Below are 72,089 nucleotides of genomic sequence, written 5' to 3' on the forward strand. Positions count from 1 at the left end.
AACCAAAATTCCAAAAGTATCAAACACAAAAAACGCTTACCGAGGAAAGAAAATGTATTGTGCTAGGCACCCTCCTCCCGCCGTGTGGTGCAACTGATGTCCCTCTCTCCAAAAATGAACTCAATGGGACCGTAATTTTGCAACCACACACTAGTTGACCTGCTGTGAGGAAAAAACGAATTAGTACATTTCAAACATGAAAAAGGTCATTTGAAAATCATCATGAAAAACCAAAATTCCAAAAGTATCAAACACAAAAAACGCTTACCGAGGAAAGAAAATGTATTGTGCTAGGCACCCTCCTCCCGCCGTGTGGTGCAACTGATGTCCCTCTCTCCAAAAATGAACTCAATGGGACCGTAATTTTGCAACCACACACTAGTTGACCTGCTGTGAGGAAAAAACGAATTAGTACATTTCAAACATGAAAAAGGTCATTTGAAAATCATCATGAAAAACCAAAATTCCAAAAGTATCAAACACAAAAAACGCTTACCGAGGAAAGAAAATGTATTGTGCTAGGCACCCTCCTCCCGCCGTGTGGTGCAACTGATGTCCCTCTCTCCAAAAATGAACTCAATGGGACCGTAATTTTGCAACCACACACTAGTTGACCTGCTGAGAGGAAAAAACGAGTTAGTACATTTCAAACATGAAAAATGTCATTTTAAAATCATCATGAAAAACCAAAATTCCAAAAGTATCAAACACAAAAAACGCTTACCGGGGAAAGAAAATGTATTGTGCTAGGCACCCTCCTCCCGCCGTGTGGTGCAACTGATGTCCCTCTTTCCAAAAATGAACTCATCATCATCATCTTGGACAGTTTCCAGCCACTGGCTGGGTCTGTCGGGAACACAAGCCTCTCCACCGTGTTCTGTCTTTCCACCATTCCCCCTCTTCCACCTTCGTCCAGTTCTCTCCTCTTCTCATCACACATTCCTTCACTCCCTTCACCCATCTATCTCTTGGTCTTCCTCTGGGCCTCTTCCCCTCCAGTTGCAGATCAAACATCCTCTTTGGAATTCTTCCCTCATCCATTCTCTTCATGTGTCCATACCACTGCAGTCTTGATTTTTCTATCCTGTCCTGTACTGGTTCCTCCTTTAGTCTTTCCCTCACATACAAATTTCGCAATCTGTCTCGTCTTGTTACACCCAACCTGCTCCTCTGGAACTTCATTTCACTAGCCTGTATTCTACTTTTGTCGCTTTTGTGCATTACCCATGTCTCACTTCCGTATGTCAATATGGGGACAAAGTAGGTTCGGTATATAATTCCCTTGGATTTCTGTGGCACCTCCTTGCTCCAAATAAGCCCCCTAATGCATTTGTAGAACTGCCCTGCTTTTCTGCATCTTTCATTTATTTCCATTGCGTTTCCCCCCTTACTTTCAATCACGCTTCCCAGGTACTTGAAGTTCTCTACCACTTGTAGTTTTTCCCCTCCACAAGTTATATCCACATTTGGCCTATTCTTCTTCCTTGTTGTGACGATTATTTCACTTTTCTTTGCAGAGAAATGCATTCCATATTGTGCTGCCGTTGCCTCCCATGCATCTAACTGCTCTTGCACCTCCTTCACGCAATTTCCCCATAACATCAGGTCATCGGCAAAAAGCACTGCTTTCATTTTATGATCTCCAATTGCATCTGATACTTGCTGTAGGATTTCATCCATAACAATAATAAACAATAAAGGCGAAAGTGCACTTCCCTGTCGCAGCCCATTTTCCAGCTTGAACCATGCAGTACGTTCCCTCCCCACTTTCACACAACTCTCACTTCCCTCATACATTTTTCTGACTTTTCGTGTAATCTCTTCATCTATCCCTTTTGCGTTCAGCACATCCCAGAGCTTGTCCCTACAGATACTGTCATACGCCTTCTCAATATCCAAAAAGGCCATGATTAAGTCCTTCCCGTACTCATAGTGCCTTTCCTGCAGTTGCCTTACCGCAAATATGAGGTCCGTTGTTGATCTTCCCGGTCTGAAACCGTACTGCTCCTCTTGCAGTCTACTTTCAATACTGCTTCTTATTCTCTTCTCCAGCATCTTTTCATAGATTTTTCCACAGTGGCATAGCAGGGTGATTCCTCTGTAGTTCTCACATCTCCTTTTATCCCCTTTCTTGAAGATCGGGACTATAATTCCTTTCTTCCAATCCTCAGGAATTCTGTTCTCCTTCCACACCACCCTCAGCACTCTGTATAGCCACTGGGTTCCTACTTCTCCTGCTGCTCGTATCATATCCACTGTTACTTCGTCCCAACCTGGTGCCTTGCCCCCTTTCATCCTCTTTATGGCTTCTTCCACTTCATTCCAAGTTAGATCATCAATTTCCCCACTATTATAATCGTCTGCTGCCTTAGGCTCTCCATCGCTGTTAGTTACCTGCTTGGCAGCATTCAACAGATCTTCAAAGTACTCCTTCCAAATCTTTTTGAGCTCATGCATTTCCTCCACAACTCTTCCATTATTATCCATGATCCTCAGGCACTCGCTTCTGTCATTCCTCTTATTTCTTACCATGGTGTAAAGTACTTTTTTGTTCCCTTCACTGTCCTCTTCTAACATTCTTGTCCATTTTTCCATCCACTTCTTCTTCTCCGCCCTTACTATGGTCTGTGCCGCTTTCTTGCTTTCCTTATATTTTACCCTAGCTTCCTCTGTTCGGGTCTGGAACCATTCTCTGAAGGCTTTGTTCTTTCGAAGTACTGCCTCTTTACATATGTTGTTCCACCATGGGGTTTCCCTACTTCTCCTCTTTGTGCTAGTTCTTCCGCACACAGTCTCAGCTGCCTCAACTAGAGCCCTCTTAAAATCGCCCCATTCTTCTTCCACTGTTCTCTGATCTTCCTTTGGCAGCTTCTTCCTGATCAGTGTCTGGTACTGGGTCCTCCGTTCATCCTCTTTCAGCATCCATGTCTTCAACCTTTTCTCCTGTATATCTGTTGCCCTCCTATCTTTTTTCTCTCTTAGGGTGGCTACCAACAGCCGATGGTCGCTGTCTAAGGCCTCAGATGGTATGACATTAACATCTGTGAGGCTGCTCATCATCTGCCTATCCACTAGTACATAGTCTACTACTGAAGTTTGGGACCAGTCCCCACTGTACCAAGTTATTTTGTGACTACTCCTCTTCTTGTACCACGAATTTGCGATCGCCAGCCCATTCCTCTTGCAGAATTCCAGCAACAATTTTCCTTCTCTATTTCGGTTCCCCCAGCCCTCTGGTCCCATTATCTCCTCGAATCCTTTCCTGTCTGTGCCAACATGTGCATTGAGGTCCCCTATTATAATCTGATTTCCTCCATTTAGCTGCTTTTGCATATCATCTTCAAATTCCTCCTTCTCCTTTTTTGTACACCCCACCTGTGGGGCATATGCTTGGATGATTTCAATGCTTTTTCCTTTCACCCGTACTCTGGCTTTTATCATTCGATCATTGATACCTTCCACCTCCTCCTGCAGACCCTCTCTGACCACTATTGCCACTCCATTTCTTCCCCTCTCATTCCCTATCCAGTACAGTTTACATCCTTTACTTAGTGGTTTTTCACCAACTCCTCTCCACCTAGTCTCAGCAAGTCCCAAGATGTCCAATTTCCTCCTTTCCATCATTTCTACAATTTCTTCTAACTTCCCAGTTAGAGTCCTTACGTTTAAGGTGCCCAGCCGTAAACCATCTCGTAATCCTTTTCCATTGCTTGGTCCGTTTCCTTTAAATCCGTTCCGTGATCCGAGGCATGTTCCCTTTTTGAAAGCAGTTGATTTATCCACTACTGGCTTGCTAGGCCTATCGCAGCTTCACCAGAGCCCCATTAGCCGTCACGTTTCAGGGTTCCCATAGGGCCTTCTCAGCTACCGTAGCGGTCCTGGGGCACACGAAGTCCCCGCTGTACATCGCCCCTAAAGGCAATCCCCTACTTTGTGCCGTTGCCCATCTCCCACGACTTGGACGAGGGGTTGGACTTATGAACTCAATGGGACCGTAATTTTGCAACCACACACTAGTTGACCTGCTGTGAGGAAAAAACGAGTTAGTACATTTCAAACATGAAAAAGGTCATTTTAAAATCATCATGAAAAACCAAAATTCCAAAAGTATCAAACACAAAAAACGCTTACCGAGGAAAGAAAATGTATTGTGCTAGGCACCCTCCTCCCGCCGTGTGGTGCAACTGATGTCCCTCTCTCCAAAAATGAACTCAATGGGACCGTAATTTTGCAACCACACACTAGTTGACCTGCTGTGAGGAAAAAACGAGTTAGTACATTTCAAACATGTAAAAGGTCATTTGAAAATCATCATGAAAAACCAAAATTCCAAAAGTATCAAACACAAAAAACGCTTACCGAGGAAAGAAAATGTATTGTGCTAGGCACCCTCCTCCCGCCGTGTGGTGCAACTGATGTCCCTCTCTCCAAAAATGAACACAATGGGACCGTAATTTTGCAACCACACACTAGTTGACCTGCTGTGAGGAAAAAACGAGTTAGTACATTTCAAACATGAAAAATGTCATTTTAAAATCATCGTGAAAAACCAAAATTCCAAAAGTATCAAACACAAAAAACGCTTACCGAGGAAAGAAAATGTATTGTGCTAGGCACCCTCCTCCCGCCGTGTGGTGCAACTGATGTCCCTCTCTCCAAAAATGAACTCAATGGGACCGTAATTTTGCAACCACACACTAGTTGACCTGCTGTGAGGAAAAAACGAGTTAGTACATTTCAAACATGAAAAAGGTCATTTTAAAATCATCATGAAAAACCAAAATTCCAAAAGTATCAAACACAAAAAATGCTTACCGAGGAAAGAAAATGTATTGTGCTAGGCACCCTCCTCCCGCCGTGTGGTGCAACTGATGTCCCTCTCTCCAAAAATGAACTCAATGGGACCGTAATTTTGCAACCACACACTAGTTGACCTGCTGTGAGGAAAAAACGAGTTAGTACATTTCAAACATGAAAAAGGTCATTTTAAAATCATCATGAAAAACCAAAATTCCAAAAGTATCAAACACAAAAAACGCTTACCAAGGAAAGAAAATGTATTGTGCTAGGCACCCTCCTCGCGCCGTGTGGTGCAACTGATGTCCCTCTCTCCAAAAATGAACTCAATGGGACCGTGATTTTGCCACCACACACTAGTTGACCTGCTGTGAGGAAAAAACGAGTTAGTACATTTCAAACATGAAAAAGGTCATTTTAAAATCATCATGAAAAACCAAAATTCCAAAAGTATCAAACACAAAAAACGCTTACCGAGGAAAGAAAATGTATTGTGCTAGGCACCCTCCTCCCGCCGTGTGGTGCAACTGATGTCCCTCTCTCCAAAAATGAACTCAATGGGACCGTAATTTTGCAACCACACACTAGTTGACCTGCTGTGAGGAAAAAACGAGTTAGTACATTTCAAACATGAAAAAGGACATTTTAAAATCATCATGAAAAACCAAAATTCCAAAACTATCAAACACAAAAAACGCTTACCGAGGAAAGAAAATGTATTGTGCTAGGCACCCTCCTCCCGCCGTGTGGTGCAACTGATGTCCCTCTCTCCAAAAATGAACTCAATGGGACCGTAATTTTGCAACCACACACTAGTTGACCTGCTGTGAGGAAAAAACGAATTAGTACATTTCAAACATGAGAAAGGTCATTTTAAAATCATCATGAAAAACCAAAATTCCAAAAGTATCAAACACAAAAAACGCTTACCGAGGAAAGAAAATGTATTGTGCTAGGCACCCTCCTCCCGCCGTGTGGTGCAACTGATGTCCCTCTCTCCAAAAATGAACTCAATGGGACCGTAATTTTGCAACCACACACTAGTTGACCTGCTGTGAGGAAAAAACGAATTAGTACATTTCAAACATGAAAAAGGTCATTTGAAAATCATCATGAAAAACCAAAATTCCAAAAGTATCAAACACAAAAAACGCTTACCGAGGAAAGAAAATGTATTGTGCTAGGCACCCTCCTCCCGCCGTGTGGTGCAACTGATGTCCCTCTCTCCAAAAATGAACTCAATGGGACCGTAATTTTGCAACCACACAGTAGTTGACCTGCTGTGAGGAAAAAACGAATTAGTACATTTCAAACATGAAAAAGGTCATTTTAAAATCATCATGAAAAACCAAAAGTCCAAAAGTATCAAACACAAAAAACGCTTACCGAGGAAAGAAAATGTATTGTGCTAGGCACCCTCCTCCCGCCGTGTGGTGCAACTGATGTCCCTCTCTCCAAAAATGAACTCAATGGGACCGTAATTTTGCAACCACACACTAGTTGACCTGCTGTGAGGAAAAAACGAATTAGTACATTTCAAACATGAAAAAGGTCATTTGAAAGTCATCACGAAAAACCAAAATTCCAAAAGTATCAAACACAAAAAACGCTTACCGAGGAAAGAAAATGTATTGTGCTAGGCACCCTCCTCCCGCCGTGTGGTGCAACTGATGTCCCTCTCTCCAAAAATGAACTCAATGGGACCGTAATTTTGCAACCACACACTAGTTGACCTGCTGAGAGGAAAAAACGAGTTAGTACATTTCAAACATGAAAAAGGTCATTTTAAAATCATCATGAAAAACCAAAATTCCAAAAGTATCAAACACAAAAAACGCTTACCGGGGAAAGAAAATGTATTGTGCTAGGCACCCTCCTCCTGCCGTGTGGTGCAACTGATGTCCCTCTCTCCAAAAATGAACTCAATGGGACCGTAATTTTGCAACCACACACTAGTTGACCTGCTGTGAGGAAAAAACGAGTTAGTACATTTCAAACATGAAAAAGGTCATTTTAAAATCATCATGAAAAACCAAAATTCCAAAAGTATCAAACACAAAAAACGCTTACCGAGGAAAGAAAATGTATTGTGCTAGGCACCCTCCTCCCGCCGTGTGGTGCAACTGATGTCCCTCTCTCCAAAAATGAACTCAATGGGACCGTAATTTTGCAACCACACACTAGTTGACCTGCTGTGAGGAAAAAACGAGTTAGTACATTTCAAACATGTAAAAGGTCATTTGAAAATCATCATGAAAAACCAAAATTCCAAAAGTATCAAACACAAAAAACGCTTACCGAGGAAAGAAAATGTATTGTGCTAGGCACCCTCCTCCCGCCGTGTGGTGCAACTGATGTCCCTCTCTCCAAAAATGAACTCAATGGGACCGTAATTTTGCAACCACACACTAGTTGACCTGCTCTGAGGAAAAAACTAATTAGTACATTTCAAACATGAAAAAGGTCATTTTAAAATCATCATGAAAAACCAAAATTCCAAAAGTATCAAACACAAAAAACGCTTACCGAGGAAAGAAAATGTATTGTGCTAGGCACCCTCCTCCCGCCGTGTGGTGCAACTGATGTCCCTCTCTCCAAAAATGAACTCAATGGGACCGTAATTTTGCAACCACACACTAGTTGACCTGCTGTGAGGAAAAAACGAGTTAGTACATTTCAAACATGAAAAAGGTCATTTTAAAATCATCATGAAAAACCAAAATTCCAAAAGTATCAAACACAAAAAACGCTTACCGAGGAAAGAAAATGTATTGTGCTAGGCACCCTCCTCCCGCCGTGTGGTGCAACTGATGTCCCTCTCTCCAAAAATGAACTCAATGGGACCGTAATTTTGCAACCACACACTAGTTGACCTGCTGTGAGGAAAAAACGAGTTAGTACATTTCAAACATGAAAAATGTCATTTTAAAATCATCGTGAAAAACCAAAATTCCAAAAGTATCAAACACAAAAAACGCTTACCGAGGAAAGAAAATGTATTGTGCTAGGCACCCTCCTCCCGCCGTGTGGTGTAACTGATGTCCCTCTCTCCAAAAATGAACTCAATGGGACCGTAATTTTGCAACCACACACTAGTTGACCTGCTGTGAGGAAAAAACGAGTTAGTACATTTCAAACATGAAAAAGGTCATTTTAAAATCATCATGAAAAACCAAAATTCCAAAAGTATCAAACACAAAAAATGCTTACCGAGGAAAGAAAATGTATTGTGCTAGGCACCCTCCTCCCGCCGTGTGGTGCAACTGATGTCCCTCTCTCCAAAAATGAACTCAATGGGACCGTAATTTTGCAACCACACACTAGTTGACCTGCTGTGAGGAAAAAACGAGTTAGTACATTTCAAACATGAAAAAGGTCATTTTAAAATCATCATGAAAAACCAAAATTCCAAAAGTATCAAACACAAAAAACGCTTACCAAGGAAAGAAAATGTATTGTGCTAGGCACCCTCCTCCCGCCGTGTGGTGCAACTGATGTCCCTCTCTCCAAAAATGAACTCAATGGGACCGTAATTTTGCAACCACACACTAGTTGACCTGCTGTGAGGAAAAAACGAGTTAGTACATTTCAAACATGAAAAAGGTCATTTTAAAATCATCATGAAAAACCAAAATTCCAAAAGTATCAAACACAAAAAACGCTTACCGAGGAAAGAAAATGTATTGTGCTAGGCACCCTCCTCCCGCCGTGTGGTGCAACTGATGTCCCTCTCTCCAAAAATGAACTCAATGGGACCATAATTTTGCAACCACACACTAGTTGACCTGCTGTGAGGAAAAAACGAGTTAGTACATTTCAAACATGAAAAAGGTCATTTTAAAATCATCATGAAAAACCAAAATTCCAAAAGTATCAAACACAAAAAACGCTTACCGAGGAAAGAAAATGTATTGTGCTAGGCACCCTCCTCCCGCCGTGTGGTGCAACTGATGTCCCTCTCTCCAAAAATGAACTCAATGGGACCGTAATTTTGCAACCACACACTAGTTGACCTGCTGTGAGGAAAAAACGAATTAGTACATTTCAAACATGAAAAAGGTCATTTGAAAATCATCATGAAAAACCAAAATTCCAAAAGTATCAAACACAAAAAACGCTTACCGAGGAAAGAAAATGTATTGTGCTAGGCACCCTCCTCCCGCCGTGTGGTGCAACTGATGTCCCTCTCTCCAAAAATGAACTCAATGGGACCGTAATTTTGCAACCACACAGTAGTTGACCTGCTGTGAGGAAAAAACGAATTAGTACATTTCAAACATGAAAAAGGTCATTTTAAAATCATCATGAAAAACCAAAAGTCCAAAAGTATCAAACACAAAAAACGCTTACCGAGGAAAGAAAATGTATTGTGCTAGGCACCCTCCTCCCGCCGTGTGGTGCAACTGATGTCCCTCTCTCCAAAAATGAACTCAATGGGACCGTAATTTTGCAACCACACACTAGTTGACCTGCTGTGAGGAAAAAACGAATTAGTACATTTCAAACATGAAAAAGGTCATTTGAAAATCATCATGAAAAACCAAAATTCCAAAAGTATCAAACACAAAAAACGCTTACCGAGGAAAGAAAATGTATTGTGCTAGACACCCTCCTCCCGCCGTGTGGTGCAACTGATGTCCCTCTCTCCAAAAATGAACTCAATGGGACCGTAATTTTGCAACCACACACTAGTTGACCTGCTGTGAGGAAAAAACGAGTTAGTACATTTCAAACATGAAAAAGGTCATTTTAAAATCATCATGAAAAACCAAAATTCGAAAAGTATCAAACACAAAAAACGCTTACCGAGGAAAGAAAATGTATTGTGCTAGGCACCCTCCTCCTGCCTTGTGGTGCAACTGATGTCCCTCTCTCCAAAAATGAACTCAATGGGACCGTAATTTTGCAACCACACACTAGTTGACCTGCTGTGAGGAAAAAACGAATTAGTACATTTCAAACATGAAAAAGGTCATTTGAAAATCATCATGAAAAACCAAAATTCCAAAAGTATCAAACACAAAAAACGCTTACCGAGGAAAGAAAATGTATTGTGCTAGGCACCCTCCTCCCGCCGTGTGGTGCAACTGATGTCCCTCTCTCCAAAAATGAACTCAATGGGACCGTAATTTTGCAACCACACACTAGTTGACCTGCTGTGAGGAAAAAACGAATTAGTACATTTCAAACATGAAAAAGGTCATTTGAAAATCATCATGAAAAACCAAAATTCCAAAAGTATCAAACACAAAAAACGCTTACCGAGGAAAGAAAATGTATTGTGCTAGGCACCCTCCTCCCGCCGTGTGGTGCAACTGATGTCCCTCTCTCCAAAAATGAACTCAATGGGACCGTAATTTTGCAACCACACACTAGTTGACCTGCTGTGAGGAAAAAACGAATTAGTACATTTCAAACATGAAAAAGGTCATTTGAAAATCATCATGAAAAACCAAAATTCCAAAAGTATCAAACACAAAAAACGCTTACCGAGGAAAGAAAATGTATTGTGCTAGGCACCCTCCTCCCGCCGTGTGGTGCAACTGATGTCCCTCTCTCCAAAAATGAACTCAATGGGACCGTAATTTTGCAACCACACACTAGTTGACCTGCTGAGAGGAAAAAACGAGTTAGTACATTTCAAACATGAAAAATGTCATTTTAAAATCATCATGAAAAACCAAAATTCCAAAAGTATCAAACACAAAAAACGCTTACCGGGGAAAGAAAATGTATTGTGCTAGGCACCCTCCTCCCGCCGTGTGGTGCAACTGATGTCCCTCTTTCCAAAAATGAACTCATCATCATCATCTTGGACAGTTTCCAGCCACTGGCTGGGTCTGTCGGGAACACAAGCCTCTCCACCGTGTTCTGTCTTTCCACCATTCCCCCTCTTCCACCTTCGTCCAGTTCTCTCCTCTTCTCATCACACATTCCTTCACTCCCTTCACCCATCTATCTCTTGGTCTTCCTCTGGGCCTCTTCCCCTCCAGTTGCAGATCAAACATCCTCTTTGGAATTCTTCCCTCATCCATTCTCTTCATGTGTCCATACCACTGCAGTCTTGATTTTTCTATCCTGTCCTGTACTGGTTCCTCCTTTAGTCTTTCCCTCACATACAAATTTCGCAATCTGTCTCGTCTTGTTACACCCAACCTGCTCCTCTGGAACTTCATTTCACTAGCCTGTATTCTACTTTTGTCGCTTTTGTGCATTACCCATGTCTCACTTCCGTATGTCAATATGGGGACAAAGTAGGTTCGGTATATAATTCCCTTGGATTTCTGTGGCACCTCCTTGCTCCAAATAAGCCCCCTAATGCATTTGTAGAACTGCCCTGCTTTTCTGCATCTTTCATTTATTTCCATTGCGTTTCCCCCCTTACTTTCAATCACGCTTCCCAGGTACTTGAAGTTCTCTACCACTTGTAGTTTTTCCCCTCCACAAGTTATATCCACATTTGGCCTATTCTTCTTCCTTGTTGTGACGATTATTTCACTTTTCTTTGCAGAGAAATGCATTCCATATTGTGCTGCCGTTGCCTCCCATGCATCTAACTGCTCTTGCACCTCCTTCACGCAATTTCCCCATAACATCAGGTCATCGGCAAAAAGCACTGCTTTCATTTTATGATCTCCAATTGCATCTGATACTTGCTGTAGGATTTCATCCATAACAATAATAAACAATAAAGGCGAAAGTGCACTTCCCTGTCGCAGCCCATTTTCCAGCTTGAACCATGCAGTACGTTCCCTCCCCACTTTCACACAACTCTCACTTCCCTCATACATTTTTCTGACTTTTCGTGTAATCTCTTCATCTATCCCTTTTGCGTTCAGCACATCCCAGAGCTTGTCCCTACAGATACTGTCATACGCCTTCTCAATATCCAAAAAGGCCATGATTAAGTCCTTCCCGTACTCATAGTGCCTTTCCTGCAGTTGCCTTACCGCAAATATGAGGTCCGTTGTTGATCTTCCCGGTCTGAAACCGTACTGCTCCTCTTGCAGTCTACTTTCAATACTGCTTCTTATTCTCTTCTCCAGCATCTTTTCATAGATTTTTCCACAGTGGCATAGCAGGGTGATTCCTCTGTAGTTCTCACATCTCCTTTTATCCCCTTTCTTGAAGATCGGGACTATAATTCCTTTCTTCCAATCCTCAGGAATTCTGTTCTCCTTCCACACCACCCTCAGCACTCTGTATAGCCACTGGGTTCCTACTTCTCCTGCTGCTCGTATCATATCCACTGTTACTTCGTCCCAACCTGGTGCCTTGCCCCCTTTCATCCTCTTTATGGCTTCTTCCACTTCATTCCAAGTTAGATCATCAATTTCCCCACTATTATAATCGTCTGCTGCCTTAGGCTCTCCATCGCTGTTAGTTACCTGCTTGGCAGCATTCAACAGATCTTCAAAGTACTCCTTCCAAATCTTTTTGAGCTCATGCATTTCCTCCACAACTCTTCCATTATTATCCATGATCCTCAGGCACTCGCTTCTGTCATTCCTCTTATTTCTTACCATGGTGTAAAGTACTTTTTTGTTCCCTTCACTGTCCTCTTCTAACATTCTTGTCCATTTTTCCATCCACTTCTTCTTCTCCGCCCTTACTATGGTCTGTGCCGCTTTCTTGCTTTCCTTATATTTTACCCTAGCTTCCTCTGTTCGGGTCTGGAACCATTCTCTGAAGGCTTTGTTCTTTCGAAGTACTGCCTCTTTACATATGTTGTTCCACCATGGGGTTTCCCTACTTCTCCTCTTTGTGCTAGTTCTTCCGCACACAGTCTCAGCTGCCTCAACTAGAGCCCTCTTAAAATCGCCCCATTCTTCTTCCACTGTTCTCTGATCTTCCTTTGGCAGCTTCTTCCTGATCAGTGTCTGGTACTGGGTCCTCCGTTCATCCTCTTTCAGCATCCATGTCTTCAACCTTTTCTCCTGTATATCTGTTGCCCTCCTATCTTTTTTCTCTCTTAGGGTGGCTACCAACAGCCGATGGTCGCTGTCTAAGGCCTCAGATGGTATGACATTAACATCTGTGAGGCTGCTCATCATCTGCCTATCCACTAGTACATAGTCTACTACTGAAGTTTGGGACCAGTCCCCACTGTACCAAGTTATTTTGTGACTACTCCTCTTCTTGTACCACGAATTTGCGATCGCCAGCCCATTCCTCTTGCAGAATTCCAGCAACAATTTTCCTTCTCTATTTCGGTTCCCCCAGCCCTCTGGTCCCATTATCTCCTCGAATCCTTTCCTGTCTGTGCCAACATGTGCATTGAGGTCCCCTATTATAATCTGATTTCCTCCATTTAGCTGCTTTTGCATATCATCTTCAAATTCCTCCTTCTCCTTTTTTGTACACCCCACCTGTGGGGCATATGCTTGGATGATTTCAATGCTTTTTCCTTTCACCCGTACTCTGGCTTTTATCATTCGATCATTGATACCTTCCACCTCCTCCTGCAGACCCTCTCTGACCACTATTGCCACTCCATTTCTTCCCCTCTCATTCCCTATCCAGTACAGTTTACATCCTTTACTTAGTGGTTTTTCACCAACTCCTCTCCACCTAGTCTCAGCAAGTCCCAAGATGTCCAATTTCCTCCTTTCCATCATTTCTACAATTTCTTCTAACTTCCCAGTTAGAGTCCTTACGTTTAAGGTGCCCAGCCGTAAACCATCTCGTAATCCTTTTCCATTGCTTGGTCCGTTTCCTTTAAATCCGTTCCGTGATCCGAGGCATGTTCCCTTTTTGAAAGCAGTTGATTTATCCACTACTGGCTTGCTAGGCCTATCGCAGCTTCACCAGAGCCCCATTAGCCGTCACGTTTCAGGGTTCCCATAGGGCCTTCTCAGCTACCGTAGCGGTCCTGGGGCACACGAAGTCCCCGCTGTACATCGCCCCTAAAGGCAATCCCCTACTTTGTGCCGTTGCCCATCTCCCACGACTTGGACGAGGGGTTGGACTTATGAACTCAATGGGACCGTAATTTTGCAACCACACACTAGTTGACCTGCTGTGAGGAAAAAACGAGTTAGTACATTTCAAACATGAAAAAGGTCATTTTAAAATCATCATGAAAAACCAAAATTCCAAAAGTATCAAACACAAAAAACGCTTACTGAGGAAAGAAAATGTATTGTGCTAGGCACCCTCCTCCCGCCGTGTGGTGCAACTGATGTCCCTCTCTCCAAAAATGAACTCAATGGGACCGTAATTTTGCAACCACACACTAGTTGACCTGCTGTGAGGAAAAAACGAGTTAGTACATTTCAAACATGAAAAATGTCATTTTAAAATCATCGTGAAAAACCAAAATTCCAAAAGTATCAAACACAAAAAACGCTTACCGAGGAAAGAAAATGTATTGTGCTAGGCACCCTCCTCCCGCCGTGTGGTGCAACTGATGTCCCTCTCTCCAAAAATGAACTCAATGGGACCGTAATTTTGCAACCACACACTAGTTGACCTGCTGTGAGGAAAAAACGAGTTAGTACATTTCAAACATGAAAAAGGTCATTTTAAAATCATCATGAAAAACCAAAATTCCAAAAGTATCAAACACAAAAAATGCTTACCGAGGAAAGAAAATGTATTGTGCTAGGCACCCTCCTCCCGCCGTGTGGTGCAACTGATGTCCCTCTCTCCAAAAATGAACTCAATGGGACCGTAATTTTGCAACCACACACTAGTTGACCTGCTGTGAGGAAAAAACGAGTTAGTACATTTCAAACATGAAAAAGGTCATTTTAAAATCATCATGAAAAACCAAAATTCCAAAAGTATCAAACACAAAAAACGCTTACCAAGGAAAGAAAATGTATTGTGCTAGGCACCCTCCTCCCGCCGTGTGGTGCAACTGATGTCCCTCTCTCCAAAAATGAACTCAATGGGACCGTAATTTTGCAACCACACACTAGTTGACCTGCTGTGAGGAAAAAACGAGTTAGTACATTTCAAACATGAAAAAGGTCATTTTAAAATCATCATGAAAAACCAAAATTCCAAAAGTATCAAACACAAAAAACGCTTACCGAGGAAAGAAAATGTATTGTGCTAGGCACCCTCCTCCCGCCGTGTGGTGCAACTGATGTCCCTCTCTCCAAAAATGAACTCAATGGGACCGTAATTTTGCAACCACACACTAGTTGACCTGCTGTGAGGAAAAAACGAGTTAGTACATTTCAAACATGAAAAAGGACATTTTAAAATCATCATGAAAAACCAAAATTCCAAAACTATCAAACACAAAAAACGCTTACCGAGGAAAGAAAATGTATTGTGCTAGGCACCCTCCTCCCGCCGTGTGGTGCAACTGATGTCCCTCTCTCCAAAAATGAACTCAATGGGACCGTAATTTTGCAACCACACACTAGTTGACCTGCTGTGAGGAAAAAACGAATTAGTACATTTCAAACATGAGAAAGGTCATTTTAAAATCATCATGAAAAACCAAAATTCCAAAAGTATCAAACACAAAAAACGCTTACCGAGGAAAGAAAATGTATTGTGCTAGGCACCCTCCTCCCGCCGTGTGGTGCAACTGATGTCCCTCTCTCCAAAAATGAACTCAATGGGACCGTAATTTTGCAACCACACACTAGTTGACCTGCTGTGAGTTAAAAACGAGTTAGTACATTTCAAACATGAAAAAGGTCATTTTAAAATCATCATGAAAAACCAAAATTCCAAAAGTATCAAACACAAAAAACGCTTACCGAGGAAAGAAAATGTATTGTGCTAGGCACCCTCCTCCCGCCGTGTGGTGCAACTGATGTCCCTCTCTCCAAAAATGAACTCAATGGGACCGTAATTTTGCAACCACACACTAGTTGACCTGCTGTGAGGAAAAAACGAGTTAGTACATTTCAAACATGAAAAAGGACATTTGAAAATCATCATGAAAAACCAAAATTCCAAAAGTATCAAACACAAAAAACGCTTACCGAGGAAAGAAAATGTATTGTGCTAGGCACCCTCCTCCCGCCGTGTGGTGCAACTGATGTCCCTCTCTCCAAAAATGAACTCAATGGGACCGTAATTTTGCAACCACACACTAGTTGACCTGCTGTGAGGAAAAAACTAATTAGTACATTTCAAACATGAAAAAGGTCATTTTAAAATCATCATGAAAAACCAAAATTCCAAAAGTATCAAACACAAAAAACGCTTACCGAGGAAAGAAAATGTATTGTGCTAGGCACCCTCCTCCCGCCGTGTGGTGCAACTGATGTCCCTCTCTCCAAAAATGAACTCAATGGGACCGTAATTTTGCAACCACACACTAGTTGACCTGCTGTGAGGAAAAAACGAATTAGTACATTTCAAACATGAAAAAGGTCATTTGAAAATCATCATGAAAAACCAAAATTCCAAAAGTATCAAACACAAAAAACGCTTACCGAGGAAAGAAAATGTATTGTGCTAGGCACCCTCCTCCCGCCGTGTGGTGCAACTGATGTCCCTCTCTCCAAAAATGAACTCAATGGGACCGTAATTTTGCAACCACACAGTAGTTGACCTGCTGTGAGGAAAAAACGAATTAGTACATTTCAAACATGAAAAAGGTCATTTTAAAATCATCATGAAAAACCAAAAGTCCAAAAGTATCAAACACAAAAAACGCTTACCGAGGAAAGAAAATGTATTGTGCTAGGCACCCTCCTCCCGCCGTGTGGTGCAACTGATGTCCCTCTCTCCAAAAATGAACTCAATGGGACCGTAATTTTGCAACCACACACTAGTTGACCTGCTGTGAGGAAAAAACGAATTAGTACATTTCAAACATGAAAAAGGTCATTTGAAAATCATCATGAAAAACCAAAATTCCAAAAGTATCAAACACAAAAAACGCTTACCGAGGAAAGAAAATGTATTGTGCTAGGCACCCTCCTCCCGCCGTGTGGTGCAACTGATGTCCCTCTCTCCAAAAATGAACTCAATGGGACCGTAATTTTGCAACCACACACTAGTTGACCTGCTGTGAGGAAAAAACGAGTTAGTACATTTCAAACATGAAAAAGGTCATTTTAAAATCATCATGAAAAACCAAAATTCCAAAAGTATCAAACACAAAAAACGCTTACCGAGGAAAGAAAATGTATTGTGCTAGGCACCCTCCTCCCGCCGTGTGGTGCAACTGATGTCCCTCTCTCCAAAAATGAACTCAATGGGACCGTAATTTTGCAACCACACACTAGTTGACCTGCTGTGAGGAAAAAACGAATTAGTACATTTCAAACATGAAAAAGGTCATTTGAAAATCATCACGAAAAACCAAAATTCCAAAAGTATCAAACACAAAAAACGCTTACCGAGGAAAGAAAATGTATTGTGCTAGGCACCCTCCTCCCGCCGTGTGGTGCAACTGATGTCCCTCTCTCCAAAAATGAACTCAATGGGACCGTAATTTTGCAACCACACACTAGTTGACCTGCTGAGAGGAAAAAACGAGTTAGTACATTTCAAACATGAAAAAGGTCATTTTAAAATCATCATGAAAAACCAAAATTCCAAAAGTATCAAACACAAAAAACGCTTACCGGGGAAAGAAAATGTATTGTGCTAGGCACCCTCCTCCCGCCGTGTGGTGCAACTGATGTCCCTCTCTCCAAAAATGAACTCAATGGGACCGTAATTTTGCAACCACACACTAGTTGACCTGCTGTGAGGAAAAAACGAGTTAGTACATTTCAAACATGAAAAAGGTCATTTTAAAATCATCATGAAAAACCAAAATTCCAAAAGTATCAAACACAAAAAACGCTTACCGAGGAAAGAAAATGTATTGTGCTAGGCACCCTCCTCCCGCCGTGTGGTGCAACTGATGTCCCTCTCTCCAAAAATGAACTCAATGGGACCGTAATTTTGCAACCACACACTAGTTGACCTGCTGTGAGGAAAAAACGAGTTAGTACATTTCAAACATGTAAAAGGTCATTTGAAAATCATCATGAAAAACCAAAATTCCAAAAGTATCAAACACAAAAAACGCTTACCGAGGAAAGAAAATTTATTGTGCTAGGCACCCTCCTCCCGCCGTGTGGTGCAACTGATGTCCCTCTCTCCAAAAATGAACTCAATGGGACCGTAATTTTGCAACCACACACTAGTTGACCTGCTCTGAGGAAAAAACTAATTAGTACATTTCAAACATGAAAAAGGTCATTTGAAAATCATCATGAAAAACCAAAATTCCAAAAGTATCAAACACAAAAAACGCTTACCGAGGAAAGAAAATGTATTGTGCTAGGCACCCTCCTCCCGCCGTGTGGTGCAACTGATGTCCCTCTCTCCAAAAATGAACTCAATGGGACCGTAATTTTGCAACCACACACTAGTTGACCTGCTGTGAGGAAAAAACGAGTTAGTACATTTCAAACATGAAAAAGGTCATTTTAAAATCATCATGAAAAACCAAAATTCCAAAAGTATCAAACACAAAAAACGCTTACCGAGGAAAGAAAATGTATTGTGCTAGGCACCCTCCTCCTGCCGTGTGGTGCAACTGATGTCCCTCTCTCCAAAAATGAACTCAATGGGACCGTAATTTTGCAACCACACACTAGTTGACCTGCTGTGAGGAAAAAACGAGTTAGTACATTTCAAACATGAAAAATGTCATTTTAAAATCATCGTGAAAAACCAAAATTCCAAAAGTATCAAACACAAAAAACGCTTACCGAGGAAAGAAAATGTATTGTGCTAGGCACCCTCCTCCCGCCGTGTGGTGCAACTGATGTCCCTCTCTCCAAAAATGAACTCAATGGGACCGTAATTTTGCAACCACACACTAGTTGACCTGCTGTGAGGAAAAAACGAGTTAGTACATTTCAAACATGAAAAAGGTCATTTTAAAATCATCATGAAAAACCAAAATTCCAAAAGTATCAAACACAAAAAATGCTTACCGAGGAAAGAAAATGTATTGTGCTAGGCACCCTCCTCCCGCCGTGTGGTGCAACTGATGTCCCTCTCTCCAAAAATGAACTCAATGGGACCGTAATTTTGCAACCACACACTAGTTGACCTGCTGTGAGGAAAAAATGAGTTAGTACATTTCAAACATGAAAAAGGTCATTTTAAAATCATCATGAAAAACCAAAATTCCAAAAGTATCAAACACAAAAAACGCTTACCAAGGAAAGAAAATGTATTGTGCTAGGCACCCTCCTCCCGCCGTGTGGTGCAACTGATGTCCCTCTCTCCAAAAATGAACTCAATGGGACCGTAATTTTGCAACCACACACTAGTTGACCTGCTGTGAGGAAAAAACGAGTTAGTACATTTCAAACATGAAAAAGGTCATTTTAAAATCATCATGAAAAACCAAAATTCCAAAAGTATCAAACACAAAAAACGCTTACCGAGGAAAGAAAATGTATTGTGCTAGGCACCCTCCTCCCGCCGTGTGGTGCAACTGATGTCCCTCTCTCCAAAAATGAACTCAATGGGACCGTAATTTTGCAACCACACACTAGTTGACCTGCTGTGAGGAAAAAACGAGTTAGTACATTTCAAACATGTAAAAGGTCATTTGAAAATCATCATGAAAAACCAAAATTCCAAAAGTATCAAACACAAAAAACGCTTACCGAGGAAAGAAAATGTATTGTGCTAGGCACCCTCCTCCCGCCGTGTGGTGCAACTGATGTCCCTCTCTCCAAAAATGAACTCAATGGGACCGTAATTTTGCAACCACACACTAGTTGACCTGCTCTGAGGAAAAAACTAATTAGTACATTTCAAACATGAAAAAGGTCATTTTAAAATCATCATGAAAAACCAAAATTCCAAAAGTATCAAACACAAAAAACGCTTACCGAGGAAAGAAAATGTATTGTGCTAGGCACCCTCCTCCCGCCGTGTGGTGCAACTGATGTCCCTCTCTCCAAAAATGAACTCAATGGGACCGTAATTTTGCAACCACACACTATTTGACCTGCTGTGAGGAAAAAACGAGTTAGTACATTTCAAACATGAAAAAGGTCATTTTAAAATCATCATGAAAAACCAAAATTCCAAAAGTATCAAACACAAAAAACGCTTACCGAGGAAAGAAAATGTATTGTGCTAGGCACCCTCCTCCCGCCGTGTGGTGCAACTGATGTCCCTCTCTCCAAAAATGAACTCAATGGGACCGTAATTTTGCAACCACACACTAGGTGACCTGCTGTGAGGAAAAAACGAGTTAGTACATTTCAAACATGAAAAATGTCATTTTAAAATCATCGTGAAATACCAAAATTCCAAAAGTATCAAACACAAAAAACGCTTACCGAGGAAAGAAAATGTATTGTGCTAGGCACCCTCCTCCCGCCGTGTGGTGCAACTGATGTCCCTCTCTCCAAAAATGAACTCAATGGGACCGTAATTTTGCAACCACACACTAGTTGACCTGCTGTGAGGAAAAAACGAGTTAGTACATTTCAAACATGAAAAAGGTCATTTTAAAATCATCATGAAAAACCAAAATTCCAAAAGTATCAAACACAAAAAATGCTTACCGAGGAAAGAAAATGTATTGTGCTAGGCACCCTCCTCCCGCCGTGTGGTGCAACTGATGTCCCTCTCTCCAAAAATGAACTCAATGGGACCGTAATTTTGCAACCACACACTAGTTGACCTGCTTTGAGGAAAAAACGAGTTAGTACATTTCAAACATGAAAAAGGTCATTTTAAAATCATCATGAAAAACCAAAATTCCAAAAGTATCAAACACAAAAAACGCTTACCAAGGAAAGAAAATGTATTGTGCTAGGCACCCTCCTCCCGCCGTGTGGTGCAACTGATGTCCCTCTCTCCAAAAATGAACTCAATGGGACCGTAATTTTGCAACCACACACTAGTTGACCTGCTGTGAGGAAAAAACGAGTTAGTAAATTTCAAACATGAAAAAGGTCATTTTAAAATCATCATGAAAAACCAAAATTCCAAAAGTATCAAACACAAAAAACGCTTACCGAGGAAAGAAAATGTATTGTGCTAGGCACCCTCCTCCCGCCGTGTGGTGCAACTGATGTCCCTCTCTCCAAAAATGAACTCAATGGGACCGTAATTTTGCAACCACACACTAGTTGACCTGCTGTGAGGAAAAAACGAGTTAGTACATTTCAAACATGAAAAAGGACATTTTAAAATCATCATGAAAAACCAAAATTCCAAAAGTATCAAACACAAAAAACGCTTACCGAGGAAAGAAAATGTATTGTGCTAGGCACCCTCCTCCCGCCGTGTGGTGCAACTGATGTCCCTCTCTCCAAAAATGAACTCAATGGGACCGTAATTTTGCAACCACACACTAGTTGACCTGCTGTGAGGAAAAAACGAATTAGTACATTTCAAACATGAAAAAGGTCATTTGAAAATCATCATGAAAAACCAAAATTCCAAAAGTATCAAACACAAAAAACGCTTACCGAGGAAAGAAAATGTATTGTGCTAAGCACCCTCCTCCCGCCGTGTGGTGCAACTGATGTCCCTCTCTCCAAAAATGAACTCAATGGGACCGTAATTTTGCAACCACACACTAGTTGACCTGCTGTGAGGAAAAAACGAATTAGTACATTTCAAACATGAAAAAGGTCATTTGAAAATCATCATGAAAAACCAAAATTCCAAAAGTATCAAACACAAAAAACGCTTACCGAGGAAAGAAAATGTATTGTGCTAGGCACCCTCCTCCCGCCGTGTGGTGCAACTGATGTCCCTCTCTCCAAAAATGAACTCAATGGGACCGTAATTTTGCAACCACACACTAGTTGACCTGCTGTGAGGAAAAAACGAGTTAGTACATTTCAAACATGAAAAAGGTCATTTTAAAATCATCATGAAAAACCAAAATTCCAAAAGTATCAAACACAAAAAATGCTTACCGAGGAAAGAAAATGTATTGTGCTAGGCACCCTCCTCCCGCCGTGTGGTGCAACTGATGTCCCTCTCTCCAAAAATGAACTCAATGGGACCGTAATTTTGCAACCACACACTAGTTGACCTGCTGTGAGGAAAAAACGAGTTAGTACATTTCAAACATGAAAAAGGTCATTTTAAAATCATCATGAAAAACCAAAATTCCAAAAGTATCAAACACAAAAAACGCTTACCAAGGAAAGAAAATGTATTGTGCTAGGCACCCTCCTCCCGCCGTGTGGTGCAACTGATGTCCCTCTCTCCAAAAATGAACTCAATGGGACCGTAATTTTGCAACCACACACTAGTTGACCTGCTGTGAGGAAAAAACGAGTTAGTAAATTTCAAACATGAAAAAGGTCATTTTAAAATCATCATGAAAAACCAAAATTCCAAAAGTATCAAACACAAAAAACGCTTACCGAGGAAAGAAAATGTATTGTGCTAGGCACCCTCCTCCCGCCGTGTGGTGCAACTGATGTCCCTCTTTCCAAAAATGAACTCAATGGGACCGTAATTTTGCAACCACACACTAGTTGACCTGCTGTGAGGAAAAAACGAGTTAGTACATTTCAAACATGAAAAAGGACATTTTAAAATCATCATGAAAAACCAAAATTCCAAAAGTATCAAACACAAAAAACGCTTACCGAGGAAAGAAAATGTATTGTGCTAGGCACCCTCCTCCCGCCGTGTGGTGCAACTGATGTCCCTCTCTCCAAAAATGAACTCAATGGGACCGTAATTTTGCAACCACACACTAGTTGACCTGCGGTGAGGAAAAAACGAATTAGTACATTTCAAACATGAAAAAGGTCATTTTAAAATCATCATGAAAAACCAAAATTCCAAAAGTATCAAACACAAAAAACGCTTACCGAGGAAAGAAAATGTATTGTGCTAAGCACCCTCCTCCCGCCGTGTGGTGCAACTGTTGTCCCTCTCTCCAAAAATGAACTCAATGGGACCGTAATTTTGCAACCACACACTAGTTGACCTGCTGTGAGGAAAAAACGAATTAGTACATTTCAAACATGAAAAAGGTCTTTTGAAAATCATCATGAAAAACCAAAATTCCAAAAGTATCAAACACAAAAAACGCTTACCGAGGAAAGAAAATGTATTGTGCTAGGCACCCTCCTCCCGCCGTGTGGTGCAACTGATGTCCCTCTCTCCAAAAATGAACTCAATGGGACCGTAATTTTGCAACCACACACTAGTTGACCTGCTGTGAGGAAAAAACGAGTTAGTACATTTCAAACATGAAAAAGGTCATTTTAAAATCATCATGAAAAACCAAAATTCCAAAAGTATCAAACACAAAAAACGCTTACCGAGGAAAGAAAATGTATTGTGCTAGGCACCCTCCTCCCGCCGTGTGGTGCAACTGATGTCCCTCTCTCCAAAAATGAACTCAATGGGACCATAATTTTGCAACCGCACACTAGTTGACCTGCTGTGAGGAAAAAACGAGTTAGTACATTTCAAACATGAAAAAGGTCATTTTAAAATCATCATGAAAAACCAAAATTCCAAAAGTATCAAACACAAAAAACGCTTACCGAGGAAAGAAAATGTATTGTGCTAGGCACCCTCCTCCCGCCGTGTGGTGCAACTGATGTCCCTCTCTCCAAAAATGAACTCAATGGGACCGTAATTTTGCAACCACACACTAGTTGACCTGCTGTGAGGAAAAAACGAATTAGTACATTTCAAACATGAGAAAGGTCATTTTAAAATCATCATGAAAAACCAAAATTCCAAAAGTATCAAACACAAAAAACGCTTACCGAGGAAAGAAAATGTATTGTGCTAGGCACCCTCCTCCCGCCGTGTGGTGCAACTGATGTCCCTCTCTCCAAAAATGAACTCAATGGGACCGTAATTTTGCAACCACACAGTAGTTGACCTGCTGTGAGGAAAAAACGAATTAGTACATTTCAAACATGAAAAAGGTCATTTTAAAATCATCATGAAAAACCAAAAGTCCAAAAGTATCAAACACAAAAAACGCTTACCGAGGAAAGAAAATGTATTGTGCTAGGCACCCTCCTCCCGCCGTGTGGTGCAACTGATGTCCCTCTCTCCAAAAATGAACTCAATGGGACCGTAATTTTGCAACCACACACTAGTTGACCTGCTGTGAGGAAAAAACGAATTAGTACATTTCAAACATGAAAAAGGTCATTTGAAAATCATCATGAAAAACCAAAATTCCAAAAGTATCAAACACAAAAAACGCTTACCGAGGAAAGAAAATGTATTGTGCTAGGCACCCTCCTCCCGCCGTGTGGTGCAACTGATGTCCCTCTCTCCAAAAATGAACTCAATGGGACCGTAATTTTGCAACCACACACTAGTTGACCTGCTGTGAGGAAAAAACGAGTTAGTACATTTCAAACATGAAAAAGGTCATTTGAAAATCATCATGAAAAACCAAAATTCCAAAAGTATCAAACACAAAAAACGCTTACCGAGGAAAGAAAATGTATTGTGCTAGGCACCCTCCCCCCGCCGTGTGGTGCAACTGATGTCCCTCTCTCCAAAAATGAACTCAATGGGACCGTAATTTTGCAACCACACACTAGTTGCCCTGCTGTGAGGAAAAAACGAATTAGTACATTTCAAACATGAAAAAGGTCATTTGAAAGTCATCATGAAAAACCAAAATTCCAAAAGTATCAAACACAAAAAACGCTTACCGAGGAAAGAAAATGTATTGTGCTAGGCACCCTCCTCCCGCCGTGTGGTGCAACTGATGTCCCTCTCTCCAAAAATGAACTCAATGGGACCGTAATTTTGCAACCACACACTAGTTGACCTGCTGTGAGGAAAAAACGAGTTAGTACATTTCAAACATGAAAAAGGTCATTTGAAAATCATCATGAAAAACCAAAATTCCAAAAGTATCAAACACAAAAAACGCTTACCGAGGAAAGAAAATGTATTGTGCTAGGCACCCTCCTCCCGCCGTGTGGTGCAACTGATGTCCCTCTCTCCAAAAATGAACTCAATGGGACCGTAATTTTGCAACCACACACTAGTTGACCTGCTGTGAGGAAAAAACGAATTAGTACATTTCAAACATGAAAAAGGTCATTTGAAAATCATCATGAAAAACAAAATTCCAAAAGTATCAAACACAAAAAACGCTTACCGAGGAAAGAAAATGTATTGTGCTAGGCACCCTCCTCCCGCCGTGTGGTGCAACTGATGTCCCTCTCTCCAAAAATGAACTCAATGGGACCGTAATTTTGCAACCACACACTAGTTGACCAGCTGAGAGGAAAAAACGAGTTAGTACATTTCAAACATGAAAAAGGTCATTTTAAAATCATCATGAAAAACCAAAATTCCAAAAGTATCAAACACAAAAAACGCTTACCGGGGAAAGAAAATGTATTGTGCTAGGCACCCTCCTCCCGCCGTGTGGTGCAACTGATGTCCCTCTCTCCAAAAATGAACTCAATGGGACCGTAATTTTGCAACCACACACTAGTTGACCTGCTGTGAGGAAAAAACGAGTTAGTACATTTCAAACATGAAAAAGGTCATTTTAAAATCATCATGAAAAACCAAAATTCCAAAAGTATCAAACACAAAAAACGCTTACCGAGGAAAGAAAATGTATTGTGCTAGGCACCCTCCTCCCGTCGTGTGGTGCAACTGATGTCCCTCTCTCCAAAAATGAACTCAATGGGACCGTAATTTTGCAACCACACACTAGTTCACCTGCTGTGAGGAAAAAACGAGTTAGTACATTTCAAACATGTAAAAGGTCATTTGAAAATCATCATGAAAAACCAAAATTCCAAAAGTATCAAACACAAAAAACGCTTACCGAGGAAAGAAAATGTATTGTGCTAGGCACCCTCCTCCCGCCGTGTGGTGCAACTGATGTCCCTCTCTCCAAAAATGAACTCAATGGGACCGTAATTTTGCAACCACACACTAGTTGACCTGCTGTGAGGAAAAAACGAGTTAGTACATTTCAAACATGAAAAAGGTCACTTTAAAATCATCATGAAAAACCAAAATTCCAAAAGTATCAAACACAAAAACGCTTACCGAGGAAAGAAAATGTATTGTGCCAGGCACCCTCCTCCCGCCGTGTGGTGCAACTGATGTCCCTCTCTCCAAAAATGAACTCAATGGGACCGTAATTTTGCAACCACACACTAGTTGACCTGCTGTGAGGAAAAAACGAGTTAGTACATTTCAAACATGAAAAAGGTCACTTTAAAATCATCATGAAAACCAAAATTCCAAAAGTATCAAACACAAAAACGCTTACCGAGGAAAGAAAATGTATTGTGCTAGGCACCCTCCTCCCGCCGTGTGGTGCAACTGATGTCCCTCTCTCCAAAAATGAACTCAAGGGGACCGTAATTTTGCAACCACACACTAGTTGACCTGCTGTGAGGAAAAAACGAGTTAGTACATTTCAAACATGAAAAAGGTCATTTTAAAATCATCATGAAAAACCAAAATTCCAAAAGTATCAAACACAAAAAACGCTTACCGAGGAAAGAAAATGTATTGTGCTAGGCACCCTCCTCCCGCCGTTTGGTGCAACTGATGTCCGTCTCACCAAAAATGAAATCAATAGGACCGTAATTTTGCAACCACACACTAGTTGACATGCTGTGAGGAAAAAACGAGTTAGTACATTTCAAACATGAAAAAGGTCATTTTAAAATCATCATGAAAAACCAAAATTCCAAAAGTATCAAACACAAAAAACGCTTACCGAGGAAAGAAAATGTATTGTGCTAGGCACCCTCCTCCCGCCGTGTGGTGCAACTGATGTCCCTCTCTCCAAAAATGAACTCAATGGGACCGTAATTTTGCAACCACACACTAGTTGACCTGCTGTGAGGAAAAATCGAGTTAGTACATTTCAAACATGAAAAAGGTCATTTTAAAATCATCATGAAAAACCAAAATTCCGAAAGTATCAAACACAAAAAACGCTTACCGAGGAAAGAAAATGTATTGTGCTAGGCACCCTCCTCCCGCCGTGTGGTGCAACTGATGTCCCTCTGTCCAAAAATGAACTCAATGGGACCGTAATTTTGCAACCACATACTAGTTGACCTGCTGTGAGGAAAAAACGAGTTAGTACATTTCAAACATGAAAAAGGTCATTTTAAAATCATCATGAAAAACCAAAATTCCAAAAGTATCAAACACAAAAAACGCTTACCGAGGAAAGAAAATGTATTGTGCTAGGCACCCTCCTCCCGCCGTGTGGTGCAACTGATGTCCCTCTCTCCAAAAATGAACTCAATGGGACCGTAATTTTGCAACCACACACTAGTTGACCTGCTGTGAGGAAAAAACGAGTTAGTACATTTCAAACATGAAAAAGGTCATTTTAAAATCATCATGAAAAACCAAAATTCCAAAAGTATCAAACACAAAAAACGCTTACCGAGGAAAGAAAATGTATTGTGCTAGGCACCCTCCTCCCGCCGTGTGGTGCAACTGATGTCCCTCTCTCCAAAAATGAACTCAATGGGACCGTAATTTTGCAACCACACACTAGTTGACCTGCTGTGAGGAAAAAACGAGTTAGTACATTTCAAACATGAAAAAGGTCATTTTAAAATCATCATGAAAAACCAAAATTCCAAAAGTATCAAACACAAAAAATGCTTACCGAGGAAAGAAAATGTATTGTGCTAGGCACCCTCCTCCCGCCGTGTGGTGCAACTGATGTCCCTCTCTCCAAAAATGAACTCAATGGGACCGTAATTTTGCAACCACACACTAGTTGACCTGCTGTGAGGAAAAAACGAATTAGTACATTTCAAACATGAAAAAGGTCATTTGAAAATCATCATGAAAAACCAAAATTCCAAAAGTATCAAACACAAAAAACGCTTACCGAGGAAAGAAAATGTATTGTGCTAGGCACCCTCCTCCCGCCGTGTGGTGCAACTGATGTCCCTCTCTCCAAAAATGAACTCAATGGGACCGTAATTTTGCAACCACACACTAGGTGACCTGCTGTGAGGAAAAAACGAGTTAGTACATTTCAAACATGAAAAAGGTCATTTTAAAATCATCATGAAAAACCAAAATTCCAAAAGTATCAAACACAAAAAACGCTTACCGAGGAAAGAAAATGTATTGTGCTAGGCACCCTCCTCCCGCCGTGTGGTGCAACTGATGTCCCTCTCTCCAAAAATGAACTCAATGGGACCGTAATTTTGCAACCACACACTAGCTGACCTGCTGTGAGGAAAAAACGAGTTAGTACATTTCAAACATGAAAAAGGTCATTTTAAAATCATCATGAAAAACCAAAATTCCAAAAGTATCAAACACAAAAAACGCTTACCGAGGAAAGAAAATGTATTGTGCTAGGCACCCTCCTCCCGCCGTGTGGTGCAACTGATGTCCCTCTCTCCAAAAATGAACTCAATGGGACCGTAATTTTGCAACCACACACTAGTTGACCTGCTGTGAGGAAAAAACGAGTTAGTACATTTCAAACATGAAAAAGGTCATTTTAAAATCATCATGAAAAACCAAAATTCCAAAAGTATCAAACACAAAAGACTCTTACCGAGGAAAGAAAATGTATTGTGCTAGGCACCCTCCTCCCGCCGTGTGGTGCAACTGATGTCCCTCTCTCCAAAAATGAACTCATTGGGACCGTAATTTTGCAACCACACACTAGTTGACCTGCTGTGAGGAAAAAACGAGTTAGTACATTTCAAACATGAAAAAGGTCATTTTAAAATCATCATGAAAAACCAAAATTCCAAAAGTATCAAACACAAAAAACGCTTACCGAGGAAAGAAAATGTATTGTGCTAGGCACCCTCCTCCCGCCGTGTGGTGCAACTGATGTCCCTCTCTCCAAAAATGAACTCAATGGGACCGTAATTTTGCAACCACACACTAGTTGACCTGCTGTGAGGAAAAAACGAGTTAGTACATTTCAAACATGAAAAAGGTCATTTTAAAATCATCATGAAAAACCAAAATTCCAAAAGTATCAAACACAAGAAACGCTTACCGAGGAAAGAAAATGTATTGTGCTAGGCACCCTCCTCCCGCCGTGTGGTGCAACAGATGTCCCTCTCTCCAAAAATGAACTCAATGGGACCGTAATTTTGCAACCACACACTAGTTGACCTGCTGTGAGGAAAAAACGAGTTAGTACATTTCAAACATGAAAAAGGTCATTTTAAAATCATCATGAAAAACCAAAATTCCAAAAGTATCAAACACAAAAAACGCTTACCGAGGAAAGAAAATGTATTGTGCTAGGCACCCTCCTCCCGCCGTGTGGTGCAACTGATGTCCCTCTCTCCAAAAATGAACTCAATGGGACCGTAATTTTGCAACCACACACTAGTTGACCTGCTGTGAGGAAAAAACGAGTTAGTACATTTCAAACATGAAAAAGGTCATTTTAAAATCATCATGAAAAACCAAAATTCCAAAAGTATCAAACACAAAAAATGCTTACCGAGGAAAGAAAATGTATTGTGCTAATCACCCTCCTCCCGCCGTGTGGTGCAACTGATGTCCCTCTCTCCAAAAATGAACTCAATGGGACCGTAATTTTGCAACCACACACTAGTTGACCTGCTGTGAGGAAAAAACGAATTAGTACATTTCAAACATGAAAAAGGTCATTTTAAAATCATCATGAAAAACCAAAATTCCAAAAGTATCAAACACAAAAAATGCTTACCGAGGAAAGAAAATGTATTGTGCTAGGCACCCTCCTCCCGCCGTGTGGTGCAACTGATGTCCCTCTCTCCAAAAATGAACTCAATGGGACCGTAATTTTGCAACCACACACTAGTTGACCTGCTGTGAGGAAAAAACGAATTAGTACATTTCAAACATGAAAAAGGTCATTTGAAAATCATCATGAAAAACCAAAATTCCAAAAGTATCAAACACAAAAAACGCTTACCGAGGAAAGAAAATGTATTGTGCTAGGCACCCTCCTCCCGCCGTGTGGTGCAACTGATGTCCCTCTCTCCAAAAATGAACTCAATGGGACCGTAATTTTGCAACCACACACTAGGTGACCTGCTGTGAGGAAAAAACGAGTTAGTACATTTCAAACATGAAAAAGGTCATTTTAAAATCATCATGAAAAACCAAAATTCCAAAAGTATCAAACACAAAAAACGCTTACCGAGGAAAGAAAATGTATTGTGCTAGGCACCCTCCTCCCGCCGTGTGGTGCAACTGATGTCCCTCTCTCCAAAAATGAACTCAATGGGACCGTAATTTTGCAACCACACACTAGCTGACCTGCTGTGAGGAAAAAACGAGTTAGTACATTTCAAACATGAAAAAGGTCAATTTAAAATCATCATGAAAAACCAAAATTCCAAAAGTATCAAACACAAAAAACGCTTACCGAGGAAAGAAAATGTATTGTGCTAGGCACCCTCCTCCCGCCGTGTGGTGCAACTGATGTCCCTCTCTCCAAAAATGAACTCAATGGGACCGTAATTTTGCAACCACACACTAGTTGACCTGCTGTGAGGAAAAAACGAATTAGTACATTTCAAACATGAAAAAGGTCATTTTAAAATCATCATGAAAAACCAAAATTCCAAAAGTATCAAACACAAAAAACGCTTACCGAGGAAAGAAAATGTATTGTGCTAGGCACCCTCCTCCCGCCGTGTGGTGCAACTGATGTCTCTCTCTCCAAAAATGAACTCAATGGGACCGTAATTTTGCAACCACACACTAGTTGACCTGCTGTGAGGAAAAAACGAGTTAGTACATTTCAAACATGAAAAAGGTCATTTTTAAATCATCATGAGAAACCAAAATTCCAAAAGTATCAAACACAAAAAACGCTTACCGAGGAAAGAAAATGTATTGTGCTAGGCACCCTCCTCCCGCCGTGTGGTGCAACTGATGTCCCTCTCTCCAAAAATGAACTCAATGGGACCGTAATTTTGCAACCACACACTAGTTGACCTGCTGTGAGGAAAAAACGAGTTAGTACATTTCAAACATGAAAAAGGTCATTTGAAAATCATCATGAAAAACCAAAATTCCAAAAGTATCAAACACAAAAAACGCTTACCGAGGAAAGAAAATGTATTGTGCTAGGCACCCTCCTCCCGCCGTGTGGTGCAACTGATGTCCCTCTCTCCAAAAATGAACTCAATGGGACCGTAATTTTGCAACCACACACTAGTTGACCTGCTGTGAGGAAAAAACGAGTTAGTAAATTTCAAACATGAAAAAGGTCATTTTAAAATCATCATGAAAAACCAAAATTCCAAAAGTATCAAACACAAAAAATGCTTACCGAGGAAAGAAAATGTATTGTGCTAGGCACCCTCCTCCCGCCGTGTGGTGCAACTGATGTCCCTCTCTCCAAAAATGAACTCAATGGGACCGTAATTTTGCAACCACACACTAGTTGACCTGCTGTGAGGAAAAAACGAATTAGTACATTTCAAACATGAAAAAGGTCATTCGAAAATCATCATGAAAAACCAAAATTCCAAAAGTATCAAACACAAAAAACGCTTACCGAGGAAAGAAAATGTATTGTGCTAGGCACCCTCCTCCCGCCGTGTGGTGCAACTGATGTCCCTCTCTCCAAAAATGAACTCAATGGGACCGTAATTTTGCAACCACACACTAGTTGACCTGCTGTGAGGAAAAAACAAATTAGTACATTTCAAACATGAAAAAGGTCATTTGAAAATCATCATGAAAAACCAAAATTCCAAAAGTATCAAACACAAAAAACGCTTACCGAGGAAAGAAAATGTATTGTGCTAGGCACCCTCCTCCCGCCGTGTGGTGCAACTGATGTCCCTCTCTCCAAAAATGAACTCAATGGGACCGTAATTTTGCTACCACACACTAGTTGACCTGCTGTGAGGAAAAAACGAATTAGTACATTTCAAACATGAAAAAGGTCATTTTAAAATCATCATGAAAAACCAAAATTCCAAAAGTATCAAACACAAAAAACGCTTACCGAGGAAAGTAAATGTATTGTGCTAGGCACCCTCCTCCCGCCGTGTGGTGCAACTGATGTCCCTCTCTCCAAAAATGAACTCAATGGGACCGTAATTTTGCAACCACACACTAGTTGACCTGCTGTGAGGAAAAAACGAATTAGTACATTTCAAACATGAAAAAGGTCATTTTAAAATCATCATGAAAAACCAAAATTCCAAAAGTATCAAACACAAAAAACGCTTACCGAGGAAAGAAAATGTATTGTGCTAGGCACCCTCCTCCCGCCGTGTGGTGCAACTGATGTCCCTCTCTCCAAAAATGAACTCAATGGGACCGTAATTTTGCAACCACACACTAGTTGACCTGCTGTGAGGAAAAAACGAATTAGTACATTTCAAACATGAAAAAGGTCATTTTAAAATCATCATGAAAAACCAAAATTCCAAAAGTATCAAACACAAAAAACGCTTACCGAGGAAAGAAAATGTATTGTGCTAGGCACCCTCCTCCCGCCGTGTGGTGCAACTGATGTCCCTCTCTCCAAAAATGAACTCAATGGGACCGTAATTTTGCTACCACACACTAGTTGACCTGCTGTGAGGAAAAAACGAATTAGTACATTTCAAACATGAAAAAGGTCATTTTAAAATCATCATGAAAAACCAAAATTCCAAAAGTATCAAACACAAAAAACGCTTACCGAGGAAAGTAAATGTATTGTGCTAGGCACCCTCCTCCCGCCGTGTGGTGCAACTGATGTCCCTCTCTCCAAAAATGAACTCAATGGGACCGTAATTTTGCAACCACACACTAGTTGACCTGTTGTGAGGAAAAAACGAATTAGTACATTTTAAACATGAAAAAGGTCATTTTAAAATCATCATGAAAAACCAAAATTCCAAAAGTATCAAACACAAAAAACGCTTACCGAGGAAAGAAAATATATTGTGCTAGGCACCCTCCTCCCGCCGTGTGGTGCAACTGATGTCCCTCTCTCCAAAAATGAACTCAATGGGACCGTAATTTTGTAACCACACACTAGGTGACCTGCTGTGAGGAAAAAACGAGTTAGTACATTTCAAACACGAAAAAGGTCATTTTAAAATCATCATGAAAAACCAAAATTCCAAAAGTATCAAACACAAAAAACGCTTACCGAGGAAAGAAAATGTATTGTGCTAGGCACCCTCCTCCCGCCGTGTGGTGCAACTGATGTCCCTCTCTCCAAAAATGAACTCAATGGGACCGTAATTTTGCAACCACACACTAGTTGACCTGCTGTGAGGAAAAAACGAGTTAGTACATTTCAAACATGAAAAAGGTCATTTGAAAATCATCATGAAAAACCAAAATTCCAAAAGTATCAAACACAAAAAACGCTTACCGAGGAAAGAAAATGTATTGTGCTAGGCACCCTCCTCCCGCCGTGTCGTGCAACTGATGTCCCTCTCTCCAAAAATGAACTCAATGGGACCGTAATTTTGCAACCACACACTAGTTGACCTGCTGTGAGGAAAAAACGAGTTAGTATATTTCAAACATGAAAAAGGTCATTTTAAAATCATCATGAAAAACCAAAATTCCAAAAGTATCAAACACAAAAAACGCTTACCGAGGAAAGAAAATGTATTGTGCTAGGCACCCTCCTCCCGCCGTGTGGTGCAACTGATGTCCCTCTCTCCAAAAATGAACTCAATGGGACCGTAATTTTGCAACCACACACTAGTTGACCTGCTGTGAGGAAAAAACGAATTAGTACATTTCAAACATGAAAAAGGTCATTTTAAAATCATCATGAAAAACCAAAATTCCAAAAGTATCAAACACAAAAAACGCTTACCGAGGAAAGAAAATGTATTGTGCTAGGCACCCTCCTCCCGCCGTGTGGTGCAACTGATGTCCCTCTCTCCAAAAATGAACTCAATGGGACCGTAATTTTGCTACCACACACTAGTTGACCTGCTGTGAGGAAAAAACGAATTAGTACATTTCAAACATGAAAAAGGTCATTTTAAAATCATCATGAAAAACCAAAATTCCAAAAGTATCAAACACAAAAAACGCTTACCGAGGAAAGAAAATGTATTGTGCTGGGCACCCTCCTCCCGCCGTGTGGTGCAACTGATGTCCCTCTCTCCAAAAATGAACTCAATGGGACCGTAATTTTGCAACCACACACTAGTTGACCTGTTGTGAGGAAAAAACGAATTAGTACATTTTAAACATGAAAAAGGTCATTTTAAAATCATCATGAAAAACCAAAATTCCAAAAGTATCAAACACAAAAAACGCTTACCGAGGAAAGAAAATGTATTGTGCTAGGCACCCTCCTCCCGCCGTGTGGTGCAACTGATGTCCCTCTCTCCAAAAATGAACTCAATGGGACCGTAATTTTGTAACCACACACTAGGTGACCTGCTGTGAGGAAAAAACGAGTTAGTACATTTCAAACACGAAAAAGGTCATTTTAAAATCATCATGAAAAACCAAAAGTATCAAACACAAAAAACGCTTACCGAGGAAAGAAAATGTATTGTGCTAGGCACCCTCCTCCCGCCGTGTGGTGCAACTGATGTCCCTCTCTCCAAAAATGAACTCAATGGGACCGTAATTTTGCAACCACACACTAGTTGACCTGCTGTGAGGAAAAAACGAGTTAGTGCATTTCAAACATGAAAAAGGTCATTTGAAAATCATCATGAAAAACCAAAATTCCAAAAGTATCAAACACAAAAAACGCTTACCGAGGAAAGAAAATGTATTGTGCTAGGCACCCTCCTCCCGCCGTGTGGTGCAACTGATGTCCCTCTCTCCAAAAATGAACTCAATGGGACCGTAATTTTGCAACCACACACTAGTTGACCTGCTGTGAGGAAAAAACGAGTTAGTACATTTCAAACATGAAAAAGGTCATTTTAAAATCATCATGAAAAACCAAAATTCCAAAAGTATCAAACACAAAAAACGCTTACCGAGGAAAGAAAGTGTATTGTGCTAGGCACCCTCCTCCCGCCGTGTGGTGCAACTGATGTCCCTCTCTCCAAAAATGAACTCAATGGGACCGTAATTTTGCAACCACACACTAGTTGACCTGCTGTGAGGAAAAAACGAGTTAGTACATTTCAAACATGAAAAAGGTCATTTTAAAATCATCATGAAAAACCAAAATTCCAAAAGTATCAAACACAAAAAACGCTTACCGAGGAAAGAAAATGTATTGTGCTAGGCACCCTCCTCCCGCCGTGTGGTGCAACTGATGTCCCTCTCTCCAAAAATGAACTCAATGGGACCGTAATTTTGCAACCACACACTCGTTGACCTGCTGTGAGGAAAAAACGAGTTAGTACATTTCAAACATGAAAAAGGTAATTTTAAAATCGTCATGAAGAACCAAAATTCCAAAAGTATCAAACACAAAAAACGCTTACCGAGGAAAGAAAATGTATTGTGCTAGGCACCCTCCTCCCGCCGTGTGGTGCAACTGATGTCCCTCTCTCCAAAAATGAACTCAATGGGACCGTAATTTTGCAACCACACACTAGTTGACCTGCCGTGAGGAAAAAACGAGTTAGTACATTTCAAACATGAAAAAGGTCATTTTAAAATCATCATGAAAAACCAAAATTCCAAAAGTATCAAACACAAAAAACGCTTACCGAGGAAAGAAAATGTATTGTGCTAGGCACCCTCCTCCCGCCCTGTGGTGCAACTGATGTCCCTCTCTCCAAAAATGAACTCAATGGGACCGTAATTTTGCAACCACACACTAGTTGACCTGCTGTGAGTAAAAAACGAATTAGTACATTTCAAACATGAAAAAGGTCATTTGAAAATCATCATGAAAAACCAAAATTCCAAAAGTATCAAACACAAAAAAGGCTTACCGAGAAAAGAAAATGTATTGTGCTAGGCACCCTCCTCCCGCCGTGTGGTGCAACTGATGTCCCTCTCTCCAAAAATGAACTCAATGGGACCGTAATTTTGCAACCACACACTAGTTGACCTGCTGTGAGGAAAAAACGAGTTAGTACATTTCAAACATGAAAAAGGTCATTTTAAAATCATCATGAAAAACCAAAATTCCAAAAGTATCAAACACAAAAAACGCTTACCGAGGAAAGAAAATGTATTGTGCTAGGCACCCTCCTCTCGCCGTGTGGTGCAACTGATGTCCCTCTCTCCAAAAATGAACTCAATGGGACCGTAATTTTGCAACCACACACTAGTTGACCTGCTGTGAGGAAAAAACGAGTTAGTACATTTCAAACATGAAAAAGGTCATTTTAAAATCATCATGAAAAACCAAAATTCCAAAAGTATCAAACACAAAAAACGCTTACCGAGGAAAGAAAATGTATTGTGCTAGGCACCCTCCTCCCGCCGTGTGGTGCAACTGATGTCCCTCTCTCCAAAAATGAACTCAATGGGACCGTAATTTTGCAACCACACACTAGTTGACCTGCTGTGAGGAAAAAACGAGTTAGTACATTTCAAACATGAAAAAGGTCATTTTAAAATCATCATGAAAAACCAAAATTCCAAAAGTATCAAACACAAAAAACGCTTACCGAGGAAAGAAAATGTATTGTGCTAGGCACCCTCCTCCCGCCGTGTGGTGCAACTGATGTCCCTCTCTCCAAAAATGAACTCAATGGGACCGTAATTTTGCAACCACACACTAGTTGACCTGCTGTGAGGAAAAAACGAGTTAGTACATTTCAAACATGAAAAAGTTCATTTTAAAATCATCATGAAAAACCAAAATTCCAAAAGTATCAAACACAAAAAACGCTTACCGAGGAAAGAAAATGTATTGTGCTAGGCACCCTCCTCCCGCCGTGTGGTGCAACTGATGTCCCTCTCTCCAAAAATGAACTCAATGGGACCGTAATTTTGCAACCACACACTAGTTGACCTGCTGTGAGGAAAAAACGAGTTAGTACATTTCAAACATGAAAAAGGTCATTTTAAAATCATCATGAAAAACCAAAATTCCAAAAGTATCAAACACAAAAAACGCTTACCGAGGAAAGAAAATGTATTGTGCTAGGCACCCTCCTCCCGCCGTGTGGTGCAACTGATGTCCCTCTCTCCAAAAATGAACTCAATGGGACCGTAATTTTGCAACCACACACTAGTTGACCTGCTGTGAGGAAAAAACGAGTTAGTATATTTCAAACATGAAAAAGGTCATTTTAAAATCATCATGAAAAACCAAAATTCCAAAAGTATCAAACACAAAAAACGCTTACCGAGGAAAGAAAATGTATTGTGCTAGGCACCCTCCTCCCGCCGTGTGGTGCAACTGATGTCCCTCTCTCCAAAAATGAACTCAATGGGACCGTAATTTTGCAACCACACACTAGTTGACCTGCTGTGAGGAAAAAACGAGTTAGTACATTTCAAACATGAAAAAGGTCATTTTAAAATCATCATGAAAAACCAAAATTCCAAAAGTATCAAACACAAAAACGCTTACCGAGGAAAGAAAATGTATTGTGCTAGGCACCCTCCTCCCGCCGTGTGGTGCAACTGATGTCCCTCTCTCCAAAAATGAACTCAATGGGACCGTAATTTTGCAACCACACACTGGTTGACCTGCTGTGAGGAAAAAACGAGTTAGTACATTTCAAACATGAAAAAGGTCATTTTAAAATCATCATGAAAAACCAAATTTCCAAAAGTATCAAACACAAAAAACGCTTACCGAGGAAAGAAAATGTATTGTGCTAGGCACCCTCCTCCCGTCGTGTGGTGCAACTGATGTCCCTCTCTCCAAAAATGAACTCAATGGGACCGTAAATTTGCAACCACACACTAGTTGACCTGCTGTGAGGAAAAAACGAATTAGTACATTTCAAACATGAAAAAGGTCATTTGAAAATCATCATGAAAAACCAAAATTCCAAAAGTATCAAACACAAAAAACGCTTACCGAGGAAAGAAAATGTATTGTGCTAGGCAACCCTCCTCCCGCCGTGTGGTGCAACTGATGTCCCTCTCTCCAAAAATGAACTCAATGGGACCGTAATTTTGCAACCACACACTAGTTGACCTGCTGTGAGGAAAAAACGAATTAGTACATTTCAAACATGAAAAAGGTCATTTGAAAATCATCATGAAAAACCAAAGTTCCAAAAGTATCAAACACAAAAAACGCTTACCGAGGAAAGAAAATGTATTGTGCTAGGCATCCTCCTCCCGCCGTGTGGTGCAACTGATGTCCCTCCCTCCAAAAATGAACTCAATGGGACCGTAATTTTGCAACCACACACTAGTTGACCTGCTGTGAGGAAAAAACGAGTTAGTACATTTCAAACATGAAAAAGGTCATTTTAAAATCATCATGAAAAACCAAAATTCCAAAAGTATCAAACACAAAAAACGCTTACCGAGGAAAGAAAATGTATTGTGCTAGGCACCCTCCTCCCGCCGTGTGGTGCAACTGATGTCCCTCTCTCCAAAAATGAACTCAATGGGACCGTAATTTTGCAACCACACACTAGTTGACCTGCTGTGAGGAAAAAACGAGTTAGTACATTTCAAACATGAAAAAGGTCATTTGAAAATCATCATGAAAAACCAAAATTCCAAAAGTATCAAACAAAAAAAACGCTTACCGAGGAAAGAAAATGTATTGTGCTAGGCACCCTCCTCCCGCCGTGTGGTGCAACTGATGTCCCTCTCTCCAAAAATGAACTCAATGGGACCGTCATCTTGCAACCACACACTAGTTGACCTGCTGTGAGGAAAAAACGAAGTAGTACATTTCAAACATGAAAAAGGTCATTTGAAAATCATCATGAAAAACCAAAATTCCAAAAGTATCAAGCACAAAAAACGCTTACCGAGGAAAGAAAATGTATTGTGCTAGGCACCCTCCTCCCGCCGTGTGGTGCAACTGATGTCCCTCTCTCCAAAAATGAACTCAATGGGACCGTAATTTTGCAACCACACACTAGATGACCTGCTGTGAGGAAAAAACGAATTAGTACATTTCAAACTTGAAAAAGGTCATTTTAAAATCATCATGAAAAACCAAAATTCCAAAAGTATCAAACACAAAAAACGCTTACCGAGGAAAGAAAATGTATTGTGCTAGGCACCCTCCTCTCGCCGTGTGGTGCAACTGATGTCCCTCTCTCCAAAAATGAACTCAATGGGACCGTAATTTTGCAACCACACACTAGTTGACCTGCTGTGAGGAAAAAACGAGTTAGTACATTTCAAACATGAAAAAGGTCATTTTAAAATCATCATGAAAAACCAAAATTCCAAAAGTATCAAACACAAAAAACGCTTACCGAGGAAAGAAAATGTATTGTGCTAGGCACCCTCCTCCCGCCGTGTGGTGCAACTGATGTCCCTCTCTCCAAAAATGAACTCAATGGGACCGTAATTTTGCAACCACACACTAGTTGACCTGCTGTGAGGAAAAAACGAGTTAGTACATTTCAAACATGAAAAAGGTCATTTTAAAATCATCATGAAAAACCAAAATTCCAAAAGTATCAAACACAAAAAACGCTTACCGAGGAAAGAAAATGTATTGTGCTAGGCACCCTCCTCCCGCCGTGTGGTGCAACTGATGTCCCTCCCTCCAAAAATGAACTCAATGGGACCGTAATTTTGCAACCACACACTAGTTGACCTGCTATGAGGAAAAAACGAGTTAGTACATTTCAAACATGAAAAAGTTCATTTTAAAATCATCATGAAAAACCAAAATTCCAAAAGTATCAAACACAAAAAACGCTTACCGAGGAAAGAAAATGTATTGTGCTAGGCACCCTCCTCCCGCCGTGTGGTGCAACTGATGTCCCTCTCTCCAAAAATGAACTCAATGGGACCGTAATTTTGCAACCACACACTAGTTGACCTGCTGTGAGGAAAAAACGAGTTAGTACATTTCAAACATGAAAAAGGTCATTTTAAAATCATCATGAAAAACCAAAATTCCAAAAGTATCAAACACAAAAAACGCTTACCGAGGAAAGAAAATGTATTGTGCTAGGCACCCTCCTCCCGCCGTGTGGTGCAACTGATGTCCCTCTCTCCAAAAATGAACTCAATGGGACCGTAATTTTGCAACCACACACTAGTTGACCTGCTGTGAGGAAAAAACGAGTTAGTACATTTCAAACATGAAAAAGGTCATTTTAAAATCATCATGAAAAACCAAAATTCCAAAAGTATCAAACACAAAAAACGCTTACCGAGGAAAGAAAATGTATTGTGCTAGGCACCCTCCTCCCGCCGTGTGGTGCAACTGATGTCCCTCTCTCCAAAAATGAACTCAATGGGACCGTAATTTTGCAACCACACACTAGTTGACCTGCTGTGAGGAAAAAACGAGTTAGTACATTTCAAACATGAAAAAGGTCATTTTAAAATCATCATGAAAAACCAAAATCCCAAAAGTATCAAACACAAAAACGCTTACCTAGGAAAGAAAATGTATTGTGCTAGGCACCCTCCTCCCGCCGTGTGGTGCAACTGATGTCCCTCTCTCCAAAAATGAACTCAATGGGACCGTAATTTTGCAACCACACACTGGTTGACCTGCTGTGAGGAAAAAACGAGTTAGTACATTTCAAACATGAAAAAGGTCATTTTAAAATCATCATGAAAAACCAAAATTCCAAAAGTATCAAACACAAAAAACGCTTACCGAGGAAAGAAAATGTATTGTGCTAGGCACCCTCCTCCCGTCGTGTGGTGCAACTGATGTCCCTCTCTCCAAAAATGAACTCAATGGGACCGTAATTTTGCAACCACACACTAGTTGACCTGCTGTGAGGAAAAAACGAATTAGTACATTTCAAACATGAAAAAGGTCATTTGAAAATCATCATGAAAAACCAAAATTCCAAAAGTATCAAACACAAAAAACGCTTACCGAGGAAAGAAAATGTATTGTGCTAGGCAACCCTCCTCCCGCCGTGTGGTGCAACTGATGTCCCTCTCTCCAAAAATGAACTCAATGGGACCGTAATTTTGCAACCACACACTAGTTGACCTGCTGTGAGGAAAAAACGAATTAGTACATTTCAAACATGAAAAAGGTCATTTGAAAATCATCATGAAAAACCAAAGTTCCAAAAGTATCAAACACAAAAAACGCTTACCGAGGAAAGAAAATGTATTGTGCTAGGCATCCTCCTCCCGCCGTGTGGTGCAACTGATGTCCCTCCCTCCAAAAATGAACTCAATGGGACCGTAATTTTGCAACCACACACTAGTTGACCTGCTGTGAGGAAAAAACGAGTTAGTACATTTCAAACATGAAGAAGGTCATTTTAAAATCATCATGAAAAACCAAAATTCCAAAAGTATCAAACACAAAAAACGCTTACCGAGGAAAGAAAATGTATTGTGCTAGGCACCCTCCTCCCGCCGTGTGGTGCAACTGATGTCCCTCTCTCCAAAAATGAACTCAATGGGACCGTAATTTTGCAACCACACACTAGTTGACCTGCTGTGAGGAAAAAACGAGTTAGTACATTTCAAACATGAAAAAGGTCATTTGAAAATCATCATGAAAAACCAAAATTCCAAAAGTATCAAACAAAAAAAACGCTTACCGAGGAAAGAAAATGTATTGTGCTAGGCACCCTCCTCCCGCCGTGTGGTGCAACTGATGTCCCTCTCTCCAAAAATGAACTCAATGGGACCGTCATCTTGCAACCACACACTAGTTGACCTGCTGTGAGGAAAAAACGAAGTAGTACATTTCAAACATGAAAAAGGTCATTTGAAAATCATCATGAAAAACCAAAATTCCAAAAGTATCAAGCACAAAAAACGCTTACCGAGGAAAGAAAATGTATTGTGCTAGGCACCCTCCTCCCGCCGTGTGGTGCAACTGATGTCCCTCTCTCCAAAAATGAACTCAATGGGACCGTAATTTTGCAACCACACACTAGATGACCTGCTGTGAGGAAAAAACGAATTAGTACATTTCAAACTTGAAAAAGGTCATTTTAAAATCATCATGAAAAACCAAAATTCCAAAAGTATCAAACACAAAAAACGCTTACCGAGGAAAGAAAATGTATTGTGCTAGGCACCCTCCTCCCGCCGTGTGGTGCAACTGATGTCCCTCTCTCCAAAAATGAACTCAATGGGACCGTAATTTTGCAACCACACACTAGTTGACCTTCTGTGAGGAAAAAACGAATTAGTACATTTCAAACATGAAAAAGGTCATTTTAAAATCATCATGAAAAACCAAAATTCCAAAAGTATCAAACACAAAAAACGCTTACCGAGGAAAGAAAATGTATTATGCTAGGCACCCTCCTCCCGCCGTGTGGTGCAACTGATGTCCCTCTCTCCAAAAATGAACTCAATGGGACCGTAATTTTGCAACCACACACTAGTTGACCTGCTGTGAGGAAAAAACGAATTAGTACATTTCAAACATGAAAAAGGTCATTTGAAAATCATCATGAAAAACCAAAATTCCAAAAGTATCAAACACAAAATTGCTTACCGAAGAAAGAAAATGTATTGTGCTAGGCACCCTCCTCCCGCCGTGTCGTGCAACTGATGTCCCTCTCTCCAAAAATGTACTCAATGGGACCGTAATTTTGCAACCACACACTAGTTGACCTGCTGTGTGGAAAAAACGAGATAGTACATTTCAATCATGGAAAAGGTCATTTAAAAATCATCATGAAAAACCATAATTCCAAAAGTATCAAACACAAAATTGCTTACCGAAGAAAGAAAATGTATTGTGCTAGGCACCCTCCTCCCGCCGTGTGGTGCAACTGATGTCCCTCTCTCCAAAAATGTACTCAATGGGACTGTAATTTTGCAACCACACACTAGTTGACCTGCTGTGTGGAAAAAACGAGTTAGTACATTTCAAACATGGAAAAGGTCATTTAAAAATCATCATGAAAAACCAAAATTCCAAAAGTATCAAACACAAAATTGCTTACCGAAGAAAGAAAATGTATTGTGCTAGGCACCCTCCTCCCGCCGTGTGGTGCAACTGATGTCCCTCTCTCCAAAAATGTACTCAATGGGACCGTAATTTTGCAACCACACACTAGTTGACCTGCTGTGTGGAAAAAACGAGTTAGTACATTTCAATCATGGAAAAGGTCATTTTAAAATCATCATGAAAAACCAAAATTCCAAAAGTATCAAACACAAAATTGCTTACCGAAGAAAGAAAATGTATTGTGCTAGGCACCCTCCTCCCGCCGTGTGGTGCAACTGATGTCCCTCTCTCCAAAAATGTACTTAATGGGACCGTAATTTTGCAACCACACACTAGTTGACCTGCTGTGTGGAAAAAACGAGTTAGTACATTTCAAACATGGAAAAGGTCATTTTAAAATCATCATGAAAAATCAAAATTCCAAAAGTATCAAACACAAAATTGCTTACCGAAGGAAGAAAATGTATTGTGCTAGGCACCCTCCTCCCGCCGTGTGGTGCAACTGATGTCCCTCTCTCCAAAAATGTACTCAATGGGACCGTAATTTTGCAACCACACACTAGTTGACCTGCTGTGTGGAAAAAACGAGTTAGTACATTTCAATCATGGAAAAGGTCATTTTAAAATCATCATGAAAAACCAAAATTCCAAAAGCATCAAACACAAAATTGCTTACCGAAGAAAGAAAATGTATTGTGCTAGGCACCCTCCTCCCGCCGTGTGGTGCAACTGATGTCCCTCTCTCCAAAAATGTACTCAATGGGACCGTAATTTTGCAACCACACACTAGTTGACCTGCTGTGTGAAAAAAACGAGTTAGTACATTTCAATCATGGAAAAGGTCATTTTAAAATCATCATGAAAAACCAAAATTCCAAAAGTATCAAACACAAAATTGCTTACCGAAGAAAGAAAATGTATTGTGCTAGGCACCCTCCTCCCGCCGTGTGGTGCAACTGATGTCCCTCTCTCCAAAAATGTACTCAATGGGACCGTAATTTTGCAACCACACACTAGTTGACCTGCTGTGTGGAAAAAACGAGTTAGTACATTTCAATCATGGAAAAGGTCATTTTAAAATCATCATGAAAAACCAAAATTCCAAAAGTATCAAACACAAAATTGCTTACCGAAGAAAGAAAATGTATTGTGCTAGGCACCCTCCTCCCGCCGTGTGGTGCAACTGATGTCCCTCTCTCCAAAAATGTACTCAATGGGACCGTAATTTTGCAACCACACACTAGTTGACCTGCTGTGTGGAAAAAACGAGTTAGTACATTTCAATCATGGAAAAGGTCATTTTAAAATCATCATGAAAAACCCAAATTCCAAAAGTATCAAACACAAAATTGATTACCAAAGAAAGAAAATGTATTGTGCTAGGCACCCTCCTCCCGCCGTGTGGTGCAACTGATGTCCCTCTCTCCAAAAATGTACTCAATGGGACCGTAATTTTGCAACCACACACTAGTTGACCTGCTGTGTGGAAAAAACGAGTTAGTACATTTCAATCATGGAAAAGGTCATTTTAAAATCATCATGAAAAACCAAAATTCCAAAAGTATCAAACACAAAATTGCTTACCGAAGAAAGAAAATGTATTGTGCTAGGCACCCTCCTCCCGCCGTGTGGTGCAACTGATGTCCCTCTCTCCAAAAATGTACTCAATGGGACCGTAATTTTGCAACCACACACTAGTTGACCTGCTGTGTGGAAAAAACGAGTTAGTACATTTCAAACATGGAAAAGGTCATTTTAAAATCATCATGAAAAACCAAAATTCCAAAAGTATCAAACACAAAATTGCTTACCGAAGAAAGAAAATGTATTGTGCTAGGCACCCTCCTCCCGCCGTGTGGTGCAACTGATGTCCCTCTCTCCAAAAATGTACTCAATGGGACCGTAATTTTGCAACCACACACTAGTTGACCTGCTGTGTGGAAAAAACGAGTTAGTACATTTCAAACATGGAAAAGGTCATTTTAAAATCATCATGAAAAACCAAAATTCCAAAAGTATCAAACACAAAATTGCTTACCGAAGAAAGAAAATGTATTGTGCTAGGCACCCTCCTCCCGCCGTGTGGTGCAACTGATGTCCCTCTCTCCAAAAATGTACTCAATGGGACCGTAATTTTGCAACCACACACTAGTTGACCTGCTGTGTGGAAAAAACGAGTTAGTACATTTCAATCATGGAAAAGGTCATTTTAAAATCATCATGAAAAACCAAAATTCCAAAAGTATCAAACACAAAATTTCTTACCGAAGAAAGAAAATGTATTGTGCTAGGCACCCTCCTCCTGCCGTGTGGTGCAACTGATGTCCCTCTCTCCAAAAATGTACTCAATGGGACCGTAATTTTGCAACCACACACTAGTTGACCTGCTGTGTGGAAAAAACGAGTTAGTAAATTTCAACCATGGAAAAGGTCATTTTAAAATCATCATGAAAAACCAAAATTCCAAAAGTATCAAACACTAAATTGCTTACCGAAGAAAGAAAATGTATTGTGCTAGGCACCCTCCTCCCGCCGTGTGGTGCAACTGATGTCCCTCTCTCCAAAAATGTACTCAATGGGACCGTAATTTTGCAACCACACACTAGTTGACCTGCTGTGTGGAAAAAACGAGTTAGTACATTTCAATCATGGAAAAGGTCATTTTAAAATCATCATGAAAAACCAAAATTCCAAAAGTATCAAACACAAAATTGCTTACCGAAGAAAGAAATGTATTGTGCTAGGCACCCTCCTCCCGCCGTGTGGTGCAACTGATGTCCCTCTCTCCAAAAATGTACTCAATGGGACCGTAATTTTGCAACCACACACTAGTTGTGCTGCTGTGTGGAAAAAACGAGTTAGTACATTTCAATCATGGAAAAGGTCATTTTAAAATCATCATGAAAAACCAAAATTCCAAAAGTATCAAACACAAAATTGCTTACCAAAGAAGGAAAATGTATTGTGCTAGGCACCCTCCTCCCGCCGTGTGGTGTAACTGATGTCCCTCTCTCCAAAAATGTACACAATGGGACCGTAATTTTGCAACCACACACTAGTTGACCTGCTGTGTGGAAAAAACGAGTTAGTACATTTCAATCATGGAAAAGGTCATTTTAAAATCATCACGAAAAACCAAAATTCCAAAAGTATCAAACACAAAATTGCTTACCGAAGAAAGAAAATGTATTGTGCTAGGCACCCTCCTCCCGCCGTGTGGTGCAACTGATGTCCCTCTCTCCAAAAATTTACTCAATGGGACCGTAATTTTGCAACCACACACTAGTTGACCTGCTGTGTGAAAAAAACGAGTTAGTACATTTCAAACATGGAAAAGGTCATTTTAAAATCATCATGAAAAACCAAAATTCCAAAAGTATCAAACACAAAATTGCTTACTGAAGAAAGAAAATGTATTGTGCTAGGCACCCTCCTCCCGCCGTGTGGTGCAACTGATGTCCCTCTCTCCAAAAATGTACTCAATGGGACCGTAATTTTGCAACCACACACTAGTTGACCTGCTGTGTGGAAAAAACGAGTTAGTACATTTCAATCATGGAAAAGGTCATTTTAAAATCATCATGAAAAACCAAAATTCCAAAAGTATCAAACACAAAATTGCTTACCGAAGAAAGAAAATGTATTGTGCTAGGCACCCTCCTCCCGCCGTGTGGTGCAACTGATGTCCCTCTCTCCAAAAATGTACTCAATGAAACCGTAATTTTGCAACCACACACTAGTTGACCTGCTGTGTGGAAAAAACGAGTTAGTACATTTCAATCATGGAAAAGGTCATTTTAAAATCATCATGAAAAACCAAAATTCCAAAAGTATCAAACACAAAATTGCTTACCGAAGAAAGAAAATGTATTGTGCTAGGCACCCTCCTCCCGCCGTGTGGTGCAACTGATGTCCCTCTCTCCAAAAATGTACTCAATGGGACCGTAATTTTGCAACCACACACTAGTTGACCTGCTGTGTGGAAAAAACGAGTTAGTACATTTCAATCATGGAATAGGTCATTTTAAAATCATCATGAAAAACCAAAATTCCAAAAGTATCAAACACAAAATTGCTTACCGAAGAAAGAAAATGTATTGTGCTAGGCACCCTCCTCCCGCCGTGTGGTGCAACTGATGTCCCTCTCTCCAAAAATGTACTCAATGGGACCGTAATTTTGCAACCACACACTAGTTGACCTGCTGTGTGGAAAAAACGAGTTAGTACATTTCAATCATGGAAAAGGTCATTTTAAAATCATCATGAAAAACCAAAATTCCAAAAGTATCAAACACAAAATTGCTTACCGAAGAAAGAAAATGTATTGTGCTAGGCACCCTCCTCCCGTCGTGTGGTGCAACTGATGTCCCTCTCTCCAAAAATGTACTCAATGGGACCGTAATTTTGCAACCACACACTAGTTGACCTGCTGTGTGGAAAAAACGAGTTAGTACATTTCAAACATGGAAAAGGTCATTTTAAAATCATCATGAAGAACCAAAATTCCAAAAGTATCAAACACAAAATTGCTTACCGAAGAAAGAAAATGTATTGTGCTAGGCGCCCTCCTCCCGCCGTGTGGTGCAACTGATGTCCCTCTCTCCAAAAATGTACTCAATGGGACCGTAATTTTGCAACCACACACTAGTTGACCTGCTGTGTGGAAAAAACGAGTTAGTACATTTCAATCATGGAAAAGGTCATTTTAAAATCATCATGAAAAACCAAAATTCCAAAAGTATCAAACACAAAATTGCTTACCGAAGAAAGAAAATGTATTGTGCTAGGCTCCCTCCTCCCGCCGTGTGGTGCAACTGATGTCCCTCTCTCCAAAAATGTACTCAATGGGACCGTAATTTTGCAACCACACACTAGTTGACCTGCTGTGTGGAAAAAACGAGTTAGTACATTTCAATCATGGAAAAGGTCATTTTAAAATCATCATGAAAAACCAAAATTCCAAAAGTATCAAACACAAAATTGCTTACCGAAGAAAGAGAATGTATTGTGCTAGGCACCCTCCTCCCGCTGTGTGGTGCAACTGATGTCCCTCTCTCCAAAAATGTACTCAATGGGACCGTAATTTTGCAACCACACACTAGTTGACCTGCTGTGTGGAAAAAACGAGTTAGTACATTTCTATCATGGAAAAGGTCATTTTAAAATCATCATGAAAAACCAAAATTCCAAAAGTATCAAACACAAAATTGCTTACCGAAGAAAGAAAATGTATTGTGCTAGGCACCCTCCTCCCGCCGTGTGGTGCAACTGATGTCCCTCTCTCCAAAAATGTACTCAATGGGACCGTAATTTTGCAACCACACACTAGTTGACCTGCTGTGTGGAAAAAACGAGTTAGTACATTTCAAACATGGAAAAGGTCATTTTAATATCATCATGAAAAACCAAAATTCCAAAAGTATCAAACACAAAATTGCTTACCGAAGAAAGAAAATGTATTGTGCTAGGCACCCTGCTCCCGCCGTGTGGTGCAACTGATGTCCCTCTCTCCAAAAATGTACTCAATGGGACCGTAATTTTGCAACCACACACTAGTTGACCTGCTGTGTGGAAAAAACGAGTTAGTACATTTCAATCATGGAAAAGGTCATTTTAAAATCATCATGAAAAACCAAAATTCCAAAAGTATCAAACACAAAATTGCTTACCGAAGAAAGAGAATGTATTGTGCTAGGCACCCTCCTCCCGCTGTGTGGTGCAACTGATGTCCCTCTCTCCAAAAATGTACTCAATGGGACCGTAATTTTGCAACCACACACTAGTTGACCTGCTGTGTGGAAAAAACGAGTTAGTACATTTCAATCATGGAAAAGGTCATTTTAAAATCATCATGAAAAACCAAAATTCCAAAAGTATCAAACACAAAATTGCTTACCGAAGAAAGAAAATGTATTGTGCTAGGCACCCTCCTCCCGCCGTGTGGTGCAACTGATGTCCCTCTCTCCAAAAATGTACTCAATGGGACCGTAATTTTGCAACCACACACTAGTTGACCTGCTGTGTGGAAAAAACGAGTTAGTACATTTCAAACATGGAAAAGGTCATTTTAAAATCATCATGAAAAACCAAAATTCCAAAAGTATCAAACACAAAATAGCTTACCGAAGAAAGAAAATGTATTGTGCTAGGCACCCTGCTCCCGCCGTGTGGTGCAACTGATGTCCCTCTCTCCAAAAATGTACTCAATGGGACCGTAATTTTGCAACCACACACTAGTTGACCTGCTGTGTTGAAAAAACGAGTTAGTACATTTCAAACATGGAAAAGGTCATTTTAAAATCATCATGAAAAACCAAAATTCCAAAAGTATCAAACACAAAATTGCTTACCGAAGAAAGAAAATGTATTGTGCTAGGCACCCTCCTCCCGCCGTGTGGTGCAACTGATGTCCCTCTCTCCAAAAATGTACTCAATGGGACCGTAATTTTGCAACCACACACTAGTTGACCTGCTGTGTGGAAAAAACGAGTTAGTACATTTCAATCATGGAAAAGGTCATTTTAAAATCATCATGAAAAACCAAAATTTCAAAAGTATCAAACACAAAATTGCTTACCGAAGAAAGAAAATGTATTGTGCTAGGCACCCTCCTCCCGCCGTGTGGTGCAACTGATGTCCCTCTCTCAAAAAATGTACTCAATGGGACCGTAATTTTGCAACCACACACTAGTTGACCTGCTGTGTGGAAAAAACGAGTTAGTACATTTCAAACATGGAAAAGGTCATTTTAAAATCATCATGAAAAACCAAAATTCCAAAAGTATCAAACACAAAATTGCTTAACGAAGAAAGAAAATGTATTGTGCTAGGCACCCTCCTCCCGCCGTGTGGTGCAACTGATGTCCCTCTCTCCAAAAATGTACTCAATGGGACCATAATTTTGCAACCACACACAAGTTGACCTGCTGTGTGGAAAAAACGAGTTAGTACATTTCAATCATGGAAAAGGTCATTTTAAAATCATCCTGAAAAACCAAAATTCCAAAAGTATCAAACACAAAATTGCATACCGAAGAAAGAAAATGTATTGTGCTAGGCACCCTCCTCCCGCCGTGTGGTGCAACTGATGTCCCTCGCTCCAAAAATGTACTCAATGGGACCGTAATTTTGCAACCACACACTAGTTGACCTGCTGTGTGGAAAAAACGAGTTAGTACATTTCAAACATGGAAAAGCTCATTTTAAAATCATCATGAAAAACCAAAATTCCAAAAGTATCAAACACAAAATTGCTTACCGAAGAAAGAAAATGTATTGTGCTAGGCACCCTCCTCCCGCCGTGTGGTGCAACTGATGTCCCTCTCTCCAAAAATGTACTCAATGGGACCGTAATTTTGCAACCACACACTAGTTGACCTGCTGTGTGGAAAAAACGAGTTAGTACATTTCAAACATGGAAAAGGTCATTTTAAAATCATCATGAAAAACCAAAATTCCAAAAGTATCAAACACAAAATTGCTTACCGAAGAAAGAAAATGTATTGTGCTAGGCACCCCCCTCCCGCCGTGTGGTGCAACTGATGTCCCTCTCTCCAAAAATGTACTCAATGGGACTGTAATTTTGCAACCACACACTAGTTGACCTGCTGTGTGGAAAAAACGAGTTAGTACATTTCAAACATAAAAAAGGTCATTTTAAAATCATCATGAAAAACCAAAATTCTAAAAGTATCAAACACAAAATTGCTTACCGAAGAAAGAAAATGTATTGTGCTAGGCACCCTCCTCCCGCCGTGTGGTGCAACTGATGTCCCTCTCTCCAAAAATGTACTCAATGGGACCGTAATTTTGCAACCACACACTAGTTGACCTGCTGTGTGGAAAAAACAAGTTAGTACATTTCAATCATGGAAAAGGTCATTTTAAAATCATCATGAAAAACCAAAATTCCAAAAGTATCAAACAAAAAATTTCTTACCGAAGAAAGAAAATGTATTGTGCTAGGCACCCTCCTCCCGCCGTGTGGTGCAACTGATGTCCCTCTCTCCAAAAATGTACTCAATGGGACCGTAATTTTGCAACCACACACTAGTTGACCTGCTGTGTGGAAAAAACGAGTTAGTACATTTCAATCATGGAAAAGGTCATTTTAAAATCATCATGAAAAACCAAAATTCCAAAAGTATCAAACACAAAATTGCTTACCGAAGAAAGAAAATGTATTGTGCTAGGCACCCTCCTCCCGCCGTGTGGTGCAACTGATGTCCCTCTCTCCAAAAATGTACTCAATGGGACCGTAATTTTGCAACCACACACTAGTTGACCTGCTGTGTGGAAAAAACGAGTTAGTACATTTCAAACATGGAAAAGGTCATTTTAAAATCATCATGAAAAACCAAAATTCCAAAAGTATCAAACACAAAATTGCTTACCGAAGAAAGAAAATGTATTGTGCTAGGCACCCTGCTCCCGCCGTGTGGTGCAACTGATGTCCCTCTCTCCAAAAATGTACTCAATGGGACCGTAATTTTGCAACCACACACTAGTTGACCTGCTGTGTGGAAAAAACGAGTTAGTACATTTCAAACATGGAAAAGGTCATTTTAAAATCATCATGAAAAACCAAAATTCCAAAAGTATCAAACACAAAATCGCTTACCGAAGAAAGAAAATGTATTGTGCTAGGCACCCTCCTCCCGCCGTGTGGTGCAACTGATGTCCCTCTCTCCAAAAATGTACTCAACGGGACCATAATTTTGCAACCACACACTAGTTGACCTGCTGTGTGGAAAAAACGAGTTAGTACATTTCAATCATGGAAAACGTCATTTTAAAATCATCATGAAAAACCAAAATTCCAAAAGTATCAAACACAAAATTGCATACCGAAGAAAGAAAATGTATTGCGCTAGGCACCCTCCTCCCGCCGTGTGGTGCAACTGATGTCCCTCGCTCCAAAAATGTACTCAATGGGACCGTAATTTTGCAACCACACACTAGTTGACCTGCTGTGTGGAAAAAACGAGTTAGTACATTTCAAACATGGAAAAGCTCATTTTAAAATCATCATGAAAAACCAAAATTCCAAAAGTATCAAACACAAAATTGCTTACCGAAGAAAGAAAATGTATTGTGCTAGGCACCGTCCTCCCGCCGTGTGGTGCAACTGATGTCCCTCTCTCCAAAAATGTACTCAATGGGACCGTAATTTTGCAACCACACACTAGTTGACCTGCTGTGTGGAAAAAACGAGTTAGTACATTTCAAACATGGAAAAGGTCATTTTAAAATCATCATAAAAAACCAAAATTCCAAAAGTATCAAACACAAAATTGCTTACCGAAGAAAGAAAATGTATTGTGCTAGGCACCCTCCTCCCGCCGTGTGGTGCAACTGATGTCCCTCTCTCCAAAAATGTACGCAATGGGACTGTAATTTTGCAACCACACACTAGTTGACCTGCTGTGTGGAAAAAACGAGTTAGTACATTTCAAACATGGAAAAGGTCATTTTAAAATCATCATGAAAAACCAAAATTCTAAAAGTATCAAACACAAAGTTGCTTACCGAAGAAAGAAAATGTATTGTGCTAGGCACCCTCCTCCCGCCGTGTGGTGCAACTGATGTCCCTCTCTCCAAAAATGTACTCAATGGGACCGTAATTTTGCAACCACACACTAGTTGACCTGCTGTGTGGAAAAAACAAGTTAGTACATTTCAATCATGGAAAAGGTCATTTTAAAATCATCATGAAAAACCAAAATTCCAAAAGTATCAAACAAAAAATTTCTTACCGAAGAAAGAAAATGTATTGTGCTAGGCACCCTCCTCCCGCCGTGTGGTGCAACTGATGTCCCTCTCTCCAAAAATGTACTCAATGGGACCGTAATTTTGCAACCACACACTAGTTGACCTGCTGTGTGGAAAAAACGAGTTAGTACATTTCAATCATGGAAAAGGTCATTTTAAAATCATCATGAAAAACCAAAATTCCAAAAGTATCAAACACAAAATTGCTTACCGAAGAAAGAAAATGTGTTGTGCTAGGCACCCTCCTCCCGCCGTGTGGTGCAACTGATGTCCCTCTCTCCAAAAATGTACTCAATGGGACCGTAATTTTGCAACCACACACTAGTTGACCTGCTGTGTGGAAAAAACGAGTTAGTACATTTCAATCATGGAAAAGGTCATTTTAAAATCATCATGAAAAACCAAAATTCCAAAAGTATCAAACACAAAATTGCTTACCGGAGAAAGAAAATGTATTGTGCTAGGCACCCTCCTCCCGCCGTGTGGTGCAACTGATGTCCCTCTCTCCAAAAATGTACTCAATGGACCGTAATTTTGCAACCACACACTAGTTGACCTGCTGTGTGGAAAAAACGAGTTAGTACATTTCAATCATGGAAAAGGTCATTTTAAAATCATCATGAAAAACCAAAATTCCAAAAGTATCAAACACAAAATTGCTTACCGAAGAAAGAAAATGTATTGTGCTAGGCACCCTCCTCCCGCCGTGTCGTGCAACTGATGTCCCTCTCTCCAAAAATGTACTCAATGGGACCGTAATTTTGCAACCACACACTAGTTGACCTGCTGTGTGGAAAAAACGAATTAGTACATTTCAATCATGGAAAAGGTCATTTTAAAATCATCATGAAGAACCAAAATTCCAAAAGTATCAAACACAAAATTGCTTACCGAAGAAAGAAAATGTATTGTGCTAGGCACCCTCCTCCCGCCGTGTGGTGCAACTGATGTCCCTCTCTCCAAAAATGTACTCAATGGGACCGTAATTTTGCAACCACACACTAGTTGACCTGCTGTGTGGAAAACACGAGTTAGTACATTTCAATCATGGAAAAGGTCATTTTAAAATCATCATGAAAAACCAAAATTCCAAAAGTATCAAACACAAAATTGCTTACCGAAGAAAGAAAATGTATTGTGCTAGGCACCGTCCTCCCGCCGTGTGGTGCAACTGATGTCCCTCTCTCCAAAAATGTACTCAATGGGACCGTAATTTTGCAACCACACACTAGTTGACCTGCTGTGAGGAAAAAACGAGTTAGTACATTTCAATCATGGAAAAGGTCATTTTAAAATCATCATGAAAAACCAAAATTCCAAAAGTACCAAGCACAAAATTGCTTACCGAAGAAAGAAAATGTATTGTGCTAGGCACCCTCCTCCCGCCGTGTGGTGCAACTGATGTCCCTCTCTCCAAAAATGTACTCAATGGGACCGTAATTTTGCAACCACACACTAGTTGACCTGCTGTGTGGAAAAAACGAGTTAGTACATTTCAAACATGGAAAAGGTCATTTTAAAATCATCATGAAAAACCAAAATTCCAAAAGTATCAAACACAAAATTGCTAACCGAAGAAAGAAAATGTAATGTGCTAGGCACCCTCCTCCCGCCGTGTGGTGCAACTGATGTCCCTCTCTCCAAAAATGTACTCAATGGGACCGTAATTTTGCAACCACACACTAGTTGACCTGCTGTGTGGAAAAAACGAGTTAGTACATTTCAAACATGGAAAAGGTCATTTTAAAATCATCATGGAAAACCAAAATTCCAAAAGTATCAAACACAAAATTGCTTACCGAAGAAAGAAAATGTATTGTGCTAGGCACCCTCCTCCCGCCGTGTGGTGCAACTGATGTCCCTCTCTCCAAAAATGTACTCAATGGGACCGTAATTTTGCAACCACACACTAGTTGACCTGCTGTGTGGAAAAAACGAGTTAGTACATTTCAAACATGGAAAAGGTCATTTTAAAATCATCATGAAAAACCAAAATTCCAAAAGTATCAAACACAAAATTGCTTACCGAAGAAAGAAAATGTGTTGTGCTAGGCACCCTACTCCCGCCGTGTGGAGCAACTGATGTCCCTCTCTCCAAAAATGTACTCAATGGGACCGTAATTTTGCAACCACACACTAGTTGACCTGCTGTGTGGAAAAAACGAGTTAGTACATTTCAAACATGGAAAAGGTCATTTTAAAATCATCATGAAAAACCAAAATTCCAAAAGTATCAAACACAAAATTGCTTACCGAAGAAAGAAAATGTATTGTGCTAGGCACCCTCCTCCCGCCGTGTGGTGCAACTGATGTCCCTCTCTCCAAAAATGTACTCAATGGGACCGTAATTTTGCAACCACACACTAGTTGACCTGCTGTGAGGAAAAAACGAGCTAGTACATTTCAATCATGGAAAAGGTCATTTTAAAATCATCATGAAAAACCAAAATTCCAAAAGTATCAAACACAAAATTGCTTACCGAAGAAAGAAAATGTATTGTGCTAGGCACCCTCCTCCCGCCGTGTGGTGCAACTGATGTCCCTCTCTCCAAAAATGTACTCAATGGGACCGTAATTTTGCAACCACACACTAGTTGACCTGCTGTGTGGAAAAAACGAGTTAGTACATTTCAAACATGGAAAAGGTCATTTTAAAATCATCATGAAAAACCAAAATTCCAAAAGTATCAAACACAAAATTGCTTACCGAAGAAAGAAAATGTATTGTGCTAGGCACCCTGCTCCCGCCGTGTGGTGCAACTGATGTCCCTCTCTCCAAAAATGTACTCAATGGGACCGTAATTTTGCAACCACACACTAGTTGACCTGCTGTGTTGAAAAAACGAGTTAGTACATTTCAAACATGGAAAAGGTCATTTTAAAATCATCATGAAAAACCAAAATTCCAAAAGTATCAAACACAAAATTGCTTACCGAAGAAAGAAAATGTATTGTGCTAGGCACCCTCCTCCCGCCGTGTGGTGCAACTGATGTCCCTCTCTCCAAAAATGTACTCAATGGGACCGTAATTTTGCAACCACACACTAGTTGACCTGCTGTGTGGAAAAAACGAGTTAGTACAATTCAATCATGGAAAAGGTCATTTTAAAATCATCATGAAAAACCAAAATTTCAAAAGTATCAAACACAAAATTGCTTACCGAAGAAAGAAAATGTATTGTGCTAGGCACCCTCCTCCCGCCGTGTGGTGCAACTGATGTCCCTCTCTCAAAAAATGTACTCAATGGGACCGTAATTTTGCAACCACACACTAGTTGACCTGCTGTGTGGAAAAAACGAGTTAGTACATTTCAAACATGGAAAAGCTCATTTTAAAATCATCATGAAAAACCAAAATTCCAAAAGTATCAAACACAAAATTGCTTACCGAAGAAAGAAAATGTATTGTGCTAGGCACCCTCCTCCCGCCGTGTGGTGCAACTGATGTCCCTCTCTCCAAAAATGTACTCAATGGGACCGTAATTTTGCAACCACACACTAGTTGACCTGCTGTGTGGAAAAAACGAGTTAGTACATTTCAAACATGGAAAAGGTAATTTTAAAATCATCATGAAAAACCAAAATTCCAAAAGTATCAAACACAAAATTGCTTACCGAAGAAAGAAAATGTATTGTGCTAGGCACCCCCCTCCCGCCGTGTGGTGCAACTGATGTCCCTCTCTCCAAAAATGTACTCAATGGGACTGTAATTTTGCAACCACACACTAGTTGACCTGCTGTGTGGAAAAAACGAGTTAGTACATTTCAAACATAAAAAAGGTCATTTTAAAATCATCATGAAAAACCAAAATTCTAAAAGTATCAAACACAAAATTGCTTACCGAAGAAAGAAAATGTATTGTGCTAGGCACCCTCCTCCAGCCGTGTGGTGCAACTGATGTCCCTCTCTCCAAAAATGTACTCAATGGGACCGTAATTTTGCAACCACACACTAGTTGACCTGCTGTGTGGAAAAAACAAGTTAGTACATTTCAATCATGGAAAAGGTCATTTTAAAATCATCATGAAAAACCAAAATTCCAAAAGTATCAAACAAAAAATTTCTTACCGAAGAAAGAAAATGTATTGTGCTAGGCACCCTCCTCCCGCCGTGTGGTGCAACTGATGTCCCTCTCTCCAAAAATGTACTCAATGGGACCGTAATGTTGCAACCACACACTAGTTGACCTGCTGTGTGGAAAAAACGAGTTAGTACATTTCAATCATGGAAAAGGTCATTTTAAAATCATCATGAAAAACCAAAATTCCAAAAGTATCAAACACAAAATTGCTTACCGAAGAAAGAAAATGTATTGTGCTAGGCACCCTCCTCCCGCCGTGTGGTGCAACTGATGTCCCTCTCTCCAAAAATGTACTCAATGGGACCGTAATTTTGCAACCACACACTAGTTGACCTGCTGTGTGGAAAAAACGAGTTAGTACATTTCAAACATGGAAAAGGTCATTTTAAAATCATCATGAAAAACCAAAATTCCAAAAGTATCAAACACAAAATTGCTTACCGAAGAAAGAAAATGTATTGTGCTAGGCACCCTGCTCCCGCCGTGTGGTGCAACTGATGTCCCTCTCTCAAAAAATGTACTCAATGGGACCGTAATTTTGCAACCACACACTAGTTGACCTGCTGTGTGGAAAAAACGAGTTAGTACATTTCAAACATGGAAAAGGTCATTTTAAAATCATCATGAAAAACCAAAATTCCAAAAGTATCAAACACAAAATTGCTTACCGAAGAAAGAAAATGTATTGTGCTAGGCACCCTCCTCCCGCCGTGTGGTGCAACTGATGTCCCTCTCTCCAAAAATGTACTCAATGGGACCATAATTTTGCAACCACACACTAGTTGACCTGCTGTGTGGAAAAAACGAGTTAGTACATTTCAATCATGGAAAACGTCATTTTAAAATCATCATGAAAAACCAAAATTCCAAAAGTATCAAACACAAAATTGCATACCGAAGAAAGAAAATGTATTGCGCTAGGCACCCTCCTCCCGCCGTGTGGTGCAACTGATGTCCCTCGCTCCAAAAATGTACTCAATGGGACCGTAATTTTGCAACCACACACTAGTTGACCTGCTGTGTGGAAAAAACGAGTTAGTACATTTCAAACATGGAAAAGCTCATTTTAAAATCATCATGAAAAACCAAAATTCCAAAAGTATCAAACACAAAATTGCTTACCGAAGAAAGAAAATGTATTGTGCTAGGCACCGTCCTCCCGCCGTGTGGTGCAACTGATGTCCCTCTCTCCAAAAATGTACTCAATGGGACCGTAATTTTGCAACCACACACTAGTTGACCTGCTGTGTGGAAAAAACGAGTTAGTACATTTCAAACATGGAAAAGGTCATTTTAAAATCATCATGAAAAACCAAAATTCCAAAAGTATCAAACACAAAATTGCTTACCGAAGAAAGAAAATGTATTGTGCTAGGCACCCTCCTCCCGCCGTGTGGTGCAACTGATGTCCCTCTCTCCAAAAATGTACGCAATGGGACTGTAATTTTGCAACCACACACTAGTTGACCTGCTGTGTGGAAAAAACGAGTTAGTGCATTTCAAACATGGAAAAGGTCATTTTAAAATCATCATGAAAAACCAAAATTCCAAAAGTATCAAACACAAAGTTGCTTACCGAAGAAAGAAAATGTATTGTGCTAGGCACCCTCCTCCCGCCGTGTGGTGCAACTGATGTCCCTCTCTCCAAAAATGTACTCAATGGGACCGTAATTTTGCAACCACACACTAGTTGACCTGCTGTGTGGAAAAAACAAGTTAGTACATTTCAATCATGGAAAAGGTCATTTTAAAATCATCATGAAAAACCAAAATTCCAAAAGTATCAAACAAAAAATTTCTTACCGAAGAAAGAAAATGTATTGTGCTAGGCACCCTCCTCCCGCCGTGTGGTGCAACTGATGTCGCTCTCTCCAAAAATGTACTCAATGGGACCGTAATTTTGCAACCACACACTAGTTGACCTGCTGTGTGGAAAAAACGAGTTAGTACATTTCAATCATGGAAAAGGTCATTTTAAAATCATCATGAAAAACCAAAATTCCAAAAGTATCAAACACAAAATTGCTTACCGAAGAAAGAAAATGTGTTGTGCTAGGCACCCTCCTCCCGCCGTGTGGTGCAACTGATGTCCCTCTCTCCAAAAATGTACTCAATGGGACCGTAATTTTGCAACCACACACTAGTTGACCTGCTGTGTGGAAAAAACGAGTTAGTACATTTCAATCATGGAAAAGGTCATTTTAAAATCATCATGAAAAACCAAAATTCCAAAAGTATCAAACACAAAATTGCTTACCGGAGAAAGAAAATGTATTGTGCTAGGCACCCTCCTCCCGCCGTGTGGTGCAACTGATGTCCCTCTCTCCAAAAATGTACTCAATGGACCGTAATTTTGCAACCACACACTAGTTGACCTGCTGTGTGGAAAAAACGAGTTAGTACATTTCAATCATGGAAAAGGTCATTTTAAAATCATCATGAAAAACCAAAATTCCAAAAGTATCAAACACAAAATTGCTTACCGAAGAAAGAAAATGTATTGTGCTAGGCACCCTCCTCCCGCCGTGTCGTGCAACTGATGTCCCTCTCTCCAAAAATGTACTCAATGGGACCGTAATTTTGCAACCACACACTAGTTGACCTGCTGTGTGGAAAAAACGAATTAGTACATTTCAATCATGGAAAAGGTCATTTTAAAATCATCATGAAGAACCAAAATTCCAAAAGTATCAAACACAAAATTGCTTACCGAAGAAAGAAAATGTATTGTGCTAGGCACCCTCCTCCCGCCGTGTGGTGCAACTGATGTCCCTCTCTCCAAAAATGTACTCAATGGGACCGTAATTTTGCAACCACACACTAGTTGACCTGCTGTGTGGAAAAAACGAGTTAGTACATTTCAATCATGGAAAAGGTCATTTTAAAATCATCATGAAAAACCAAAATTCCAAAAGTATCAAACACAAAATTGCTTACCGAAGAAAGAAAATGTATTGTGCTAGGCACCGTCCTCCCGCCGTGTGGTGCAACTGATGTCCCTCTCTCCTAAAATGTACTCAATGGGACCGTAATTTTGCAACCACACACTAGTTGACCTGCTGTGAGGAAAAAACGAGTTAGTACATTTCAATCATGGATAAGGTCATTTTAAAATCATCATGAAAAACCAAAATTCCAAAAGTATCAAGCACAAAATTGCTTACCGAAGAAAGAAAATGTATTGTGCTAGGCACCCTCCTCCCGCCGTGTGGTGCAACTGATGTCCCTCTCTCCAAAAATGTACTCAATGGGACCGTAATTTTGCAACCACACACTAGTTGACCTGCTGTGTGGAAAAAACGAGTTAGTACATTTCAAACATGGAAAAGGTCATTTTAAAATCATCATGAAAAACCAAAATTCCAAAAGTATCAAACACAAAATTGCTAACCGAAGAAAGAAAATGTAATGTGCTAGGCACCCTCCTCCCGCCGTGTGGTGCAACTGATGTCCCTCTCTCCAAAAATGTACTCAATGGGACCGTAATTTTGCAACCACACACTAGTTGACCTGCTGTGTGGAAAAAACGAGTTAGTACATTTCAAACATGGAAAAGGTCATTTTAAAATCATCATGGAAAACCAAAATTCCAAAAGTATCAAACACAAAATTGCTTACCGAAGAAAGAAAATGTATTGTGCTAGGCACCCTCCTCCCGCCGTGTGGTGCAACTGATGTCCCTCTCTCCAAAAATGTACTCAATGGGACCGTAATTTTGCAACCACACACTAGTTGACCTGCTGTGTGGAAAAAACGAGTTAGTACATTTCAAACATGGAAAAGGTCATTTTAAAATCATCATGAAAAACCAAAATTCCAAAAGTATCAAACACAAAATTGCTTACCGAAGAAAGAAAATGTGTTGTGCTAGGCACCCTACTCCCGCCGTGTGGAGCAACTGATGTCCCTCTCTCCAAAAATGTACTCAATGGGACCGTAATTTTGCAACCACACACTAGTTGACCTGCTGTGTGGAAAAAACGAGTTAGTACATTTCAAACATGGAAAAGGTCATTTTAAAATCATCATGAAAAACCAAAATTCCAAAAGTATCAAACACAAAATTGCTTACCGAAGAAAGAAAATGTATTGTGCTAGGCACCCTCCTCCCGCCGTGTGGTGCAACTGATGTCCCTCTCTCCAAAAATGTACTCAATGGGACCGTAATTTTGCAACCACACACTAGTTGACCTGCTGTGAGGAAAAAACGAGCTAGTACATTTCAATCATGGAAAAGGTCATTTTAAAATCATCATGAAAAACCAAAATTCCAAAAGTATCAAACACAAAATTGCTTACCGAAGAAAGAAAATGTATTGTGCTAGGCACCCTCCTCCCGCCGTGTGGTGCAACTGATGTCCCTCTCTCCAAAAATGTACTCAATGGGACCGTAATTTTGCAACCACACACTAGTTGACCTGCTGTGTGGAAAAAACGAGTTAGTACATTTCAAACATGGAAAAGGTCATTTTAAAATCATCATGAAAAACCAAAATTTCAAAAGTATCAAACACAAAATTGCTTACCGAAGAAAGAAAATGTATTGTGCTAGGCACCCTCCTCCCGCCGTGTGGTGCAACTGATGTCCCTCTTTCCAAAAATGTACTCAATGGGACCGTAATTTTGCAACCACACACTAGTTGACCTGCTGTGTGGAAAAAACGAGTTAGTACATTTCAAACATGGAAAAGGTCATTTTAAAATCATCATGAAAAACCAAAATTCCAAAAGTGTCAAACACAAAATTGCTTACCGAAGTAAGAAAATGTATTGTGCTAGGCACCCTCCTCCCGCCGTGTGGTGCAACTGATGTCCCTCTCTCCAAAAATGAACTCAATGGGACCGTAATTTTGCAACCACACACTAGTTGACCTGCTGTGTGGAAAAAACGAGTTAGTACATTTCAAACATGGAAAAGGTCATTTTAAAATCATCATGAAAAACCAAAATTCCAAAAGTATCAAACACAAAATTGCTTACCGAAGAAAGAAAATGTATTGTGCTAGGCACCCTCCTCCCGCCGTGTGGTGCAACTGATGTCCATCTCTCCAAAAATGTACTCAATGGGACCGTAATTTTGCAACGACACACTAGTTGACCTGCTGTGTGGAAAAAACGAGTTAGTACATTTCAAACATGGAAAAGGTCATTTTAAAATCATCATGAAAAACCAAAATTCCAAAAGTATCAAACACAAAATTGCTTACCGAAGAAAGAAAATGTATTGTGCTAGGCACCCTCCTCGCGCCGTGTGGTGCAACTGATGTCCCTCTCTCCAAAAATGTACTCAATGGGACCGAAATTTTGCAACCACACACTAGTTGACCTGCTGTGTGGAAAAAACGAGTTAGTACATTTCAAACATGGAAAAGGTCATTTTAAAATCATCATGAAAAACCAAAATTCCAAAAGTATCAAACACAAAATTGCTTACCGAAGAAAGAAAATGTATTGTGCTAGGCACCCTCCTCCCGCCGTGTGGTGCAACTGATGTCCCTCTCTCCAAAAATGTACTCAATGGGACCGTAATTTTGCAACCACACACTAGTTGAACTGCTGTGTGGAAAAAATGAGTTAGTACATTTCAAACATGGAAAAGGTCATTTTAAAATCATAATGAAAAACCAAAATTCCAAAAGTATCAAACAGAAATTTGCTTACCGAAGAAAGGAAATGTATTGTGCTAGGCACCCTCCTCCCGCCGTGTGGTGCAACTGATGTCCCTCTCTCCAAAAATGTACTCAATGGGACCGTAATTTTGCAACCACACACTAGTTGACCTGCTGTGTGGAAAAAACGAGTTAATACATTTCAAACATGGCAAAGGTCATTTTAAAATCATCATGAAAAACCAAAATTCTAAAAGTATCAAACACAAAATCGCTTACCGAAGAAAGAAAATGTATTGTGCTAGGCACCCTCCTCCCGCCGTGTCGTGCAACTGATGTCCCTCTCTCCAAAAATGAACTCAATGGGACCGTAATTTTGCACCCACACACTAGTTGACCTGCTGTGTGGAAAAAACGAGTTAGTACATTTCAAACATGGAAAAAGTCATTTTAAAATCATCATGAAAAACCAAAATTCCAAAAGTATCAAACACAAAATTGCTTACCGAAGAAAGAAAATGTATTGTGCTAGGCACCCTCCTCCCGCCGTGTGGTGCAACTGATGTCCCTCTCTCCAAAAATGAACTCTATGGGACCGTAAATTTGCAACCACACACTAGTTGACCTGCTGTGTGGAAAAAACGAGTTAGTACATTTCAATCATGGAAAAGGTCATTTTAAAATCATCATGAAAAACCAAAATTCCAAAAGTATCAAACACAAAATTGCTTACCGAAGAAAGAAAATGTATTGTGCTAGGCACCCTCCTCCCGCCGTGTGGTGCAACTGATGTCCCTCTCTCCAAAAATGAACTCAATGGGACCGTAAATTTGCAACCACACGCTAGTTGACCTGCTGTGTGGAAAAAACGAGTTAGTACATTTCAATCATGGAAAAGCTCATTTTAAAATCATCATGAAAAACCAAAATTCCAAAAGTATCAAACACAAAATCGCTTACCGAAGAAAGAAAATGTATTGTGCTAGGCACCCTCCTCCCGCCGTGTGGTGCAACTGATGTCCCTCTCTCCAAAAATGAACTCAATGGGACCGTAATTTTGCAACCACACACTAGTTGACCTGCTGTGTGGAAAAAACGAGTTAGTACATTCCAAACATGGCAAAGGTCATTTTAAAATCATCATGAAAAACCAAAATTTCAAAAGTATCAAACACAAAATCGCTTACCGAAGAAAGAAAATGTATTGTGCTAGGCACCCTCCTCCCGCCGTGTGGTGCAACTGATGTCCCTCTCTCCAAAAATGAACTCATTGGGACCGTAATTTTGCAACCACACACTAGTTGACCTGCTGTGTGGAAAAAACGAGTTAGTACATTTCAAACATGGAAAAGGTCATTTTAAAATCATCATGAAAAACCAAAATTCCAAAAGTATCAAACACAAAATCGCTTACCGAAGAAAGAAAATGTATTGTGCTAGGCACCCTCCTCCCGCCGTGTGGTGCAACTGATGTCCCTCTCTCCAAAAATGAACTCTATGGGACCGTAATTTTGCAACCACACACTAGTTGACCTGCTGTGTGGAAAAAACGAGTTAGTACATTTCAAACATGGAAAAGGTCATTTTAAAATCATCATGAAAAACCAAAATTCCAAAAGTATCAAACACAAAATTGCTTACCGAAGAAAGAAAATGTATTGTGCTAGGCACCCTCCTCACGCCGTGTGGTGCAACTGATGTCCCTCTCTCCAAAAATGAACTCAATGGGACCGTAAATTTGCAACCACACACTAGTTGACCTGCTGTGTGGAAAAAACGAGTTAGTACATTTCAATCATGGAAAAGGTCATTTTAAAATCATCATGAAAAACCAAAATTCCAAAAGTATCAAACACAAAATTGCTTACCGAAGAAAGAAAATGTATTGTGCTAGGCACCCTCCTCCCGCCGTGTGGTGCAACTGATGTCCCTCTCTCCAAAAATGAACTCAATGGGACCGTAAATTTGCAACCACACACTAGTTGACCTGCTGTGTGGAAAAAACGAGTTAGTACATTTCAATCATGGAAAAGGTCATTTTAAAATCATCATGAAAAACCAAAATTCTAAAAGTATCAAACACAAAATCGCTTACCGAAGAAAGAAAATGTATTGTGCTAGGCACCCTCCTCCCGCCGTGTGGTGCAACTGAAGTCCCTCTCTCCAAAAATGAACTCAATGGGACCGTAATTTTGCAACCACACACTAGTTGACCTGCTGTGTGGAAAAAACGATTTAGTACATTTCAAACATGGAAAAGGTCATTTTAAAATCATCATGAAAAACCAAAATTCCAAAAGTATCAAACAGAAATTTGCTTACCGAAGAAAGAAAATGAATTGTGCTAGGCACCCTCCTCCCGCCGTGTGGTGCAACTGATGTCCCTCTCTCCAAAAATGAACTCAATGGGACCGTAAATTTGCAACCACACACTAGTTGACCTGCTGTGTGGAAAAAACGAGTTAGTACATTTCAAACATGGAAAAGGTCATTTTAAAATCATCTTAAAAAACCAAAATTCCAAAAGTATCAAACAGAAATTTGCTTACCGAAGAGAGATAATGTATTCTGCTAGGCACCCTCCTCCCGCCGTGTGGTGCAACTGATGTCCCTCTCTCCAAAAATGTACTCAATGGGACCGTAAATTTGCAACCACACACTAGTTGACCTGCTGTGTGGAAAAAACGAGTTAGTACATTTCAAACATGGAAAAGGTCATTTTAAAATCATCATGAAAAACCAAAATTCCAAAAGTATCAAACAGAAATTTGCTTACCGAAGAAAGAAAATGTATTGTGCTAGGCACCCTCCTCCCGCCGTGTGGTGCAACTGATGTCCCTCTCTCCAAAAATGAACTCAATGGGACCGTAATGTTGCAACCACACACAAGTTGACCTGCTGTGTGGAAAAAACGAGTTAGTACATTTCAAACATGGAAAAGGTCATTTTAAAATCATCATGAAAAACCAAAATTCCAAAAGTATCAAACACAAAATTGCTTACCGAAGAAAGAAAATGTATTGTGCTAGGCACCCTCCTCCCGCCGTGTGGTGCAACTGATGTCCCTCTCTCCAAAAATGTACTCAATGGGACCGTAATTTTGCAACCACACACTAGTTGACCTGCTGTGAGGAAAAAACGAGATAGTACATTTCAAACATGGAAAAGGTCATTTTAAAATCATCATGAAAAACCAAAATTCCAAAAGTATCAAACACAAAATTGCTTACCGAAGAAAGAAAATGTATTGTGCTAGGCACCCTCCTCCCGCCGTGTGGTGCAACTGATGTCCCTCTCTCCAAAAATGTACTCAATGGGACCGTAATTTTGCAACCACACACTAGTTGACCTGCTGTGAGGAAAAAACGAGATAGTACATTTCAAACATGGAAAAGGTCATTTTAAAATCATCATGAAAAACCAAAATTCCAAAAGTATCAAACACAAAATTGCTTACCGAAGAAAGAAAATGTATTGTGCTAGGCACCCTCCTCCCGCCGTGTGGTGCAACTGATGTCCCTCTCTCCAAAAATGTACTCAATGGGACCGTAATTTTGCAACCACACACTAGTTGACCTGCTGTGAGGAAAAAACGAGATAGTACATTTCAAACATGGAAAAGGTCATTTTAAAATCATCATGAAAAACCAAAATTCCAAAAGTATCAAACACAAAATTGCTTACCGAAGAAAGAAAATGTATTGTGCTAGGCACCCTCCTCCCGCCGTGTGGTGCAACTGATGTCCCTCTCTCCAAAAATGTACTCAATGGGACCGTAATTTTGCAACCACACACTAGTTGACCTGCTGTGAGGAAAAAACGAGTTAGTACATTTCAAACATGGAAAAGGTCATTTTAAAATCATCATGAAAAACCAAAATTCCAAAAGTATCAAACACAAAATTGCTTACCGAAGAAAGAAAATGTATTGTGCTAGGCACCCTCCTCCCGCCGTGTGGTGCAACTGATGTCCCTCTCTCCAAAAATGTACTCAATGGGACCGTAATTTTGCAACCACACACTAGTTGACCTGCTGTGAGGAAAAAACGAGATAGTACATTTCAAACATGGAAAAGGTCATTTTAAAATCATCATGAAAAACCAAAATTCCAAAAGTATCAAACACAAAATTGCTTACCGAAGAAAGAAAATGTATTGTGCTAGGCACCCTCCTCCCGCCGTGTGGTGCAACTGATGTCCCTCTCTCCAAAAATGTACTCAATGGGACCGTAATTTTGCAACCACACACTAGTTGACCTGCTGTGAGGAAAAAACGAGATAGTACATTTCAAACATGGAAAAGGTCATTTTAAAATCATCATGAAAAACCAAAATTCCAAAAGTATCAAACACAAAATTGCTTACCGAAGAAAGAAAATGTATTGTGCTAGGCACCCTCCTCCCGCCGTGTGGTGCAACTGATGTCCCTCTCTCCAAAAATGTACTCAATGGGACCGTAATTTTGCAACCACACACTAGTTGACCTGCTGTGAGGAAAAAACGAGATAGTACATTTCAAACATGGAAAAGGTCATTTTAAAATCATCATGAAAAACCAAAATTCCAAAAGTATCAAACACAAAATTGCTTACCGAAGAAAGAAAATGTATTGTGCTAGGCACCCTCCTCCCGCCGTGTGGTGCAACTGATGTCCCTCTCTCCAAAAATGTACTCAATGGGACCGTAATTTTGCAACCACACACTAGTTGACCTGCTGTGTGGAAAAAACGAGTTAGTACATTTCAAACATGGAAAAGGTCATTTTAAAATCATCATGAAAAACCAAAATTCCAAAAGTATCAAACACAAAATTGCTTACCGAAGAAAGAAAATGTATTGTGCTAGGCACCCTCCTCCCGCCGTGTGGTGCAACTGATGTCCCTCTCTCCAAAAATGTACTCAATGGGACCGTAATTTTGCAACCACACACTAGTTGACCTGCTGTGTGGAAAAAACGAGTTAGTACATTTCAAACATGGAAAAGGTCATTTTAAAATCATCATGAAAAACCAAAATTCCAAAAGTATCAAACACAAAATTGCTTACCGAAGAAAGAAAATGTATTGTGCTAGGCACCCTCCTCCCGCCGTGTGGTGCAACTGATGTCCCTCTCTCCAAAAATGTACTCAATGGGACCGTAATTTTGCAACCACACACTAGTTGACCTGCTGTGAGGAAAAAACGAGTAAGTACATTTCAAACATGGAAAAGGTCATTTTAAAATCATCATGAAAAACCAAAATTCCAAAAGTATCAAACACAAAATTGCTTACCGAAGAAAGAAAATGTATTGTGCTAGGCACCCTCCTCCCGCCGTGTGGTGCAACTGATGTCCCTCTCTCCAAAAATGTTCTCAATGGGACCGTAATTTTGCAACCACACACTAGTTGACCTGCTGTGTGGAAAAAACGAGTTAGTACATTTCAAACATGGAAAAGGTCATTTTAAAATCATCATGAAAAACCAAAATTCCAAAAGTATCAAACACAAAATTGCTTACCGAAGAAAGAAAATGTATTGTGCTAGGCACCCTCCTCCCGCCGTGTGGTGCAACTGATGTCCCTCTCTCCAAAAATGAACTCAATGGGACCGTAATTTTGCAACCACACACTAGTTGACCTGCTGTGAGGAAAAAACGAGTTAGTACATTTCAATCATGGAAAAGGTCATTTTAAAATCATCATGAAAAACCAAAATTCCAAAAGTATCAAACACAAAATTGCTTACCGAAGAAAGAAAATGTATTGTGCTAGGCACCCTCCTCCCGCCGTGTCGTGCAACTGATATCCCTTTCTCCAAAAATGTACTCAATGGGACCGTAATTTTGCAACCACACACTAGTTGACCTGCTGTGAGGAAAAAACGAGTTAGTACATTTCAATCATGGAAAAGGTCATTATAAATCATGATGAAAAACCAAAATTCCAAAAGTATCAAAAACAAAATTGCTTACCGAAGAAAGAAAATGTATTGTGCTAGGCACCCTCCTCCCGCCGTGTGGTGCAACTGATGTCCCTCTCTCCAAAAATGTACTCAATGGGACCGTAATGTTGCAACCACACACTAGTTGACCTGCTGTGTGGAAAAAACGAGTTAGTACATTTCAAACATGGAAAAGGTCATTTTAAAATCATCATGAAAAACCAAAATTCCAAAAGTATCAAACACAAAATTGCTTACAGAAGAAAGAAAATGTATTGTGCTAGGCACCCTCCTCCCGCCGTGTGGTGCAACTGATGTCCCTCTCTCCAAAAATGTACTCAATGGGACCGTAATTTTGCAACCACACACAAGTTGACCTGCTGTGTGGAAAAAACGAGTTAGTACATTTCAAACATGGAAAAGGTCATTTTAAAATCATCATGAAAAACCAAAATTCCAAAAGTATCAAACACAAAATTGCTTAAGGAAGAAAGAAAATGTATTGTGCTAGGCACCCTCCTCCCGCCGTGTGGTGCAACTGATGTCCCTCTCTCCAAAAATGTACTCAATGGGACCGTAATTTTGCAACCACACACTAGTTGACCTGCTGTGAGGAAAAAACGAGTAAGTACATTTCAAACATGGAAAAGGTCATTTTAAAATCATCATGAAAAACCAAAATTCCAAAAGTATCAAACACAAAATTGCTTACCGAAGAAAGAAAATGTATTGTGCTAGGCACCCTCCTCCCGCCGTGTGGTGCAACTGATGTCCCTCTCTCGAAAAAGGTTCTCAATGGGACCGTAATTTTGCAACCACACACTAGTTGACCTGCTGTGTGGAAAAAACGAGTTAGTACATTTCAAACATGGAAAAGGTCATTTTAAAATCATCATGAAAAACCAAAATTCCAAAAGTATCAAACACAAAATTGCTTACCGAAGAAAGAAAAAGTATTGTGCTAGGCACCCTCCTCCCGCCGTGTGGTGCAACTGATGTCCTTCTCTCCAAAAATGAACTCAATGGGACCGTAATTTTGCAACCACACACTAGTTGACCTGCTGTGAGGAAAAAACGAGTTAGTACATTTCAATCATGGAAAAGGTCATTTTAAAATCATCATGAAAAACCAAAATTCCAAAAGTATCAAACACAAAATTGCTTACCGAAGAAAGAAAATGTATTGTGCTAGGCACCCTCCTCCCGCCGTGTGGTGCAACTGATATCCCTTTCTCCAAAAATGTACTCAATGGGACCGTAATTTTGCAACCACACACTAGTTGACCTGCTGTGAGGAAAAAACGAGTTAGTACATTTCAATCATGGAAAAGGTCATTATAAATCATGATGAAAAACCAAAATTCCAAAAGTATCAAAAACAAAATTGCTTACCGAAGAAAGAAAATGTATTGTGCTAGGCACCCTCCTCCCGCCGTGTGGTGCAACTGATGTCCCTCTCTCCAAAAATGTACTCAATGGGACCGTAATGTTGCAACCACACACGAGTTGACCTGCTGTGTGGAAAAAACGAGTTAGTACATTTCAAACATGGAAAAGGTCATTTTAAAATCATCATGAAAAACCAAAATTCCAAAAGTATCAAACACAAAATTGCTTACCGAAGAAAGAAAATGTATTGTGCTAGGCACCCTCCTCCCGCCGTGTGGTGCAACTGATGTCCCTCTCTCCAAAAATGTACTCAATGGGACCGTAATTTTGCAACCACACACTAGTTGACCTGCTGTGTGGAAAAAACGAGTTAGTACATTTCAAACATGGAAAAGGTCATTTTAAAATCATCATGAAAAACCAAAATTCCAAAAGTATCAAACACAAAAAATGCTTACTGAAGAAAGATAGTATATTGTGCTAGGCACCCTCCTCCCGCCCTGTGGTGCAACTGATGTCCCTCTCTCCAAAAATGTCCTCAATGGGACCGTAATTTTGCAACCACACACTAGTTGATCTGCTGTGTGGAAAAAACGAGATAGTACATATCAAACATGGAAAAGGTCATTTTAAAATCATCATGAAAAACCAAAATTCCAAAAGTATCAAACACAAAATTGCTTACCGAAGAAAGAGAATGTATTGTGCTAGGCGCCCTCCTCCCGCCGTGTGGTGCAACTGATGTCCCTCTCTCCAAAAATGTACTCAATGGGACCGTAATTTTGCAACCACACACTAGTTGACCTGCTGTGTGGAAAAAACGAGTTAGTACATTTCAAACATGGAAAAGGTCATTTTAAAATCATCATGAAAAACCAAAATTCCAAAAGTATCAAACACAAAAAATGCTTACTGAAGAAAGATCGTATATTGTGCTAGGCACCCTCCTCCTGCCCTGTGGTGCAACTGATGTCCCTCTCTCCAAAAATGTACTCAATGGGACCGTAATTTTGCAACCACACACTAGTTGACCTGCTGTGAGGAAGAAACGAGTTAGTACATTTCAAACACGAAAAAGGTCACTTTAAAATCAACATGAAAAACCAAAATTCCAAAAGTTTCAAACACAAAAAAATGCTTACCAAAGAAAGAAAATGTACTGTGCTAGGCACTCTCCTCCCGCCCTGTGGTGCAACTGATGTCCCTCTCTCCAAAAATAAACTCAATGGGACCGTAATTTTGCAACCACACACTAGTTGACCTGCTGTGAGGAAAAAACGAGTTAGTACATTTCAAACATGAAAAAGGTCATTTCAAAATCATCATGAAAAACCAAAATTCCAAAAGTATCAAACACAAAAAATGCTTACCAAAGAAAGAAAATGTGCTATTCACCCTCCTCCCGCCATGTGGTGCAACTGATGTCCCTCTCTCCAAATATTTACTCAATGGGACCGTAATGTTGCAACCACACACTAGTTGACCTGCTGTGAGGAAAAAACGAGTTAGTACATTTCAAACATGCATAAGGTCATTTTGAAATCATCATGAAAAACCAAAATTCCAAATGTATCAGACACAAAAAAATGCTTACCGAAGAAAGAAAATGTATTGTGCTCCGCACCCACCTCCGGCCCTGTGGTAAAACCTATGTCCCTCTCTCCAAAAATGTACTCAATGGGACCGTAATATTGCACCCACACACTAGTTTTCCTGCTGTGTGGAAAGAACGAGTTAGTACATTTCAAACATGGAAAAGGTCATTTTAAAATCATCATGAAAAACCAAAATTCCAAAAGTATCAAACACAAAATTGCTTACCGAAGAAAGAAAATGTATTGTGCTAGGCACCCTCCTCCCGCCCTGTGGTGCAACTGATGTCCCTCTCTCCAAAAATGAACTCAATGGGACCGTAATTTTGCAACCACACACTAGTTGACCTGCTGTGAGGAAATAACGAGTTAGTACATTTCAAACACGAAAAAGGTCACTTTAAAATCAACATGAAAAACCAAAATTCCAAAAGTTTCAAACACAAAAAAATGCTTACCGAAGAAAGAAAATGTACTGTGCTAGGCACTCTCCTCCCGCCCTGTGGTGCAACTGATGTCCCTCTCTCCAAAAATGAACTCAATGGGACCGTAATTTTGCAACCACACACTAGTTGACCTGCTGTGAGGAAAAAACGAGTTAGTACATATCAAACATGAAAGAGGTCATTTCAAAATCATCATGAAAAACCAAAATTCCAAAAGTATCAAACACAAAAAATGCTTACCAAAGAAAGAAAATGTGCTAGGCACTCTCCTCCCGCCCTGTGGTGCAACTGATGTCCCTCTCTCCAAAAATTTACTCAATGGGACCGTAATGTTGCAACCACACACTAGTTGACCTGCTGTGAGGAAAAAACGAGTTAGTACATTTCAAACATGCATAAGGTCATTTTGAAATCATCATGAAAAACTAAAATTCCAAATGTATCAAACACAAAAAAATGCTTACCGAAGAAACAAAATGTATTGTGCTCCGCACCCACCTCCCGCCCTGTGGTAAAACTGATGTCCCTCTCTCCAAAAATGTACTCAATGGGACCATAATATTGCAACCACACACTAGTTTTCCTGCTGTGTGGAAAAAACGAGTTAGTACATTTCAAACATGGAAAAGGTCATTTTA

This window comes from Schistocerca piceifrons, chromosome 9 (assembly GCF_021461385.2).
Source record: "Schistocerca piceifrons isolate TAMUIC-IGC-003096 chromosome 9, iqSchPice1.1, whole genome shotgun sequence".
Taxonomy (NCBI): domain Eukaryota; kingdom Metazoa; phylum Arthropoda; class Insecta; order Orthoptera; family Acrididae; genus Schistocerca; species Schistocerca piceifrons.